The sequence below is a fragment of the Tenrec ecaudatus genome, unplaced genomic scaffold, assembly GCF_050624435.1.
Source record: "Tenrec ecaudatus isolate mTenEca1 unplaced genomic scaffold, mTenEca1.hap1 Scaffold_539, whole genome shotgun sequence".
In the NCBI taxonomy this organism is placed as follows: Eukaryota; Metazoa; Chordata; class Mammalia; order Afrosoricida; family Tenrecidae; genus Tenrec; species Tenrec ecaudatus.
The window spans coordinates 208665-280753 of record NW_027459453.1 but is presented as its reverse complement, the minus strand read 5'-3'; the positions used below and the strand labels follow the sequence as shown (position 1 = coordinate 280753).

The 72089-nt window shown below is 41.7% G+C and overlaps 1 protein-coding gene and 1 pseudogene across 1 annotated transcript in view; one reads left to right on the top strand and one right to left on the bottom strand.

Moving 5' to 3' along the window:
* Nucleotides 1-14833: 14833 nt before the first annotated feature.
* LOC142436675 (inositol oxygenase pseudogene) lies at nt 14834-30375 on the bottom strand (annotated as a pseudogene).
* A 41262-nt stretch (nt 30376-71637) lies between these two features.
* Nucleotides 71638-72089, top strand: part of LOC142436674 (translationally-controlled tumor protein-like) — a 519-nt gene continuing 67 nt past the window's right edge. Inside the window, exon 1 of the mRNA XM_075540175.1 lies at nt 71638-72089. This exon is cut by the window's right edge and continues 67 nt beyond it. Coding sequence (XP_075396290.1) covers nt 71638-72089 — 452 coding nt within the window.

The following is a 72089-nucleotide window of genomic DNA, read 5'->3' as shown; positions in this document are numbered from 1 at the left end:
AAAAACATCACTTTAAAGGCATAAAATTTGCTAATTTCTACTACTCACATAAAAACCAGTCCACAAAGCACAATGGAAAAAATTGAAAAAGCAACCAATTTTATAATATAAAAGTCTGTAAACGCTTAAAAAACATCCAAATCAAAGGAATACAATATTTAAAATATAGGAAAATATTATCTTTATCACCATAAGTCTAATAGTATTCCATACATAAATTCAATTAGTTTACAATATATATTAAAGTGACATTAACAGGATTAACCAAAGTTGTAGACTTAAATTAAAAATAATATCAGTGCTGTAAAAGAGAGAGGGAGAGAAAGAGAGAGAGAGAGGGAGAGAGAGAGAGGGAGGGAGGGAGGGAAGGAGGGGGAGAGAGAGAGAGAGAGAGAGAGAGAGAGAGAGAGAGAGAGAGAGAGAGAGAGAGAGAGAGAGAGAAACCATAAGATCAGGATATATCACTGCAAATTTGGGAAAATATCAAGAGTAGAGCACACATGTTCATAAAAATACTTCTGTTTATGAATGGTCCTATAACTATCCAAGAGCTTAGGGCTCATGAGAACACACTAACCTTTGAATGTTCTTCATTTAAAAGGCCAGGACATTGGTTTTTCTGGTTTCAGCAAGAAGAATCTGGTTACAGAGCAGAAGGGGTGATAAAATATAGATCAGTTTTCTTGATGTTGGGCCATGAGGCATCTTTTGCACACATCCCCCTATAACATCTATTTACATGAAGATTACCACAACTCTGTGCCTATGTACCCATTTTGTGTCCTCTGTGAACCCTTGCAACTCCATTTCCACTGTGGATCCCTGCGCTCTCTGTCTTGGCCTGTCTCATCCTCCTCTGAGTCAGGCATGAGTTCCTAATTCTGCAATGTGAGACCTGGATGCACTGGTGCTGGGAGTCCCTGCATGCACGCATCAGAGAACTGACATGGACGGACATATCAAAATGCCACCCAAAATCTAGAGAGAGGGACATTCAGAGAGGCACAGCAGAAATCTGCTTACCTGGATCAGAAACCACTGAAACAATTTATTTGAAAAATATATATGTAAATTAAAATGTGATCAATTTCTAGAGGCTGAGTATTGATTACTGTGACTGAGAAACCATTGGGGCCGGCCATTAGTGGAGCCCCATGTTCTATGGACATTAACTGTAAAACCCCTCCAGATTTTTGAGTGAACATTCAAAACAAGTTCTCTTGTTTCTGGCCCTGGAGAGGAAGACCATTCTCAAGCTGAAAGATTTCTCACCACAGGAAGGTCGTTTTTATTAACTTTTCATAACTGGAGGTGAAATATTTCCCCTATCAAACACACATCCATATCTCACATCTTACCCATGACACTTAAGTAGGGGAGGAGAGTGAGAGGCATAGTCAACAGGGATAAACAGTTCAAAGTTAAAGAATGTGGATACTGCTGATAAGGAAAGGAACATGGACCAGGGAATATATCAACTATAGCACAGGCATGAAGGTCAGAGCCCCACTACCCAGGTCCTATAAGATGTTCAGACTCAATCAGAAGATCACACAGAAAACTCCCTGTTTTCTCACTTCAACACCATGCAAATTCCCAGCATAACAAATGTGGATTATGATTTAGAAAGGGAAGAATCTGCCCCTCTGAGGAGGAAAAAAAATAGCAAACATTAATATGGTGTAACTCTTGCCAGGATAGCATAAATCCTCATAAGACTTAGCTCTGAGACCAAGGGTAATAAATGTTTCTACCTCACAGAAAGAGTAAATAAGATGAAATTCTCATTTATCTGAATACATCAATCCCATATGATCATGTCCTTTCTGAGCAGTTAATTTTTAGTCTGTGTAGCATTGTGACATCTCAAATTTAATTTAACTTTTTGAAGGTTTTCATTTTTCATTTTATATTGAAAACTGAACTGAATATTTTTTGAGTCAGTCACACAATCAACTTTTTTTTACACATTGCTATAGATCTGCAAACAAAGAATGAGAAGACTAAAGAGATGCTCGCATTCTAATAGAAAGTAAGTCAGTGGAGCAGTGAATAAAGCAAACATAAAGAACAATTCGTTTATTTCAAAATACAATGAAAGTAATAGCTGAAGGGAGATGCCTGAGTACAATCTGTCAAGTTTTAAAGGCAAAATGAAGATTACTTATGATACATAAGCAGTATCATAAAGAGAAAATGTGTCATGATCCAAAACATTTGACTAAGACTAGAATTCAGAATCCTGAGCACCTGAAAAGAGGCATGAGAGTAATATTATTTAGGGAGAATCCAGACTGCATCCTACTTGAGAATGACTGGGAAGTTCCTTGCTCTTGGACCCAACACCTCCAGGCACACCTAGGTCAGTCTCTCTAGACCTACTTTGTGAATTACTTGTTTGGCATATAGTCCATTCTGTGTAAAGTGTGAATGAAGTCACCGCCAATATTAATTCAGAACACTTCTTATTAGGTAGTTGCCATTGTCATAGTTAACTTTACTTCAAAAATTGGAGGAAACATTAACCTTAATATAGATGGTGACACATTGTTTTTGTGTATGTGGAGATCATTTTGACTCAAGGTCACTATTTACTACTGACTAGAACTGGACGCAGATAGTTCTCTAGACTGTAATCTGTGTGGACACAGCTTGTCAGTTTTTGTGTGCACAGGGACCAGGTGGTGGTGGTAATGGCTCACCTTTCAAATACCATCCATGATCTTAAAATTTGAGTCACAGGGATTGCTATTTTATAACCTGCAAATATAGGGAAAAACCAAAATTAAAAAAAATATTTTATTAACATGTAAGTATTTTTTGATGGACTGTAAGCAACTGTTTTCCCTTCTCAACCCCATCACCCTCCTAACCGGGGCTGAGAAGTTTTAACCTCATGTCTGAGCTACAATCAGTAATAAAGGATGAGCACGCTTTCTGTGACTTTCCTAAAAATTACTTCATTATTTTCAGCTTTTTTGTGCACTATACACTTGTATTACATTTATATTTATTCTTAAACAAAAGGAATGGTGTAATAGATTTCAACAGATAAGGAATGGTGTGACTATCACACAAGTAATTATGAAGGTGTTTGTTAAGAGAATTCTGTGGAAAACACAGAATTGTCCATCCTAGATTGAAGATTGCAAAATAAATAAAGAAATAAAAATACTTATGGTACCTTCTGAGTAAAAAAAACAACATTCATGCAAAATGCACGATAAATATAAAAGTTATCACATTTGTGAATCTCTCTAGGTGAGAAATGCCCATCAATATAACCAATAGAAGAAATATATCCTAACAATCTATGTGCATGCTAAGACAAAAAATAAGGCCACATTATCTTCATGAAAATCTATCAATAGTCTGTCTGGCCTGAGAATGGCTCCCTCATTTCAGAAAACTGCAGTGTCACAAAGGGACAGGGAATCCAACTGCCAGTTTATTCATATGGTGAACATCACATTTTCTATATTTTCAAGAAATTAAGTTGAAACTAAGAAAAAACCCTGAAGATCACAAGACAGAATTTCGTAAGAACGACCACTTCCATGCAAATACCCTTTTACAGGAGTAGTTCAAGCCTGTCTGAGAAGATCACTTTGGGTCACAATCAACTGGATGGTGGTGAGAGTTTCTTGTTACCATTTAGGAGACACTAGTACACTTCCTGCGGTTGTAAATAGCGATCCCTCAGAACCTTTGAGAGCGTTGGGAACAAAAGCAACTGAAGTCAAAGCAGAAAGCTGCATCTGAGCACAGCCTTGCACCTGCTCCTGCTCCTGGGCCTGTGCTGTTAGTGCTGAGCGCCCCCTGCTGGTCCCAGCACCCAGGCTGTCCTGCAGGATAGTGTATGTGAGGGCCACCCTGACTTCCCTGTCTGTGTCCACCTGCACTGTAACACACGAATGTGTCCTCAGTGCCCTCAGAGGTCAGAGGTAGGGAGAACTGCTTTTTGGAAGAGTCAAGGTCACTACCTCATTAACCAATAGTAGGAGATCTCCATACACCATGGCCTCTCCTTGGGTGCTGCCTGATCCGATTCCAATTATCCTCTCTCTGAAACTGACCACATGGTACAACAAGCACCTTCAGGAGAAAGATGGGAAGGAAGGAGATAGACATTTCTGAACTGAGTCGCCCTAGCTCAGCAGGCTCCAGAGTCTCCTCCTGGTAAGGCCACTTTTACCCAGGAAACTATACCAAGCATTTTCATGAGTGTAACTGACCAGTCAAAGGTTGGGACCCATGAGCACTTTGCTCATGTCAAAGCACCAGGGTTCCACCTGGAGATTTCTACAAAGCTGTTTCCCAAATCAAGTTGAATGCAGGCAGGTGAGTTAAGTAAGAAAGGAAGCAAATGAATATACACGGATATCATGGCTACTTATTGGGGAAATTTTCTAGCAATATTGGGAATGTCTTTCGTAAGAAAAAGGCCAGGAAATTTGACCTGAGGATCTTCCTATTACGACAACGCACCCGCTCATTCTTCAAGGGCAGCAAGGGCTGAACACAGAATTTCATGAAGAAAGCTAACCTAATCTGTTATTCAAAAGTCAGAGTGGGCTGCTCCAGAGTGTTATTCAGAAGTCAGAGTGGGCTTGCACAGTAATACATGGCCGTGTCTGAGTCCTTCAGGCTGCCCCACTGCAGGGACATGGTGCTGATGGAGTTGTCTGTGGAGATGGTGACTTTTCCTTGGAAAGATGGGTTGTACTTGGTGTCAGCGTTATTAGGATAAATCATTCCTATCCATTCCAAGCCCTTTCCAGGTGGCTGCCTAATCCAGTGGATCCAACTTCCAGTAAAGCTGTACTCATATATCTTACAGGAGATTCTCAAAGACTCCCCAGGTCTCTTCACCTCTGCCCCAGACTGCACCAGCTGCACCTGAGCACAGACACCTCTGGAGATAGGATTCAGAGATCAGAGATTACACACACACACACACACACACACACACACACACACACACACACACACCACCGCCGCCACCACCACCACCTACCACCCCTGCATTCAAACCCTGTGGCGATCCTGATTTGGGAGAAGAGCAGTGAGGTGATCTAGGGGGAAAGTCCCCATCTTGCAAGGAAAATGGAAAGCAATCACACTGTGGCCCCCAGCTGGGTGATGAGGGGGCTTCCCCTGTGGAGGTGGCCTGTGGGTCTAAAATGGATGTCTTCCACTTTGCATATTTCTGCCTTGCCCTCCATGTCAGACTCCTCCAGCCTTATAACCCTGGAAACCCAAGGCAGGGGAGGTGCGGGTCTTGGCACTGCTAGGAAGGACAGAACCTGATCCTACTAACATCACACAACACACACACACAACACAACACAACACACACACTGGCAGCCACCCACGGAGAGTTTTGAACGGTGGCTCTCCACTGACAATCCACACCCGGGGAGTAATGGTTTCAAACCCATTGTGAATCTGCAGCTCAAGTAGCTTGGGGCCCTCACAGACAGTCCCTCCTTATTGTCTGTGGGAATTATGTCCAGGATAGAAATTACCTCTGTCTCCTTAGTGAAGACTTTGAAGAATCTGATCTCCCAAATGTCACCTTTTGACAGACTCTCAGGTGTGTCCTAGCGCCCAGGTCTGCCCTGCGCTTCCTGCTGCCTGAGGAGAGGAAAATATCAGGGAATGTCAGCTTTACTCAGAGTGTCAGACAAATCTGTGCAGATTAAAGCCAAAGATGAGTGTATCACTCTGAATACTCATGGTCAACGTGGCCCTTGTTACCGCCTCACTGACATTGTAGCTCCGTTCAGAAAAAAAGTTAAAAATCTAATAAAGAGAATATTTCACCTTCAGCAGTTTCATAATTAGTCCCTAAATGTTTCTCTGAAATGCTCTGATCTAAACTAAATAAAACCATCAGTGTGTTAACTTTTCTCTCGCTGAGGAGGCTTTGAGGTTCAGGAAACACAAAGAACCGCTGCCATAACAGCCCACGAAGACAATGTCCTACATCTGGATTTTGAGAGTAGTCACTGGGGACTTTAAACCACATGAGGTGCAGTTAATTGTCTCTCCCTTTCCAGAGTGATGATCATTGAAGACACATGGAAACCATTCATCCAATGCTGTAATGAATCATGGATATGAGTCTCCTGAATTCTAAGACCAGAAGAAATAGACGATTCCTTGCTATTAGTACTCACTTGTTTGGAAAAGACAGCATTAGAAGGTCTTGGGGTAGAGTGGGATAAAAAAAGTGGACACACACACACACAAAGAAAAGAAAAATAAAAAGACTAGGCTTCCTGGTTGGGTAGACTTGTGGAAGTCCTGAGACTATGGCTGTCTATTTCAGTGTTAAGTCCATAATTGAAAATGGTGAATTGAAATACTCCACTATTTGGTTGCATTATGCTGTTATTTATTGTATTTAAAATATTAGCTAGAACTTATTTTATATATTCTGAAGAAATAATGTTATATTCTCTCCACCTGTCTGGTAGCTCATCATAATGTGGTGGCCTGTGCTTTGCTGGCATGCTGGAATATACGTCAGTGTTATATGTAATGCCAGCAGGGTCATCCAAAAGGAGCAGATTTCAACAAAGCTTCCAGACTAAGAACAGACAATACAGGACCCCTCTCCCCTCTTCAGAGGAAGAAGCTGCTAAAATCTTATGCAAACCTTTGAAGCATTGTTGAATACTGACAGCCTAAGCAAAGAAAGTAGGAAATTTTTTAAACTACTCAAGTTCGAGGGCCCTAAAATGTGACCAAAGAGAGGCTGATTTCTTGGAGTGGAGATGGCCATGAGGACATGATTTGGGTAAATCCTCTGCGAGTGGAGCCCTCAGCATCTTCATTTACTGATGGAGCATGACTCGAGGTAGAGAGAAACAACTGAGAAAGTCTTCTAAGGACCAGAACTTGGAATTTGCATACTACAAATTTAGGGAATATGGAAGTGGTCAAAAATAAATGAGATGCATGATATTGATTGGTATCCTAGGCATTAGTGAGCATAAATGGAATGACTGGTATTGGCCAATGTGAATCATAAAATCATAGGATTTACTATGCCGGGAACAGCACAGTCAAGAGAATGGCATGGCATTCATTGTCAGAAAGCATCTTACTAAACCCATCACAAAACACATTACAATCTTTGAAAGGATTATATCTGCCTTCAAGGAAATCCAATCAATACAACTATTATCAAACATTACTTGAACAATGCAATTGCCGCCAAATTTAGCATATCAATAAGTAATGTATAATACGAATAAAAATATTTTAATTTGCTCCTCCCTCCGCACTTTCTGCTGTTGAGATCTCAATTCCATTATTATACATCCCACATGCAATAGGTTTGATTTTACATATTTCTTATATTGTATTCCTATGTCATAAAAATAGCGAAATCCCTTGGGGGAAACAGCGAGATGGAGAAGCATCCCCAGACCACAACAGGAAACCAGCCCTGAAACAGTCCCTCTGCACCTGCCCCTGAGTGTGTCCTGTGATCTGTGGGTCCTGAGCGCCCCCTGCTGCCCAGCTCTCTCCCAGCAGGGAGTTTGTGTCTGGGATCATACTGACTTCCTCTCAAGTTCTCACAGAGTAACAGAGGGTCTTGTCTTCTATTTTCTAACCTTCCATTTGCAGATGAACTGTGTTCTTGTCATTGTCTCTGGGGATGTTGAATCAGCCCTTCACAGAGTCTGCATTGTTCTTAGTGCTGCAAGGCAGTGTTTACACAGGGATATGAACAAAGGCTACATACCAAGGTACTTTTATACTCCTCTCTTGAGGGGTGATTTAATGTCACAGGAAAGTAAGGTCAATCTCAGGAAGTAATTTTCATTGTCTGTCATTTCTAAGTGCATTACTGGTAAATAAAGGATTCAGCGAAATATTCGAAGTCACTGCCTCAGTGAGCACAGCTGCCATATCCCCAGGTTTCCTGACGCTCTCAGGATGTGGGTTTCACAGCGTGTGTCTCACACAGGAATAGGTGGCAGTGTCCTTACGCTTCAGGCTGATAATCTGTAGATGAGCTGTGCTGATGGAGGCATTCAAGGAGAAGACATAGCCCTGTGTAAAGCCCTGGACATATTTTGACTCCCCAGTGTAGGTGTTGATCCAGCCCTTCCACGGAAGGCGTTCTTTTATGGGAGCTTGTCAAATTCTATTCATACTGTAGCTGGCGAAGGTGTTTCCAGAAGTCTTACAGGATAACTTTGCCAATCTCCAAACTTCCCCCCTACGCCCAGACTGCACTAACTGCATCTGGGCATGCACACCAGTGATGAAGTAAACCAGAAGGCACATGCACACCTGTGAGGAAGTAAACCAGAAGGTGAGGGCTCTGGAGCTGCCACAGTAGTCTCTCCATCCCCATATGTTATCTTACCTAAGGTGACTGTCAATAGGAAAATGAAACCCCACAGTTACTCCTTCATGAGTGCACTCTGTTATCAGTGGTTTAGGAGCAACCTAGATGGTAATGTCCTTGCTTAATGCTTCCTCAGGGGAGATGGCTTCAGCTTTCAACTCCATAGGGCACTTGGTTGTAGATATAATTCACATTTATGAATGTATTTCTGGTCTACATCTGTGATAAATAATAGGAAGCCTATATAATGCTAGAGCTGTGGTTCTCAACCTGTGGGACACGACCTATTTGGGGATCAAACGACACTTTCACAGTTGTGGTCTAAGACCATTGGAAAACACATATTTCCAATGTTCTTAGGAACCAAGAGACAGCTCCTCTGTCTCCAGGCAGGACTGCCCACATGCAGATACACCCACATACCAGTACCCGGCGTGATTACATCATCATGCCAACCCTATTACATACATCATGTACAAATACAGGTGTATATGACAGTTTTGGCACCATAATGTACTTATATGGATCAGTCATACATGTATAGAGAGCAGCTGCTGTGCAGAGAGCAGTTACTCTGTAGAAAGCAGCTGCTGTGTTTAAAGCAGCTACTCTGTTAAAAGCATCGCCTGTGTTGAAATCAGCAGTATGGAAGGTAAAACAACATTTCATGAATTATAATTACTGGGTAAATGTAAAATCACCAACAACTACAAATATATACACATATGTACCATGGGAACTTAATCTAGATGCTGATCGGTCTTTTTATATTCAGCTGTGGTTGATGTGAATACTGCCCCCTTGTGATGGTAACAGGTATGTAAAGAAAACAACACAGAATCGTAATCATAGGAAACTTTAATGAACTGTATTGACTGAACTATGCCATCTATCATCTTTTGTATTATTAAAACTATTGTTATATATTATTTTCGCTAGCAAACCATTACATGACAATGGATCATGTAGAAAAGAACATTAAGAAAATATAGTAGGGATTTTTTGCAGTATGTTTTTACCTCAATCAATGCAGCAGGAATTGAGAAACCGCAATATGGTATTTGTTGTGAAGTCCTATCAGCCAAATCCATGAAGCCAAACAAACTAAAATGCCTTTTTGATAACAAGCATCGGAGCTTTGCCAGCAAGGATACCAACTATTTTATAAGCAAAGCTGATGGACTCAAGAAAGCCAGACTTGATATTGGTAGCAAGTACCACAAAGAAAAAGTAGCAGCCGTTGAATCTTCATATTTGGTGGCACTCAGAATCGCCAGAGCTATGAAACCTCACACCATTGCTGAGAATTTACTGTTGCCAGCGGCCAAAGTCATTGTTGGGTTCTGATCGGAAATGAATTTGTTACAAAATTGAGTGTAATTTCCTCACCTAATGACACTGTCCCCAGAGAATAGCTGACATGTCTGCTGATATTTTTGATCAGATAATCCAAGAAATTAAATCTGCTCCAATTCCAATATTTAGTATCCAGCTTGATGAATCTACAGACCTTGCAAACTGTTCACAGTTACTCTTTTACGTGAGGTGTATGAATGACAACTATAAAAAATGCGTTTCTTTTTTGTAAACCTCTTGAAATGACAACTGCTGCACTTGAAGTATTTGATGCATTTGGTTCATTTCTGAAAGAACATACGATCTCTTGGGGAAAGGTTTGTGGTGTTTTCACAGATGGGGCTCCAGTTATGCTAGTATGTCGATCTGGATTTCAACGTTTGGTACTGAATGAGTGACCAGAATTCATCAGAACTCACTGTATGATTCATTGGCAAATATTAGCAATGAAGATGCTGCCACAAGAGTTACAAGAAGTGATGAAAAGCGTCATAATTTCTGTCAATTTTGTAATGACGAGCACTTTAAACAGTCGACTGTTTTCCCAACTGTGTAACAAGTTAGATACGCCAAGTTATGGTCTGTTATTTCCCACTGAAGTGAGATGGTAGTCAAGAGGAAGAATTTTAAAACGTGTTTTTGAGCTTCATAATGAACTCAAAGCGTTTCTCAATCAGATAGCAAGACCGTAGTTCGAAGCACCTTTCAGTGATAAAAGTGAACTGCAGATATAGCTTACTTGGTTGATGTGTTTGTCATCATGAATGAGTTCAATTGATCCCTGCAAGGACCAAATGCAACATGCCTCGAATTGTCTGAGAAGATACAATCATTCCACATGATATTTCAGCTTTGGCAAAAAAAATAATAATTGGTTGAAAATAAAATGTATGTATGGCCTACCTTATCTGCTTTCTTTGAGGAACATTACAATGAACCAGCCAAAAGGACCCCGATGATAATTTCTGTGAAAGAACACTTATACATGCATGCAGCTGCTCATGTGTTTGCTGACCCCCTTGAAGTCCCTTGCCTTAGCATCCTGCGTTCCTGCTAATGGTAGCACATTAATATCTCAGGAGGGGTTATAGGCTATGGATAGTTACAAGCAATTGCCGATTTGGAAAATAACTTAAATTACTGAATATGAAACTGATGAATAAATATGAGAGGTTTAACAGAGGTGCAGAACAGAGATAGAATTTAGCCAGGAATGTGAAGTTGAGAAAGATTTTACTGAGGCAGGGAAAGAACTCCCAGGAGGGAAGGGAGAGCAGAGAAAGGGATGGAGGCATCTTGAGCCCCTGGGAAGGTTCTGAGACCCAACATATTAGGTCAGGGAAATAGCACCTGGTAGTGAGGCAGTGGGACTTAAATAGGGTCCAAGCCAAGGACATATGTGTTGATAAGGGGAAGGGAGGTTTTAGTGCTGTAGCTGCAGGATTTGAGCCAGGATGGGGTCTGTGAGTAAATAATCTTGTTCTCAGAAAACTTGCTTCCTGGAACACTGGGGAGAAGAGGCTGTGCTCTGCCCCAGGAGGTAAGCTTTTTGAACTGCTGGAGGCAGATGCTTTCCATTTCAGCCAGGTCATTTGTCTTCTCGAGAAGCTGGTACAGGTGGCTGCCTTGGTTCGGACCCGGCCCAAACAAAATCCACACCTAAGTCACAATAAAGAATTATTTCACAACAGAATTTTAAACATTTTAAAATTATTATCTGTTCTTCTGAGACAGACTATCACTAGTCACAATCACGCCATCTTTTTGAATGAATGATCTTCATCCTTCACCCTCCCATCTCAGAAAGTCTCACCAGTGTTTGATTTTAAAATGGACTCTTATGTTCTGGAGATCAGGAAATTGTAATTAATAATATTGTTGAATTTGATGTTGTAACCAGGATATTGCTATTTTTATTTTATTAACCAGGATGTTATCATCAATCCTGTACCCCGTAGGACTCACTCATTTTAAAGAAGAATAACATTAGTTTTACTTTCTGCTTTTGTCCATGTTGGCTTAAGCCCTAAACAAATGATAAATGAGCTTTTGCCTTTAAAGATTGACTGAAATATCCACTTAGAACTGCAATCAAAGAGTCCCTTTTAGATTCTAGCAGTCCAGTGATAACCAAATAGTCTCTTCTAAATTATCAAGGCATTATAGTGTTCATCATTTATTTGATGCCACAACACTTCTGCCAAAAGTCGCATGTCTGAAGAGCAAGTTTAAGGCTTAGTCCCCAACCCTTTCATCTCAACCCCCAAAAGAAGAGATTTTAAGGAGGGTAGAATCTCAACCCCCAAAAGAAGAGATTTTAAGGAGGGTAGACTTAAGGGAGTTCCCCTGTAGACATTTAAAGAGAGCGAGCTTAGTCCCCTGTCCTCAATTCTGACCAGATGGATGAAAATATCCACTCTTGATTACAGAGCTATTAATAAAGAGCTTTGCAGAAATGACTATATGTTTAGGTTCTCTGGTGAAAGAAAGCCACAAACAATTCGGTTTATTAATGGCTCTGCCAATATTTTTCTTTAGATTATTTCAGGCAAAGCTTTCTTGGGGTGTGAGCCTATTCCCACCTCTCTTTTCTCTACCACATATACTGAATGAAATTCTCCTTGTTCTCACTATGATAACTTTGATGGTTTTCCCCGTGAGTAACGTGTTTCAGTTCAATACTTCAATGTCTTCTTAAGTTGCTCTTTAAAATGTTCTGTTCAGCTCTTCTTCATCATTTCTTCCATTTGCTTTACCTACATTTCTACCAGTGGTAGGTATCAGTCTCCTTGATGTTCGCCTCGATCATTCTTTCTTTTCTGTCTTGGGAATGATGTTGCTTTCTTCATACATAATGCTATTGATGCCATTTTACAGCTGATCCAGTTTCCTGTTGTTCGCGTTCAATTAATCATATCTGTACGTGAGATGGTCTTGACATTCATGTGTGATGTACCAAAGGTTATATTTGTGCTCTCATGTCTTTGACTCATGTCTTCAGCTTCATGGTCCCAGCTTCATTTTGACTGAAGATAACAAGCTCCTCCAAAATCTCTATTATGTTTGGCCTTACATTTTATAATTTCACTTTGGTCAGGGTATACATAACATACAAAGTCAACAACAAAAAAACAAACTCACATCAATGAATTCCTTGAGATAATGTCACAATGAAGTAAATAATCTTGCCCTCAGGTAGAGTACATTGGAGAGTGGATTACCTCTACCCTCTATACAGTCAAGGCATTATAGAGCAGTCCCTTAGCGGATTGAGTGTGTGTCCTTGACAGGTAGTACAGTACTCGAGGTTGCATACACAAAAGTTGTAACCTAGCCATCTTTCCCAGACTGCCTTGTTTGGAAGGGCTAATCTTCTAAGCATGTGTTGACATTTTGCTCCTCTTTGGGCTTCTATAATCCCCCATTCTATTGTGATTAATGAACTTTCAGTTACTCACGAATTTGAAAGTCTCCTGTATTCTGTGTCTTAGTGATGTAACAACCTGACTGTGAATATTTAATGCTCTTATGACTTTGTGCTAATAGCATTCCTCATCCACATTATGTATCTGTGGTTTTGTGTCATCTTTTTGTCCTTATGGCTGAGTAAATGCTGTCCTTAATTTATATTTGGGACTGGGGTATCTTTTGTACTCTAAAACATTTTCCACAGACGTACTTGATTTTACTTCAGTGAATTACATTGGTATAAGCCTATATGTATAGCAGCCATTTGTGGTTTTTACAAAGGTATATGTGATTTCCAAATTTCTATCAGAAGGACCCCGTTTTCCAACTGCTTTTCTTTCCTCTGTTTCCTAATCTCTCATTCCACTTACCAATAATTATCTATGCTACTTGACTGCATGGTAGGTCAATTTCATACTGAAGTGGTTGGAAGAATTCTTTAATTTCTTCATTAGTGATTGGTGGGTAAATTTGACTCTTCACTGTATTGGCAAGATTTTCTTGTATTTGCACAGATATTCCATCACAGGGAGCATTGTGGTTCAATATAGTTCTCAACATTTCCATTTGATGAGTGAACAGTCATTCCTCTTGTATTTGTCTATCCCCCGTAGTGAGCCATCTGATTATTTGATTCAATAAGCAACCACCATATTTCTGACTGTACATTTTTCTCACAGCCATCCTAATAGACCTTGGGATGCAATCATCACACACATAGGTAGCTAATGTCATTTCTTCTTTACCATGTTTCCTAACTCATAACCTCTGCTTCTGTGTTTCTGTCATTTTTAAGACATTCATGTTTGTGATGCATATGGGATTGTTTTGGATTAGGTTCATGAGGATGAAGTTATCTTTGGTATGATAATGTGGCCATTTGGAGGCCAAGATTACAGGATGCATCTGACATCAACAGCTTTACCCCAATCCACCCTTGCTAGCTTAATTTCTCTCTTCTACACAATATGAGAATAGAGGCCAGCAGACAGATAGGATTCTAGTACCCTCATATAATAACAGGCAGGAGCAAAGCGTGTTCTTGGAAACCAAGACCTCTGCCCTTGGAATCTTCTAGACCCAGTGAAACTTGGATGCCAAGATTCATGAAGATCTCCAGAAATACAGGCACTCTTGACTGTTGAAAAGAGACCCATCATACTAGATCCATTCAAGGATGCCACATTGTGTCATGTAAAATGAAGTAAATCAAGCCCCATTTCATTTAGTCCTATTCCCCTCATTGCCATCCTGTAGAATAAATTTTAACTGCTCTCGAAGTCACTCAAGGTTATACATCATTGGTTTCTTCACTTCTTGTCCCTAGTTTGAGGCCCCTTCTTAGAAAAACAGAAAACTTACACCCTTGCTGGTAATTGAAAACTTTTGTAATAAAGCCTATAGTCCCCAATGATGTATAAAAATAGCTTATTGTCACTGTCAATGCTGATGAATGGCAACCATGTAGGACAGAGTATACTGCCCTTATGGGTTTCCAAGATTGTACTTTTTTTTGACACTTTAAGGTCTTTATTGATGCAAACCTGAGCACAGTCAGGTGGGTGGGGTCTATCAAGGAAGTTGGGTGGGCCAGGCCTGTCTCCATGATCACAAGGTTGTCTTGGGCATGCAGGATGGTCACCAACTGAGGACTCTGGGGAAGTACTTGCCAATGAGCCCCTGGTAATAGGGGTGCAGTATGTCCACATCAGGCAGGTCTGGGCATTTGATGTAGAGTTCAAACTTGTTGAACTCCTGAACCCGGGGCGGCATGTTCAGGGCTACACAACTACCGGTAGTCACCACCGGTGTGCCACGCATAGAAGGAGTGGAACTAGAGGAAATTTGTTGAACTTCATCACTTGGTACATATACTCATCATGGCCCCAGTACATGAGGACATTCCCCAGGCTGCAGTGAGGCTGGTACATCCCAAGCTCAGAGCTGTATAGAGGATCCCTGAGGCCTGGATTGTCCTGGAAAGTTGAGTCGCAGAAGACCACAGAGGCCTGGGGCCAGCAGCCCACAGGATAGGTGTTTCTAACTACGGCCCACTGGGGCTCCTTGGCCAGGGGCAGCAACTTCCCCAAATTATGCAGCATCCCCACCAGGTACAACCAGTCCTTGTGGGGATGTGCCCTCTGGATGCCCTCCACAGTCTGGAAGGCATGGAAGGAGGTAGGGACGTCCACATCCGGATCTGACTCATCCACCAGCTGGTCCAGCAGGTCTATGGCCTCCAGGACTGTCATCTCCTTGGAGGAGCAGGTTCCGAAGTGGGCGTGCTTCCCTCTGATGAAGTCCACCACCTGGTGTGTGTGCATGAGTCTATAGCTGGCAAAGACGAGGTCCAGGAGCTGGCCACAAGTGTAGTTTCAGAAGATGGCCTTCCCCTTGCCCATTCTGGGCTCCATCTTCAGCTGGCCAACCATTGTGGGTTCCGGGAACTCTTCAAGAGTATGGAGCCAGAGAGAAACAGTGTATCCCACAACAGACCTAGCCAGTCTTATGTAATCATCCAAGACTGCAATACTTAATGGGAGTAGTAAGCCCCATCTTTCTCCCCTCTAAAAAACATTGGTATCACTTTTACACTGAATGGACATTTCCATTTTGCTTCAGTGGGCAGTATCATGTACCTTGGGAAACACTGCTGTATGTCTCTAGGGGAGCCGACTATTATCTCTCTGAATCGCAGAAGCTGGTGGTTTTGAAGCCTCCAGCTCATGATAAATGGAGGAATAAGTCCACACTGGAGCACAGCTCCAACACTGACATCCTTACATGCCTGCCACACTACAGATAACCTCGACCCCAGCAAGTTGATACACATAATGAAGAATTACACAAAGAGAAGATGTAAGACACACCAAGTCCCTGAATAGGTATTGAGGTGTTAAAGAGATTGAGGGTAAACAGGACACCCTAATCTGGATACTCTGTTTATATTGAGTAGAGCAACTATATCCATATGTTCATAATGCAAAATAGAGTGACCTCAATTCACAATGGCCTCAAGGAGAGCCAAGTTTAAGGACCCAGGCCTTCAACTTCTTGGCCCCTCCAAACTTAGCTTCTCAGGACCATTTAGAGCAGTGGTTCTCAATCTTCTTAATACCATGACCATTTAATACAGTTCCCCCAACCATACAATTATTTCCATTGCTACTTTATAACTATAATTTTACTACTGTTATGAATCAGGCGACCCCTGTGAATGTGTCGTTTTACCCCCAAAGGGGTGGCAATCCACAGGGTGAGACCCACTAATGTAGACAGTTTTCATGTTACTGCATATTTCAGCTCACAGTTGCAGAGGCTGACAAGGCTCAGATTCCTGTCCTGACTCTTATCCTAGATCAAGTATATCCAGTGGCTGATGAATGCAAGATGGGAGGTAAGATGGCAGACTTCTTTCTCAAGCAAATTGAGACCGACAACTTCCAGAAACACAATTACAGGATTTTGTCTCAAGTCCCCAAACCTTCAGGTCAGATGAAGTGTCCAGGTCCAGAACAAAGCTAAAGACCATTCAGAGAATCCTTTTAAATGATAAGACCACACCCACAAGGAAGCTATCTTCCTCCTCATTGGCTGCTCACAGTAGGTCTCATCATGAAAGAGATGGCATTCTATGAACTCTTATCAACCAGGCGGATTCCATCATCATGAACCAATGCCTTAGAATCCTGACTCAGCCATGATACACAAAGTTTCAGTCATCACACCTTACTGTGATTCAAAGAATATAAAAAATTGTGAGGAATGTGTTGGAGGGTGAGAGTGAATTAAGCAATTGGTTAAGAAATGACTTTATCACCCAGATGCTCATATATGAAATCTGGTTCAGTCATTGTGGATATTTATCTGTGTAGCTCATTTTCCATAGTTCAAGCTTATACCCTCTGTGCCTCTTCAAACTTATGAAAAAGAGTAGAAGTCCCACTTAGGACTTCTAAGTCCCTCTTTGGACTGGCCATCTTTCCAGGAGTGGATGACCTCATCAAGCCCCACCAATCAACTGATAGGTTTGAATATGTGGTCTCTCTAGCAGAGAAAGATAAAACTCACCTCCCTTTAAAAGTTAGAGCATTGGAAGTCCTAGAGAGGTCTTCTTAGTCCCGTGTGGTAGATGTAAGTCATTAAAGAACACAAAGACGAGTGTTTAATTTCTGCTATAGATTATGAATATACTCTGGCACTTATATAATGGTCCAACAGGGAAGAGCTTATGTGGTAAACCAATAATTTGTCACAAATGTAGTTGATTCTTCATAGGTGTCACTGAGTCAGTTCTAGCTCATAGCAAACCTGTGTCTAACAAAAAGGGACATGACTCAGTCCTTTGCCATTCTGACAATGTTCTCATGTTTGAGCCCATATTTGCAGCTCCTGCATCAGTCCATCTCATTGAGGAGATTTCTTTATCATTCACTTGCCCTAATTTCCCCAATGTGATGTCTTTCTTTAGGGACTGGTCTCTCCTGATAACATGTGCAAAGTACATAAGCAAAATATCGCCATCTTTGCCTTTAAGGAGCACTGTAGCCATGTTTCTTCAATGGCACATTTGTTTTAACTTTTGGCAGTCCATGGTACTTTTAATGTTCTTTTGCCTTTACTATATTCTAATACGTTGATTCTTCTTCAGTCTTCCTTTGTATGCATTGAAGAATGTTCAACTTTCACATTCACTTTTCACAGGCAATTGAAAATACTAAGGCTGTACATTTATTCAATTACCTTTTCTTAATTGTGTTTTAAATATATTATCCTGGGCTGAATCAATGACACTATAAACAAAATTACCTTATGCTTCAAAGAGATGATTGATAAAGTTATCTGCCATAAAATAACAAGATGTCTCTAAGGTGAACCAGAGGTGAATAGAATAAACAGAGTAAGGGATGGAGGTGGAGCTCATAATTAACCCAAGCTACATTCTAAGAACAGTTAATTCTTACAAAATTCCCTTTTGAAGGAAATACAGAAGATGTAGTTGCAAAGTGTGGTGAAGAAATTAGATGGTATCTATCAGAAACAATAGTGTCTCGAATCTTAAGTCTTGTTTTCAAACAAGCAGTGATCTAAGTGTACCATCAACTAAGCCCACATGGAAGAATAACATCAACATATGTGATCCAAGGATTGTCAATAGTAACATCCAATTCTGCAGCAGAGCATGGTATCAGAGCTCAATTTTTTTCCTAATAACCATTGTCTGTGCCTCTTTTTAAAATCATTTTATTAGGGGCTCATACAGCTCTTATCAAAACCCACACGTGCATCAATTGTGTAAAGCACATTTTTACATTCATTGCCCTCAGTATTCTCAAAATATTAACTCTTCACCTAAGCCCCTGGCATCACTCCCTCATTTATCCCCTCCCTCACCACTCCCTCATGACCCCTTGATAATTTAGAAATCACTATTTTGTCATATTTTGCACGGTCCAACGTCTCTCTTCACGCATGTTTCTGTTGTCCGTCCCCATAGGAGGAGGTTATATGTAGATCCTTATAATTGGTTCTCCCTTCCCAACCCACCCTGCCTCCACCCTCTCAGTATCACCACTCACACCACTGGTCCTGAAGGGAATAATCTACCCTGGATTCCCTGTGTTTCCAGTTCCTATTTGTAACAGTGTACACCCTCTGTTCTAGCCAGATTTGTAAGGTAGAATTGGGATCATGATAGAGTGTTTGGGGGTCTGGGGATCATTTAGGAACTATGCTCCATTGTTGCTGCACGACATCCTGTCTGGTTCATCTCCTCCCTGAGACAATGTAAGGGGTTGTCCAGTGGCCTACAAATGGGCTTTGGGTCTCCAGTCTGCACTCCTCCCCTCCCCCCGGCATTCACAGTGATATGATTTTTTTGTTCTGATGATGCCTGATAACTGATCCCTTCAACACCTCATGATCGCACAGGTTGGTGTGCTTCTTCTATGTGGGCTTTGTTGCTTCTGAGCTAGATGGCTGCTTGTTTACCTTCAAGCTTTATGACCCCAGACACTATATCTTTTGATCGCCAGGCACCATCAGTTTTCTTTACCACATATGCTTATGCACCCATTTGTCTTCAGTGATCATATCATGGAGGTGAGCACAGAATGATATGATTTTTTATTCTTTGATGCCTGATAACTGATCCATTCGGCACCTCATGATCACGCAGACTGGTGTGCTTCTTCTATGTGGGCTTTGTTGCTTCTGAGCTAGATGGCTGCTTATTTACCTTCAAGCCTTTAAGACCCCAGCCGCTGTATCTTTTGATAGCTGTGCACCATCAGCTTTCTTCATCACATTCACTTATTCACCCGCTTTGTGTTCAGTGATTGTGTCGAGAGGGTGAGGATCATTGAATGTTAGTTTAATAGAACAAAATATTCTTGCATTGAGGGAGTATTTGAGTGGAGACCCAATGTCCATCTGCTACCTTAATACTAAACCTATACATATATGCACAGAGATGTATTTCCCCATTATCATATATAAATGTATATATAAATATTTACATGCCTTTATTTAGACCTCTATAAATGCCCTTTGCCTCCTAGCTCTTTCCTCTATTTCCTTTGACTTTCCTCTTGTCCGACTATCATGCTCAGTCTTCATTTGGGTTTCAGTAACTCCTCTTGGTTGCATTACCCTTGACCACGCCCTAACAAGTTTTTAAACACTGATTTTAAGAAGGCTATGGATGACAGTCAAAGACCAAAACACATTTGCAGGATTTATACATGCAATAAGTCTCTGTGATTTCTGTCTGACCATAATTAAGGTATAGGAATAACCTGGCTATCAATCAGAGATGATAATAGTAGATTGAAATAAAAACTCTGACTTGAATAATTAAAAACATTATTTGCTCTCCCTTTCAGTACTCTTTGATCTTAATCTTGTTTTTCTATACTTTCTGTTTTTGCTTTTTGAATTGCAGTTTGTCCTTGTTGTTGTTATAGTTAGCAGCCATCTTGACTCTTTTATATATTTTTCTATGTAGTTTTGCTATATAGAACCCAGGGTGGGTGACTCTGTAGAAACTATAACTACATTAGGGGTCCTGAAAGGCACAACATGGAATGTGGGAGCTAGTGGGGAGTTGATATCAAATAAAAGAAGGAAGAAAATGCTTGAAGCTGATTGTGATAGTCACATGATATGACAACTATTGAATGATGTGTCTGGATTATGTCCTAATAAAAGAGTTTGAGGGGGTAAACAAGAAACAGAAAATAACAAATCTCTGGCAGGTGTACCTTATGATCCTCAAGATCCTTTTATTCAACACTTTCAAGAAGTCTTATGCAGCAGATTCATCCAATCCAATGGTTCACTTGATTTCTTGACTTTTGCTTCTGTTGTGGTTTGAAATGAATGACAGCCACTATAATGTTACGATAATTTAAAAGAGTCTTTATTCGGTTATAACCGGACTGCTAGAATTTAAAAGCGATTCTTTGATTGGAGTCCCGAGTAGACATTTCAGTCCATCTATAAAGGCAAAAACTCATTTATCATTTGTCTAGGACTTATGCAAGCATGGACAGAAGCAGAAAGCAATATTAATGTTATTATTCTTTAAAGCTAGTGAGCATTACACAGTATAGCACTGATTATAACATTCTGTTTAATAACATAAAAATAGGAATCTACTGGTTACAACATTAAAAGCAAAAATATTATTAATTACAATGTTCTGATCCGGAGAACATGAGTGCATTCCAAAATTATTCTCTAGCGGGACCTTCCCAGATGAGAGGGGAACGGAGCAGGTCATCCAGCAGTCAAAAGATGGCATATCAGTGGCTAACACTAGTATGTCTCACTTCCATGAGCACTTATTGTGCATGCCAGCCAGATGAAATTATTGACAATACCAATATATTATTGATTTCTCATTATATTACTCATTAGTCCACTTATGAGGAGTTTGGTCTTCTTTATAATGAGTTGTAGTCCATGCTGAAGGCTGCAGTATTTGACCTTTATCAGCAAATGTTTCAAGCCAATCTTCAATCAAGCAAGGTTTTGTCACTTGCATATGGAAGGTTGTTAATATGATTTTTTCCCAAACCTGATGCCACGTTTTCCTTCAAAAAATTCCAGCATCTCAGATTACTTTGTCAGAATATACATTTAATAAGTATGGGGAGAGGATAAAATCCTATCACATTTGTTGGGAGCCGATAGCCATTAAGACTCTGGCCTCAGACACGTAGGAGAAACTTGGCCGCTTTCTAACAGCAAGGCTTTGTTTCCTGCCCAACTTCGCCCCCACATTCCAAACTACGTGCTCAGTAGCATGAGAAATTGTGATAACTGACCTTGTTGCCATTAGTCAAAGTACTGAGCACCCATTGAACTGCAGATATACCATATTAGGAACATCGTGATAAGTTCACCCGGTAAGCCTTGATTTGCATGCGGACGTCGCCACGGACGTCTTTGAGTACTGTTGCGCACCCTTTGTACCTTATTGGGAACATGTGGCTGATTAGTTGTTGTACAGTGTGCGGTTGTTACACAGTGTCCTTCATTGGAATATGTGCCTCCCACTTCCTTCTCTGTTGTGAATATATACCCAGAGTTTTGGCAAAATAAACGGGCTTGATCAGCACTTGTCTTGCCCCACGTCTCTGTGTCTTTTTGCCATCCAGGTTCGTTGCCTCTCCAGGTCACCGCGTGAGGGTCTCGCTGGACGAGACCCTAACACACATTGGAAAAGAACTAAAACCCGAGAAATAAAATCATCAGCATACAGACAACTGATCTTTGACAAGGACCAAAAGATATCAAATGGGAAGCAGATGCCCTCTTCAACAAGTGGTGCTGGAAAGAATGGATATCTACCTGCAGAAAGATGAAGCAAGACCCTTATCTCACTCCGCGCACAAGATTAAACTCAAGGTGGATCACAGACCTTGTGGTAAAACCCCAAACTATTAGGACAATCAATGAGGGAATTGCGACCAACCTGAGAACTTTGGTGCAGGGAATATCTAGGCTATCGTATATAGGTAAGGACACAAATACAGTTGAGTCACTAATTGGCAAGAGGGGTATACCGAAGATAAAATGCCTGTGTACATCGAATGAATTCAGCAAGAGAGTAATGAGAGTGCTGACAGACTGGGAAAATATCTTTAGTAATGACACATCAGACAAACGCCTTATTAAAATTTATAATACTCTGCTTGCTTAAAAAAAAAACAAACCACCTAATTACCCACTGAGGAGATGGGCAAAGGACCTGAACAGAAATTTCACAAGGGCAGAAATCTGAATACCCAGTAAATATGAGAAAATGTTCCTGATCATTAGCCATCAGAGAAATATCAATTAGAACAACTGTGAGATACCACCTAACACCCTCAAAGATAGCCAGAATTCTATCAATTCACAAAATCAGAGAGTAACAAGTGTTGGAGTGGCTGTGGTGAGATGTGAACATTGGTCCACTGCTGGTGGACTTGTATGTATGTACAGCCATTATGGAATTAGATTTGGTGAAGTATAAAAGAGATGGAAATCAAGCTACCATAGGACCTAGCAATTCCCCTATTTGGCATATCCTCAGAAGAGGCAATAAATGAACCACAGTCAGATATCTGTGCCCCAATGCTCATCATGGCGTAGTTCACAATCGCACGAAGTTGGAAACAACCCAAATTTCCATCAACAGATGAATGGATTCAAAAACTGTGGTACATGCATACACTGGAGTACTACACATGCCTGAAAAGCAGTGATGAGTGCATGAAGCACATTGCCGCATGGGAAAAATTGGAGGAAATTATGTGAAGTGAAATAAGCAAAGGGTAAAAGGAGAAGTAAACCATAAGTCCACTTAAGTAAGCTTAAAAGGCAAAGGAGATATAGGGGGAAAGTTACTATATGAATACATTCCTGGGGTGAAGTCCAGGTTAGTATGGCAGGGGCCAGACCCAATCCAGGGATACATATGACAGTCAATGAAAAAGGAGGGGAAAAGCAAGAAAAGTGGGGGGAGGCATGGGTAGTAGGGGAACAGGGCACTAATACATCCAAGGGGAGGGTATTGTTTAAATCTCCACAGGAGTGAGAGAGAGGGACCAGACCTCAACCTGGTGTGCCAAGACATGAATTCAACATACTGGCATGATGCAGCAGTCCAATAGAGAGGTCTTCAGGGGAAGCCCCAATCCCAGCTACATGTCCAGCCTCCCTGCCTGAAGAATCATCAGTCTGATGGTTCCCAGGGTGACTGATGGAGAGCACTGAAGGAAAATGGACTACAAAGGACAACACTGAAGCTACAGCTCTGGGAGAGGGGCACTTCTGAACAGAGCACATGGGAGCAAACTATGAGTGAAAGAGAGAGTAGAACACACCCCTGGTCCACCAAGCCCAAGGATGATATTCCTGCTGGGAGCAGCCAATGCACAGAGAGGACCATAGGGCTGGCCTCAGCACGAGACACGATTTCCATCAGTGACCCATAGCGCTACAGGGCATAACACCGAAGACACGGTGTGAGAATTGTCTCCAATCTGACCCCACCACACCGGGCAGAAACACTAAGGGTGTTTGACAGAGCAACAAGGGGAGTAAAGCAATGAAGTCCCTGAGGAATCCCAAAAATGGACTTTGGAGCCAGGGTGTAACATCCCATGAGACTCGACTGGCAAACACTCATAATAGTCAACAAACAAACCGGGAACTATTTATAGACTTTTCTTTTTTGCTGTTGGTTTGTTTTGTTGTTTTCTTTTTGTGCTTAATATTGTTCTTGCATGTCTATATAGATAAGGTAGGCGGGGTAAACAATCCTGAGGAGAAAATAACAGGACTGATGGTTCCGGAAGGGACACAGGAGATGGGGAGGCAGGGGAAAGAAAGGGGGGAGCCAACAAAAGCAGGATAGGAGAGCAACAAGTGATGTAAACTTGATGGTGAGGAAGGCGCAGGAGGCTTGATGGCGTTTGATCAAGTGCAATGTATCCACGAGGAATTACTGAAAACCAAATGAAGGTTGAAAATGATAGTGGGACAAGAGGAAAGTAAAAGGAAATAGGGAAAAGAACTAGGAGGTAAAGGACACATAGAGAGGTCTAAATAGAGGTATGTATTTATATATAATGATCAGTAAATAGATCTATTCAAGTACTCCCTCAATGCAAAAATAGTTTGTTCTAATAACTTGCCATTCTTTGGTGCTCACCTTCCTGACTCAATCACTGAAGGCAAAATGGGCACATTAAAAAATGTGATGAAGAAAGCTGATGCTGCCCAGATATCAAAAGATATAGCATCTAGGGTCAGGAAGGCTTGAAAATTTAAAAAGCGTCAATTTAGCTGAGAAGGAATAAAGACCACATGGAAGAAGCACACCAGCCTGTGTGATCATGTTGTGTCAATGGGATCAACTATCAGGCATCAAAGACCCAGAACAAAAAACCATATCACTGTGAAACCCAAGGCCATCTGTAGACAATTTGACACCCCCTCACAGAAGGGTCACAAGTAAGAGATGAGCCAGTCAGGGTGAAATATAGCACCAATGAAACATACTACTTTCCTCTAGTTATTCAGTGCTTCTTCTCCTCCTCCCCATTATCATGACCCCAATTCTAGCTTACAAATGCAGCTAGACAAGAGCATGTACACGATACAGATAAGAGCTGGAAACACAGGGATCCAGGGCAGATAACCCCTTAGGACCCATAATGATGGTAGCTATACCAGGAGGGGAAGGGGAAGGTGGGGGTAGAAAGGGGAAAGCGATCACAGTGATCTACATGTAAACCTCTCCAAGGAGGAGGACCAACAGAAAAGTGGGTGAAGGGAGACAGCGGTTGGTGCAAGTCATGCAAAAAGTAATAATTTATAAATAATCAAGGTTTCATGAGGGAAGGAGGGTGGGGAAAGGAGAAATGAGAAGCTGATACAAAGGGTTCCAGTAGAAAGAAAATATTTTGAAAATGAAGATGGCAGCATATGCACAAATGGGCTTGACACGATGGATGTATGTATGGATTATCTTTAAGCTGTAAGAACTGCCAATAAAGTTATTTTTAAAAATTCTTGTAACATACTTTCCTGATTTTAAACCATTCTGTATTCCCTTGTTCTGTTTGCACAGCAGCCTCTTGATCCACAGACAGGTTCCTCTTGGGTGCAATGGAGTGTTCTCTAATGCCCATTCTTCCCAAGGCCATCCAGAGTTTGTTCTAAACCACACTGCTCCTGTGTTGTAGGTAGCTGAAATTTATTGTTTCCTAACCTCCCACTGATGTGTATATCTGAAAAATTGGGTATGTCCTAGAAGTGGTGGTGGATTTCAGCTGAAATCTGCTCAACCTCAAACGGCATTCTCATTATTTGGCCCAGATGGTTTCTCTGAGATGTCTCAGATTCTCTGGAAATATCTTGGACTTGACACATTTCTTTAGGGACCTGGAAGATGAAAACTAAGACTCTAAATGTGAAATAGAGACAAGGACCTGGCCTCAGGGACAGCAAACAGATAATGCCATCCCTTACAGCCAGTCATGTAAAACTTTATCTTTCTACCCACCAAAATTGGAAGAATAGACATTTTTTGCATGTGAAAGCATTATATATGTTGTATTTATTTCTTGAATAATGAGCATAAGTAACATTAGATATGCAAGTCTGTTTTTGCGTGAATTGAGTGTGTTCTATATTGGATTTTGAAGATATGGATTTATTGCTCTATTCAATATAAACAGGGCAAACAGATTCGGATGCATTTTCACCCTCTATCTCTTTCACATCTCAGTACCTTTTCTGGGTCCTCGGTGTGTTTTAATATCTTACTGATTTACAGAGATACATTAACTGTATCAACTTGCTGGGATCATAATTCTCAGTGGTGTGAAAGTTTTGTAATTGTGTCAATTTTGAAGTCTGGTCGAGTAGTGGGCAGAGTTTGTCTATTAATCCAGAGTTGACAGCTTCAAATTGAGTAGGTCTCTAATTGAGAAAGATAAGAAGTCTGCTCCTATAACGGCATAGTGCAGTGTTTACTGAAGTACCTGATACTGCCCCTTGAGGGGAAATGGAATGGTGCACGTGTATTTTATGGGAGAAATATGTGGCTCCCATAAGGAATTAGAAACTCAAGGGCAGTTCTACCCTGTCCTAAATAGTCACCATTAGTATGCTCCGACAAGGGGCAGTGAGATTTTTTGTAATACTTTATTCTGGATTATGGGCTATAGTAAAAACGTTTCAATAGTCAGCAAGGATGTGGGTAATTTTTTCCATTTTCCTGCTAGGGGGCATGCAAAAGGGTCACTAAGTTTGGGAGCATATGATTGACAGCACTAGTTCTAGGGAACAGTTCTAATCTGTTCATAGGTTGGCTGTGAGGGAGAATGGACACCATATTACTGGGTTTTAGTTTATTTTACATTTCTGGTATAATGTGGCCTCAGAGAATGGATCAGTTGGGATGGGATCATGTATGATCATATTCCGTGGTAAAGGGATTCAGGCTATGATAGCAAATCCTTTATCCCTTCATAATCTTTTCTGACCTAGATGTAAGGGGATTTTCCTGAGGTGTGGCTCCAGAACATTTCATCTCTGATCTGATTACAGCAAGAAAGGAGACCTGGATCAGAGCTCTGTGGACTAGCAGTCTCTATGCAGTGAACCTCCCAGATTCAAGGTAATGCTGAAGCATACATCTATGGTGCTGTCTAGGGCAGATTAAGCCCACAGACATTGCAAGCAGACAAGGACCTTGCCCAGACACAGCAGAATAAGAGAGCCTTATCCTATGACTGATGGGATATGTAACAAAAGATATGAAATTCTACCCACCTAATCTATAAGAAAGTTAATTTTGAATGAAAAAAAACCAGTTAATGATGCTTCCTTCATAAACACACTTAATAACTAAGGAAATGTGCTGGAATCTTCTCCAGAGATCAATAATCTAAACACATCTGGTTTGGGATGCAGTAATGGTTACTGTACTATAGAGAGATGGAGCTCTTTTCATTAGGTATTGGGCTTTTAATACACAGTCAAGGCAGAGTTGACTAGGTATTGGGTTATTAATCCCAAGGTCAGTGCTTTGAATTTACCAGCCAATACCCAGGGCAGATATGGGGACATATACTCCTGGAATGATTTACAATATCATAAGACCAACAGTAGCCCTCATGGCAGAGTGGTTAACAGGTGGGCTGTGTACCCCGAGGTCTACAGTTCCCAACAGTCTGCTGTCCCAAGGGTGAAAGACAATGTTATCTGAGCCTGTAAAGAATTACAGTCTCAGAATCCCACAGGCGTCATTCCTCCTATGAGGTTGTGTGGCCTGAGAACTGAATGGAAAGCAGTGAGTCTGAGTCTGCTTGTTAAGTCAAAGGGGAACTTCCCCTATTTTCTATAAAGCTGCTCTGAGTAGCAATAGGCATCATGGTAGTGAATTTGTGCTAAGGGCCAGAGCCAGAGTTGACTTTTCAAAATGTCAAAACCATATGGCATATAAGAGATCCAGTTAGATGAAGCTATTTCTGGAAGGGTTTTGCTCGTTCCTCCTTCCCTTTCACACTTTTCTGTTATTGAAATCACTTGGGTTGGTGGCACAGTGGATAATGTTTAATGGCTGCGGTTTTATGCTGACTTGGCTGGGCCAGGATTCTCAGAAGTTTAGGAATTACGAATGAGCTTAGGTGACAGTGTTCGATATAATGCCATCACTTCCATGAAGAGATTTGCTGTCAGCAGCCAAGTAGTGGGAGGTGTTATCCTGTTGGGTGTGGTTTTCCCCGTATAAATTCAAGTACATTCTATCTGCAGCTTTTGTCCAGTTCTGGGGACTTCCTAGACGTGTGGATCTCCAGATGTGAGAGAGCATCTTGACATATTTCATATATAGCTTGGATTCATCAATCTGCACAGCCATGAGGAAGGAGCCTACCATCTGACCTTCCCTTCTTATTTCATTGTGCATTCGACCTACTTGAGTCAAGAGAAGGGTCCAGACTGATATCTGAGCCTTGCCAGCCTCTACAACTGTGAATTGAAAAGGTGAGTAGTATGACTAGAAGGTTTCCTAACTATTTCTGACACAGGTGGCAGGATGGGAGAAAAACTGGACTTCCCAATCTAGTACAGTGCATAATCTTGAAACTCCACAAGAGAAATTCTCCCCTTTCCTATAGGATCTCTAGGAGTCAGCATTGACTCCAAACCTTCCAGTGAGTAAGGGTTCTGGGACGAAGGTTGTGGAGGGCTGGGCTCTCCCTGAGCTTTGAGCAGATGACTTATCATTCATAGTCCAGGATACCTTTTGGAGCAGATTGATCAGAATGAGCTCAGGGACTCACACAGTATTTTGGAGTTTTCCATGCAGAGTTTGTTGCTAAGTGAGGTTTCACCGATTGCCTCTCTGAAATAGAAATTTCCCCACCATTGTTCTTGGCAGCTGTTGCCCAGATATATCGAGAGACATTGAAAGTCATGGTGGAGAGCTGGCCCTTCATCTCGCTGCCCCTGGTTGTTCTAGTGACAATCTCACAGGACATCTTTTGCTTGTGAGAGGCAGTTGTCTTCATATTCTAAGTTTCAAGAGTATTTAGATAACATTTGATAATTGGTTGTTTTTAATTTATGGTGGCCCGTGTTTTCTGGAGAAGAACCGTGCCTCATAGTGTTTTCAGAGATTGCTTTTTCAAAAGTAAGTCACCAGGCCTCGCTCTTAAAGTGTCTCTGAGGAGAAACCAACTATCTTCTAAGTTAGCTGCTAATCATTTTATCTGTTTGAATTATTAGGAGTTCCAACTTTAAAGAATTGCCATGAATTTCACACTTATTCAAGGAGAAAAATGGCACATGGTGATGTTTTTATTTTGGAGGTTTTAAAGAATTTTTCCTAATTCTTCCATTTAAGATTTTTAGGTTGACATTCATATTTGTTTTGTTTCATTTTTTAGTAAAATTCTCCAAGCTTTTAGGAAAAAGGGGCATTGCAGTTAGTTTGCTGCTACTGGTGTTTCTGAGTTGATTACTAGGCGTGGTATAAGAGTGGATCAATTAGAAATCGGGTGGAGATAACACAGGCCTAAATAAGAGACTGCGATAGGATTTTCACATTGGAATCTGGGTAGGTCTAACCCATTAAGAATTGTGCTCGGAGATTTGCTTTTCTGTGGTGAGGCTTTTAGATGCAAAATTCATAAATTCTATTTATGGATCCTAAAATGTCTGACTTTGACTGTAAGTCTTAGGCTGTTGTTGTTAAGGGCTATGGAATTGTTCCTGGCTCATACTTACCCTCAGAACTGACTCATAGTTATTCTATGTCAAAATGGAGGAAATACTGCACAATCCATGGCCATCCTCACAGTTGCTATATTGGAGATCCTTGCTGCAGTTATCATGTCAATCCTGCTCAAATAAATGTTTATACTAATCAGTGCTATAAAACCATTGATGTAATCATTCAACTTGTTATTTTCATCTTAAATATGCAATTCATTATATGAAACCCAATTCCCGGAATCATGAAATTTGGCTATAAGCTATCTCCTAGCTGTCCACACTTTTACAGTTTTGTGCTTGGGCCCTTGATGCATCTTTGTGTTGTTTCTAGGTGTCATTGAGTGTGTTCTGAAGCATAGTAACCCCAGATACAACAAGACGTAATGCTGCCCAGTCCTGTGCCAGCCTCACACTTGTTTTGCTTGATTCCATTGTTGCAGCCACTGTGTCCATCCATCTTGTTGTGTGTGCATTCCATCATGTTGGGAGCTTTTCACTTTTCTCCAGACCCTTCACTCTGCCAAATATGCTGTGCTCTCCAGAGACTATTCTCTTTTGACGACATGCCCATGTTGGCTTTGCTTGTCTCTAAAGGCATATGGGTCTTCCTACTTTCAAGACAGTGGGTGTTCTATTGGCAGTTTATGGTACTTTCAAATTCTTGGCTGGCACCACAATTCAAATGGATTGATTCTTCTATCTTCCACATTTACAGGATTAGCTTTAGAACTAGATTGGTTTCTTCTAAAATCCAGTGAAAATTACATTAAAATAATTATATAATTGTTATGTAGCACACCCCATTACAAACCTGATAAATTTGCCTCATAATGTAACTGAGAGAGCGTGGCTTCAGGCTGTACCCAGACAGGTTTACATATCTGGATTCTAATCATTTTAGGTCCTGCAGTCGGATTGCTTTCCAGGGTGCCAACTCTAGACTGGTGAATCCCCTGAAGTCTGATTCAAGGATTTGGAACCTGCCAAATGCTGTTACTGGTAAGTTCTTTTTCTTTTAAAAAAAAATAATTTAATGTGGGCTCTTACACATATTGCAACAATCCATAAGCCAACTACATTAAGCAAAATTGTACACATGCTGCCATCATTATTTTGCAAATATGATCTCTCTACTTGATGCCTTGTATCAAGACATCTTTTATCCCTTCCTTCCCCCAGTAAGTTATTTTCCTGGGCATGATCTTTCTGTCTGACATAGGCATGACCCACTCATGACATTTACTGGACCTTCTCTCATGCCAATCCTGTGATGTTTCTTGTCTCTTCTCCAAAATATGATTTTTTGAGGGGGGTCATGATCCCTTATTTTGGTGTTATTAGAGGCTCTCAAATTGGTCTGCATAATATTGGCCCTCCTTTAGGACACACAGATATGCTATAAGGTCCTCACAGTGGTTATGCTTTAGCCTGTTGTTGCAGTCACTGTGTGGATGCGCCTCCTTTGGGTCTTATGCTTAACCTAGCAAGATGTTCTATTCAAGACTGGTCTCACTGGAAGACATATTCAGATTCTATGAAACAATGTATCCTACCACACGAAGGCTGATTGGACAAGAATACTGTCAGAATATGAAATCTAAAGCCTAAAGGTGTGAGGCTTTATTGGTGGATAGCAGGATACACTCTCTGGGATTGAAAAGTCCGCTGCGGAATCAAGATATTGCTCGATGCACAGAAATAGATTTACTTCACCGTAACTTTACCTTGTTAGTGACAGTTGCTTTCATAGTGTAAGTTTGAAGTTCTTTTTTTTAATGTATTGTGAAATATTTATTTCTAATTACAAATAAATGAAATTTTGTCTTGAAGCATGGTGTAGCATGGGTAACAGTCTTAATATAACAACAGTAAATGACATTGTTACATTTAGCGACAGTGTGCGTAAAAAGCCAACTGTAAGTGTGAAGGTTGAGATCGCTTCTCTCTCACCAGATCAGAAATTCTCAGGCAGTCTTTGCAAGAGCCCAATAAAGACCATCTTTCATAACAAGTGTACTTATGTATTTAGACTTGATAACCAACAAGCTGGAAAACCCTGTTTCACAAAGATATGATGTTGGAAATGAAAGAAGAAGGTGCAACACAGTATCAGACCGAATAGGATATGACTGCACACACATGATCCAGAATTTTATAACTGGCATTGTAGAGAAATCAGTTCTTGCTGCATCACTGTTAATAAGTTCAATGAACTCCTCTTATGCTGTCTCAAGAGCATCTTCAACTTTGACTGTGAATGGGCTTCTGGGAAGTATAAATGGGGTGTCAGGTAGATTTGGAAAGTACTAGAAAATTTCATCTGCAAGCATGTGCAAGTGTTCTTTCACAGAAATTATCGTAATCCTTTCATCTGGTTCAATTACATGTTCTTCAAAGAAAGCAGTTAAGGTAGGCAACGTGTGAATTTTATTTTCATCCAATTTTTTTTTCCAAAGCTGAAGTTTCATTTGGAATGATCAGATCTTTTCAGAAAAATTAAGGCATGTTGCATTTGGTCCTTGCAGTGATAAATTTAACTCATTCAAGATGGCAAAGATGGCAACCAAAGAAGCTATTTTCTGCAGTTCATTTTTATTGCTGAAAAGTGTTTTGAACTGCGGTCTTGGTTAAAAAATTTATTGAGTTCATCACGAAGCTCAAAAACACTTTTTAAAACTTTTCCTTTTGACAACATCTCACTTCTATGTGAAATAGCAGAGCATTATCCAGCACATCCAACTCGTTGCACAGTTGAAAAAACAGTCGACTGTTTAAAGTGCTCACCTTTAGAAAATTGACAGAATTTATGACGTTTTTCATTGCTTCTTGTAACTCTTGTGACAGCATCTTCATTGCTAATATGTGACAATGAATCATACAGTGAGTTTTGATGACTTTTTGTGGCTTCTTCAATATCAAATGATAAAGTTCAGATGGACAGCCTAGCATAACAGAGGCACCATCTTTGCAAACACTACAAACCTTTTCCCAAGAGATCATATGCTCTTTCAGAAATGAACCAACTGTATCAAATCTACCACGTGCAGTAGTTGTCATTTCAAGAGGTCTGTAAAAAAGAAAGTCAACTTTAAAGTTGCCATCCTTAACATACCTGAGGTAAACCAGTAACTGAACAGTTTGCAACGTCTGTAGATTCATCAAGCTGGATGCTAAATATTGGAAGTGGAGCAGATTTAATTTATTGGAAGATCTAATAAGAATATCAGCAGACATGACATCTATTCTGCAGACAGTGTCGTTAGATAAAGAAATTGCATGCAATTTTGTCACAAATTCGTCTCTCATCATAACTCAAACAATGTCTTTGGCTGCTAAGCAACAGTAAATGTTCAGCAATGGTGTGAGGTTGTAGAGTCCTGCCTGGTGATTCTGTGTGCCACCAAATAGGAAACTTCAATGGCTGCTATGTTTTCTTTGTGGTACTTTCCAACAGTGGCAAGTCTGGCTTTCTTGAGTCCATCAGCTTTGCTTTTAAAATAGTTGGTATCCTTGCCAGAGAAGCTCTGATGCTTGCTATCAAAATGGCGTTTTAATTTGTTTGGCTTCATAGGTTTGACTGATAGAAATTCACAACAAACAACACATTGAGGCTTCTCAATTCCTGCTGTAATTATTGAGGTAAAACAATACTGTAAAATGTCCTCCCTATATTTTCTTTTCTTAACCTTCTCTACATGATCCATTGTCAAGGGATAGTTTCCAGGGAGTTTTAATTTCTTTATTCATCTAGTAATCTCAGGCCAGTCCAGGGAAGCATGGGAGATTTAAGACATTCATTAGCAGGCATATTTTAAGAGTGCATATGGTTTGAGATTTGATAGGCAGAATCGATGTAAGTCTTTCTAGTTCCCAAGAAGTGTTTTCTTTCCCATAGCCTGTCCTTCCTCTTTGTTCAGAGGAACATAGGTATCCCAGCCTGGCTACCTGCCATCCCAGAGTTTAGAAAGCTAGTTGTTCCAGTTAGAGATTCATGTCATTGTGTTTACCAATTTGTGTTTATGGAGTGCCTCCGAGGGACTGCCTATCTTTTTTTAAAATTTGGGCCTTGTACACCTGTTATCACAATCCACACATCCACCCATTGTGTCAAGCATATTTGTACATTTGTTGCCATCATATTCTCAAAATATTTTCTTTCTACTTGAGCCCTTGGTATCAGCTCTTCATTTTTCCCCTCCCTTCACCACTCCCCCTCCCTTATGAACCCTTGATAATTTATAAATTATAACTATTTTTCATATATTACACCAATGTCTCCCTTCACCCACTTTACTGCTGTCCATCCACCAGGGAGGAGGATATATGTAGATCCTTGTAATCTGTTCTCCCTTCTACCCCACCCTCCCTCCACCCTCCTGATATCATCACTCAGAACTGGTCCCAAAGGGATCATCTGTCCTGATTCCCTGTGTTTTCAGTTCCTATCTGTACCAGTGTAATTCCTTGGTGTAGCCGGATTTGTAAAGTAGAATTGGCATCATGATAGTGTGTGTGTGGCAGGGCGGGGGGAGGAAGTATTTAAGAACTAGAGGAAATTTGTATGTTTCATCATTGCTACACTGCACCCTGACTGGTTCATCTCTCTACAACCATTCTGTAAGGGGATGACCAGTTGCCTACAGATGGGCTTTGGGTCTCCACTCCCCACCCTACCTCAGGCACAAAGATGAGATTTTTTTGTTCTTTGATGCCTGATACTTGATCCTATGCTATGGACACTTCATGATCACACAGGCTAGTGTACTTCTTCCACATGGGCTTTGTTGCTTCTCATCTAGATGGCCACTTGTTTACCTTCAAGCATTTCAGACAGGGATCCTCAAACTATGGCCCGCGGGCCACATGCAGCTGGCCAAAGACATTTATCTGACCCGCCAGGTGTTTTTGCCTGTTGTTTTTGTTTGTGTTTTTTTTTTACTTCAAAATAAGATATGTCTGATGGGGTCAGTGCACTTGGAGCTGTCAGAGTGTGGGAGCAGGATAGGAACCTGGTAGCACTTTGTCTTTCTGAAGCTTCTCTGGGGGCGAGGTTTTCCAGAATAGCCCACTATGTGTGTGCCAAGTGCAGCTACGAGCTGTTCTCCATGGGCTCCATGTAGGAGCACTTGCTGCCATGGCCAGCCTTCACGGAGACCATCCACAATGATAGCATGGCCAAGCGGCCCGAGTGCAATCAGCCTGATGCCTTTAAGATGCCCTGCGGTAAATGAGGCTGGCCACGGGCTTGGCCACGAGTTGCTCAATGATGGCCCCAAGCATGGGCAATCCCGCTTCTGAATATTCAGCAGCTCCCTGAAGTACATCTCTGAAGGCAACAAATCTGCCTCCCAGAGGAAGTAAATGTGCAGCCCAACCCCCACACACCCCCAACAGCCACAGGTATTGGTCACCCTCCTTTAGAACTACAGCCTACAGACCTTCAGGCAGAGAGGGCTAGATGGGGTGGTGGGGAACGGTGTTTCCTGATGACGCTATGCCCTGTGCCAGGATGGGGCCAAGCGCTAGTTCATCTTGGCCTCCGAGGCTGGAGGCTGGGACTCTGCTTTTAGGGTGTCTGTGTCTTGAAAGATATAACACCCTTGACTTCTCTCCTCAGCCTGGAAGCCCCTCCCTGCCTGTCTGGTCTCACCCCTATGAGCCCCAATTCCCCAAGGGGCTCCAGCCCTCACCAGGGCCCATCCTGACCCCTAAGTTGTGTGAGCAGTTGCAACCACTACAAGGCCATGTCCCAGTCGGGGGCTCCATTCCAGTCACCCCATGAATCACTCTGGTCAAATCCTTCTAGGCTCACCAGGACACTGATGGTCTATGACCTGCTGGAGCATGCAGGCCCATGGCACCACCCCTGAGTTCCAGGTCTCCATCTGTGTGAGAGAGCAGCCACTGATCCATGGTCTTCCTACCAGTCCCTGGTGGGGCCTGGGAGGTCTTGTCGACAGTCTGTACCTGCCAAGCTTGCCCCAGAAGAGTATGTCCAGAGCTCCTGGTGGCAGCTTCACCCTTTCCCGCTTCACCCTCCTCAGCTTTCTGAACTGATTGGCTGGAAATTAATAAACAAGGAGACCCAGCAGGATGCCATGTCCATGACTGGGTCTGTCTCCACCCTTAAAAAAAAGTGCAGGGTGCATAGGAATTTGTTCATAGTTCTTCTTTTTTTTTTTTTAAACTATAGTCCGGTCCTCCAATGGTCTGAGGGACAGCAAACTGGCCCCCTATTTAAAAAGTTTGAGGACTCCTGCTTTAAGATCCCAGATGCTATGTCTTTTGATAACCAAGCACTATTAACATTCAGGTTTGAAGAAGTTTAAGAGAGCACTTGCTTTTCAGTGCATCTTAATTTAGGGAGACTCTTTTTGTCTCCCTAGAAAAAGCCTCATCGAATTTTCAAGGTTTGATTTTTCTAAGGTAGGTCACCAAAGCCTGTCTCTCAAGGAAGACAAATTTTCTGTTAGGTGCTAACCATATTAACTATCTGCGTCTCTTAAGGACTTCAAGTTCAAAGAATTACTATAACCTTTACATTTATTCATAGAGGAAAATGACACATTGTGATGTTTTTATATCTTTGGGGATTATAGCACATTTACGTATTTAAATAACTTTTCTGATAATTTGGGTTTGTGTTTATTTTGTTTTACTTGGCTTTGGGTAAAATTCTTAGTTTGCTGTTTCTCTGAGAGGTTTGCTAGATATGGCATAAGACCACATCAGTTAGTAAGTGGATGGAGGTGACCTGGTAATAAATGGAAGATTGTAACAGGAATTTCATGGTAGAATCAGGGTGGGACTAACCCAATGAGAATTGTGTTGGGAGATTTGCATTTCTTTTATGAGAATATTTCACTGGGATTTATAATTCATGAATTAAATTACACTTATGGATCCTAAAATGTCTTTCTTTGACAGGCTGTTGTAGGCTGTTAAAGGCCCTGGAATTGGTTCTGACTCATACTCACCCTCAGGTCTGACTCACAGTTAGTCTATATCAACATGGAATAAATTTTTTGGGTTTTTTTTTTCTCTTTTAAAATAGAACATTTATTTATTTTTTGCATTCATTCTTTATTCACTTATCTCTTTTTTTAACAATTTATTGGGGCTCATACAATTCTTATCACAGTTCATACATATACATACATCAATTGTATAAAGCACATCTGTACATTCTTTGCCCTAATAATTTTCTTTTTTTTCTCCTCTTTTCTTTTTTTACATTTTATTAGGAATTCATACAACTCTTATCACAATCCATACATATACATACATCAATTGTATAAAGCACATCCATACATTCCTTGCCCCAATCATTCTCAAAGCATTTGCTCTCCACTTAAGCCCTTTGCATCAGGACCTCTCTTTTTCCCCTCCCTCCCCTCTCCCCCCTCCCTCATGTGCCCTTGGTAATTTACACATCGTTATTTTGTCATATCTTGCCCTATCCGGAGTCTCCCTTCTCCCCCTTCTCTACCGTCCCTCTCCCAGGGAAGAGGTCATATGTGGATCCTTGTAATCAGTTCCCCCTTTCCAACCCACTCACCCTCCACTCTCCCAGCATCGCCCCTTACACCCTTGGTCCTGAAGGTATCATCCACCCTGGATTCCCTGTACCTCCAGCCCTCATATGTACCAGTGTACAGCCTCTCCCCTATCCAGCCCTGCAAGGTAGAATTCGGATCATGGTAGTTGGGGGGAGGAAGCATCCAGGATCTGGGGGAAAGCTGTATTCTTCATCGGTACTACCTCGTACCCTAATTAACCCATCTCCTCTCCTAAACCCCTCTATGAGGGGATCTCCATTGGCCGACACATGGGCCTTGGCTCTCCACTCTGCACTTCCCTCTTCATTTAATATGATATATATATATATATACATATACATACACATATACATATATACATATACACATATATACACATACATACACACACTTATATCTTTTTTTTTTTTTGCATGATGCCTTATACCTAGTCCCTTGGCACCTCGTGATCGCACTGGCCGGTGTGCTTCTTCCATGTGGGCTTTTTTGCTTCTGAGCTAGATGGCCGCTTGTTCACCTTCAAGCCTTTAAGACCCCAGACACTATCTCTTTTGATAGCCGGGCACCATCAGCTTTCTTCACCACATTTACTTGTTCACCCAACATGGAATAAATTTTGTCCAATTCATGGTCATCCTCACAATTGTTATGTTGCAGCTGCTTCCTGCACTTACCATGACAATTCATATCAATGAACATTTTCCTATAATTTCTCTGAATCTTGTATTTACCAAGCCTGTTATTTTCCAAGGACTGATATGTTAGTCTAGTAGAGGTCAATGCCATTTCCTTGATATTTTTTCCTTCAAATAATAAAATAGTAAAACAATATAATTCCACATCAGTTACCATAACAATATAATTTCACATCAGTAACCAGTTTTTTGTTTTCTCTAAGAAAAGCTTTTAGTTTGAGTTCAGTGAAATATAGTTTGACTCTCTCTAATGTTCACGTACTGAGGATAAATGCATCCACGATGCAAATTATTTGTGACATAGACATGTTTGGCTTTCTGTTTCAATTTTCTGATTCTCATGCATATGGAATCAGGAGAGGCAATGATTTTAAGCTCTTAGATGCAAAATAAAAGTCATTGGTTCAAACTCACCAGTTGTTTCTTGGAGAAACTTAGAAAGGTATGCCTAGAGAGAAATGGCACAGTCAGACTCCATAGAGTTTACAGCCTTAAAGATAATGCTCTGGTGTAGTGCTACTGTATTCTATGGGGTGTTTATTCTGTGATAGCGTTACCTTGCTTGTCTTAGTAAAATGAGGTGAGTGTATTTTTCAGTGATGCAACTTAAGGGGAGTTTGAACTGTCAGGTTCTGTGTTACATATGAAGCTGTGGATCATTGGCCTCCATCCCACTCAGGGCTCCTTAAGCTATGCTTTCACTTTTATAAAGAGAATTGGATATATATATATATATATATATATATATATATATATATATATATATATATATATATATAATACTAAAATATCTCTAAAGGTGGTATAACTTAGGAATTGTACTAAAATTATAATATAAGACAGATTTCACAACTTCTGAATTGTTTTGTTTCACTCAATTTTTTGTTACTTTTGAGCTTATAGCAGGGGGTGTGGGGGGTGGACAGGATGAGAAAGACAGAACTGGATAGGACTGCCTATGATGGTTAATACTGAGTTTCATATCTCCTGGTCATTATTTGTAAATACTATGTACTTAAGATGCAATATCCCAAAGGCCACATAATATTAGAGAGCTTACACTACTGTCAGGTTATGTCTAACACATAAGGTTACAAAAACATCTTTCAAAGCTAATGTTTTCTGTAGTTCTACTGGTTTTTCCAAGGTTCGGCTTTTAGCTTTAATCAGGATGGCTATTGCATGTTTCTCTTTAAGTGCTTGATGAATTATCTGTTTTGTGTTGCTTAATTTTTTAAAAGATAATTCATCATAAATTGAGTGTTGAAGTAATTCTATGTAAATTTTATTTTTCCTATAAAGTTCACTGAAATCTTCACTTTTTCTGTCCCATAGTGGAGCCCTGTGGGAGCCCCATTGGACTGCCAACCCAGCAGTTCCAGTGACCAGGTGCTCCATGGAGAAAGACAAGGCTTTTAACACTTATCAAGGGTTAGAGCCTAAGAAAAACACAAAGACATCTCCCCATGTCCTATAGGGCCGAACTGATGTCATCACTGCCATCCATAGCATTACAAATGCTACATTTCTAGAAGGCACGTCACACCATGTCTTCTGGAATGTCTTCCCATGAATCTCGAATCCACTTCATGGCTCCTAAGGGCCAGCAAACAATCCCTGAACTAACTACAAGCTTTTCTCTTGTGAAGTGTTTTGTTTTGTTCTTTGTCAGTGGTTTGTTTTTGTTGTTTTGTTGTCTGGTTGTATACTGTTGCTTTGTTTTCCTCTGTCTTGTTTTCGTGCATGTTAGTGTCTCCACAGGTCTGTCTGAATAGGACAGGCTGGATGAACTATCTGGAGGAAAAACAACGGGACCGACAGTTCCGGGGGGACTTAGGGTGGGGGTTAGGGGGGTAAGGAAGTGTTAACAAACACAGGGACAAGGGAACAACATGGGACCCAAAATGGTAGAGAGGGTGGAGTGGCAGGCCTGGTGGGAAATGATCAAGGGTAAGGTTGCTTAGAGAAGAGGTATACTAGCCCATGGTAGTAGGGCATGGTAGTAGGGCAGGAGGAAAGTCAAGGGAGATGAAGGAAAGAGCTAGGAGTCAAAGGGCATTTGTGGAGGTGTAGAAAAAGACATGTACATGAAAATATATATAGGAGGATGGGGAAATAGATCTATGTGTCTATATTTATAGGTTAAGTATTAAGGTGGCGGAAGGACCTTGGGCCTCTACTCAAACACTCCCTCAATGCTTGAATACTTCCTTTTATTGAATTGGAACTCTATGATGCTCACTCTCCCGACACAATGGCTGGAGCCAAAGTGGGTGAACAAGTAAATGTGGTGAAGAAAGCTGATGGTGCCCGGCTATCAAAAGAGATAGTGCCTGGGGTCTTAAAGGCTTGAAGATAAACAAGCGGCCATCTAGCTCAGAAGCAACAAAGTCCACATAGAAGAACACACCAGCCTGTGTGATCGAGTGGTCCGGAAGGGATCAGTTACCAGGTATCAAAGAACAAAAAATCCTATCATTGACTGCTCACCTCCATGATAGGATCGCTGAAGACAAATGGGTGCATAAGCAAATGTGGTGAAGAAAGCTGATGGTGCCCGGCTATCAAAAGAGATAGTGTGTGGGGTCTTAAAGGTTTGAAGGTGAACAGGTGGCCATCTAGCTCAGAAGCAAAAAAGCCCACATGGAAGAAGCACACCGGCCAGTGCGATCACGAGTTGCCAAGGGACCAGGTATAAGGCATCATGCAAAAAAAAAAAGAAAAAGATATGTGTGTGTGTATGTATGTGTAGATATGTGTATGTATATATGCATATATGTGTGTGTGTGTGTGTATCTATCTATCTATCTATCTATCTATCTATCTATCTACCATAATGAATGAAGGGGGAAGTGCAGAGTGGAGACCCAAGGCCCAAGTGTCGGCCAATGGAGATCCCCTCATAGAGGTGTTTAGGAGAGGAGATGGGTTAATTAGGGTGCGAGGTAGTACCGATGAAGAACACAGCTTTCCCCCAGATCCTGGATGCTTCCTCCCACCAACTACCATGATTCTACCTTGCAGGGCTGGATAGGGCAGAGACTGTACACTGGTACATATGAGGCCTGGAGGCACAGGGAATCCAGGGTGGATGATACCTTCAGGACCAAGGGTGTGAGGGGCGATGCTGGGAGAGTGGAGGGTGAGTGGGTTGGCAAGGGGGAACTGATTGCAAGGATCCACATGTGACCTCTTCCCTGGGAGAGGGACGGTAGAGAAGGTGGGGAAGGGAGACTCCGGATAGGGCAAAATATGACAAAATAACGATGTGTAAATTACCAAGGGCACATGAGGGAGGGGGGAGAGGGGAGGGAAGGGAAAAAGAGAGGTCCTGATGCAAAGGGCTTAAGTGGAGAGCAAATGCTTTGAGAATGATTGGGGCACGGAATGTGGGGATGTGCTTTATACAATTGATGTATGTGTATGTATGGATTGTGATAAGAGTTGTATGAATTCCGAATAAAATGTAAAAAAAGAAAAGAGGAGAAAAAAAGGAAAATGATTAGGGCAAAGAATGTACAGATGTGCTTTATACAATTGATGTATGTATATGTATGAACTGTGATAAGAGTTGTATGAGCCCCTAATAAATTGTTTTAAAAAAAACAAGAAAAAAATGACTCACTCTTCAAGAGATTATGTCAAGTACCTGGGTCCCCACAACAGGAATATAGCATTTATTTAATGCATGTGGTGATGCCGATAAAAGTAGGTCAGGGAAGCTATGTGAGATCAGATTGTAAACACCATGAAGGGAAGATTGGGATGCATTGCACAGGGTCTGAGGACAAACAGGCGCATGACCCAGATTCAAGACTCAGTGCATGGGGAGCAAGATACACGTTTCCTAGCAGCATTTGGCCACCCCCTACCCCATTTTCCCCTGTGTCATGGTTTTTAGTCCTCTTCCTGTCTCTGAGAACTGAGATTTAGATGTTTCTAGCATAACCATCAACTCCAGAGAGCAGAGGGAGGAGAATGAACATGGAATTAGGACATCTTCTCTGGGTCCTTGTTTTCTTCTTGGGAGACCCCGAGTGCATAAACCACAACCTGAGGTGTTCTCTCCCTATCAGAGGAGAACTGAAGGGAAACATTTTAATATTATTTTCTATTTTTATCCTTACACTTTCTTGTGGATTGCATGAAGTTGTATCGAGAAGATTAATATTCATTCAACTTTTCATACACTCTTGTTTCATTTCATTGACTGTAATACTCACAAACTCCTGTTATAATTACCTTTTCTTTCCAAACATTCTGAATTTTCCCCTGGATAAATGTTGCCCTTTTAATCGCAGAAGTTTGATTATTCTAAGGTAATTGTATCTGCCCAGGACTATTGCTCTCTGGTAGTTTTGTGGATTATTTGACTGGAAGTTTTCCCAAGGGGTGAGTCCAGTCCCACACCTGAAGGGACGCTGACAGCCATAGTCTCAGGACTTCCACAAGTGTACCCAACCAATAAGCATAGTCTTTTTATTTTTATTTTCTTTGTGTGTGTGTGTGTATGCGTGTGTGTATTGTTTCACTTTTTATCCCACTGTACCCAAGATCTTCTAATGCTATCTTTTCCAAAGAAGTGGGTACTGTTAGCAAGGCACCACCTCTTTCTTCTGGTCATAGAGTTCAGGAGACTCATATCCATGATTCATTACAGCATTGGATGAATGGTTTCCATGTGTTTTCAATGATCATCACTCTGGAAAGGGAGAAACAATTAGCTGCACCTCATGTGGCTTAAAGTCCCCAGTCACTCCTCTTAAAACCCAGATGTAGGACATTGTCTTTGTGGGCTGTTACATCAGCGGTTTTTGATGTTCCCGGAACTCTACGGCCTCCTCAGAGTGAAAGAGTTAACACACTGATGGTTTTCTTTAGTTTAGATGACAGTAGATCAGAGAAATATTTAGGACAGATTATGAAACTGGTGAAGGTGAAATATTCCCCATGTTATACTTTTAACTTCTCTTCTGAACAGAGCTACACTGTCAGACAGACGGTAACAAGGGCCACGTTGGCCATGAGTATTCAGAGAGTGACACACTCATCTTTGGCTTTAATCTGCACAGATGACACTCCGAGTAAAGTTGACAGTCCCTGAGATTTGTTTCCTCTTCTCAGGCAGCAGGAAGCACGGGGCAGAACTGGGCTCTAGGACACACCTGAGAGTCTACTGAGAAAAGGACCAATTGGGAGATCTGATTTTTCACAGTCTTCACTAAGGAGAGAGAGGTATTTTCTATCCTGGACATAATTCCTCAAAGACAGTAAGGAGGGACTGTATGTGAGGGCCCAGACTCCCCAGGCTGCAGCCTCACACCAGGTTTCAAACCACTCTCCCCTGAGTGTGGACTGAGAGATGCACTGAGTGGAGAGGCACAGTTCAATACTGTCCGGGGTTAAGGTGCCAATGCCTGTGTGTTTGTGTCTTTGTGTGTGTGTTGTGTGATATTATTAGGATCAGGTTTTGTCCCACTCAACAGTCTCAAGACCCACACCTCCCCTGCATTGGGTGTCCAGGTTTAAGAGGCTGGAGGAGTCTGACATGGAGGGCAGGGCAGAAATATGCGAAGTGGAAGACATCCATTTTAGACCCACAGGTTACCTCCACAGGGGAAGCTCCCTCATCACCCAGCTGGAGACCACAGTGTGATTCCTTTCCATCCCCCTTGCAAAATGGGGTCTGCCACCCTAACTCTCCTCATTGCTCTTCTCCCAGGTCAGGATCACCACAGGGTTTGAGATGAATGGAGGGTGTGTGTGTGAAGAGGGAATCTCTGATCTCTGAATCCTACCTCCAAAGGTGTCTGTGCTCAGGTACAGCTGGTGCAATCTGGGGCAGAGGTGAAGAGACCCGGAGAATCTTTGAGGATCTCCTGTAAGATATCTGGGTTCAGCTTTACTAGCTACTATTTTCACTGGATTAGGCAGACACCTGGAATAAGCTTAGAATGGATAGGAAGGATTGTTCCTAGTGACGCTGACACCAGGTACAACTCATCCTTCCAAGGAAAAGTCACCATCTGCACAGACAACCCCATCGGCACCATGTCTCTGCAGTGGAGCAGCCTGAAGGACTCAGACACGGCCATGTATTACTGTGCAAGACACACAGTGAGAGAAACCACTTCCTGAGAGGGGCAGAAACCCTCAGCCTGATGCAGCTGCAGAGCAGGAGTCTCAGAGGTACCTCTCAGTTCAACAGAAGAGGAAAAGCTGTCTGCTGTCTCCTAGAGACTGAGAACATGAGATCATCTCACAAGCCACTGACATGAGAGGGAGGCATCTCCCCACATGGGGAGCACTGATGCCTTTTATTGGATTGGATTCCCCTGGAGCAGCCCAGTCTGTGACAGCAGTGCTATAGAGCCGATGAGATAAACTTTTGTTTGAAATTCTCAGAGTTCAGCATTTGCTGCCCTTGAAGAACGAGCAGGTGCATTGTCTTATAGGAAAGAAAGACCTCAGCTCATATTTCCTGGCCTTTTTCTCACCAACCATTCCCAGTATTATTAGAAATTCTTCCTGATAAGTAGCCTCAACCACCTCATGTGTTCATCTGTTTGCCTTATAACTTGATTCAAATTAATTTGGAGAGAGCTTTATAAAACTCTCCTGGTGGAGCACTGGCGCTGTGACATTAACAAACTGCTCATGGATCCCAGACCTTATATCAGTCAATTACACTCATAGGGAAATACTTGGTATAGTTTCCGGGTTAAAAATGACCTCCCCAGAAGGAGACTCGAGTCTGCTGAGTCAGGATGTACTTGGTTCAGAAATGTTTGCCTCCTTCCTTCCCCTCTTTCTCCTGAAGATGCTGGTCCTACCATGGGGTCAGTGTCAGGGAGAGAGCATTTTGAGTTGATTAGATTCAGGCAACACCCAGAGAGAGACCATGGTGTACAGGGATCTCTACTTTTGGTCAGTGCAGTGCTGACCTTGACCCTGCAAGAAACATTTCTACCTGCCCCTGACCTCTGTGAGCACTGAGGACTCATCTATTTCCGTGCAGGTGGACACAGACAGGGCAGTCAGTGTGGCCCTTACAGGACAGCTCTGGGGATGGACTGCATGGGGCTTTCCAACCAGCAAGGAGCACTCCAGACAAACAACAAGACCAGGATGCAGGAGTAGGTACATTGCTGAGCACAGGTGGGGCTTTCTGCTGTGTCTTGAGTTGGTTTTGTTCCCACCATTCTCAAAGAGATTCAGGGGAAACTCTATTTACAATTGCAGGCGTGTACTAGTGTCTCCTAAATTGTAACAAGACTCTCTCACTGACAACAAGTTGATTTTCTACCTAAAGTGACCTTATAGGACAGGCTTGAACTACCTCTGTAAAAAGTATTTGCATAGAAGTGGCTGGTCTTCCAATCCAGGGGTACATATGGTAGCCAACTAACAAGGAGGGGTCAGGAAGAAAGGGAAAAAAAGAGATGTGTGGTGGGGGAATAGGGCACAGACCCACCCAAGGGGAGTCTATTTTTATTTCTCCACAGGGAAAGAGGGATGAGACTCAAATCCAGTGTTCTTGGATGTGAATTCACCCTGATGGCATGGAGTGGGGAGCCAGGAGAGGGCCCTGAGGGCTCTGTCCCAATACCAGCTACATGGACAACTGCATCTCCTACCCAGAAGAATTTACTTTAGAGCACGGCACTAAGGCTGCAGCTAGGGGAGAGGGACATGTCCGATCAGAGTACACGGGAGCAAATGAATGGGGAGGACGAGAGAGTGGAGGACAACCTGGCACACCCAGCCTGGAGGATGATATCCCTGATCCAAACCACCAATGCACAGAGTGAACCATATGGCCAGCCCTACTTTGAAACACTATGTCCCTCATGGCTCCATGGACCTACAGGGGACAACACTGGAGACTCAGTGTCAGGATTGACTTTTACTGACCCCATGACACCGAGGCTAAACACTTAAGGCATGTGGCAGAGTAATAGGGTGAGCAGATCAGGGAGCTCCCAAGGAGGTGCAAAGGATAGATTTGAGGCCAGAGCATGGCACCCCATTTGACTCAATTGAAGGAAATGCCTACATGTCAAAAATCAGATCTTGATCTATTTACAGGTTTTTCTTTCTTTTTTCTTTTTGTTTTAATTAATTTACTCTTTTTTGAGTCATTGGTTTTCTTTTTTGTTGCCATCATTCTGTTATCTTTTGTCACTTTGTCTTGCTATGCCATGTTTTTTTTTTGGGTGCATATTATTATCTCTGCATATCTATCTACGTAAGATAGGCAGGATGAACAGTCTGGAGGAGAAAACAACGGGACCTATGGTTCCAGGAGAACATGGGAGAGAGGGAAGCTGGGGCAAGAAGGTGATGTTGAACAACCCAGGGACAAGGGAGCAACAAGTGATTCAAAATTGGTGACGTGGGGGTGTGAGAGGCCTGGTAAGGGGAATGTAACCAAGAGAAATTACTGAAACCAGAATGAAGACTGAGAATGATAGTGGGACAAGAGGAAAGGAAAAGGAAATAGAGGAAAGAACTAGGAGACAAAGGGTATTTATAGAGGTCTAAATACAGGAATGTAAATATTTTATATATGATGGGGAAATAGCTCTATGTGCATATATTTATATGTTTAGTATTAAGGTAGCAGATGGACATTGGGCCTCCACTCAAGCACTTACTCAATGCAAGAACACTTTGTTCTATTAAATTGGCATTCCAGGATGCACACTTTCCCAACACGATCACTGAAGACAAATGTGTGCAAAAGCAAATGTTCTGAAGAAAGCTGATGGTACCCAGCTATCAGAAGATATATTATTTGAGGTCTTAAAAGCTTGAAGATAAACAAGCAGCCATCTAGTGCAGAAGCATCAAAGCCCACATGGAAGCCTGTGTGACCAGGAGGTGTTGAAGGGACGAGTTATCAGACAGCAAAGAACAAAAAATCATATCAGTGGGTGCCCACGTTCCCTATATGATCACTGAAGATTACTGTGTGCATAAACAAATGTGGTGAAGAAAGCAGATTGTGCCTGGCTATCAAAAGATACAGCATCTGAGATCTTAAAGGCTTGAAGGTAAACAAGCTGTCATCTAGCTCAGAAGCATCAAAGCCCACATAAAAGAAGCACACCAGCCTTTATGACCACGAGGTGTACAAGGAACCAGGTATCAAACTACAAAAAATCATATCAGTGTGTGCCCACCTTCCTGATATGATCGCGGAAGACAAATGCATGCATGAGCAAATGTGGTGAAGAAAGCTGATGGTACCCAGCTATCAAAAGATATAGTGTCTGTGATTTTAAAGTTTTGAAGATAAATAAGCGGCCATCTACCTCAGAAGCACAAAGTCCAAATGGAAGAAGCACACCAGCCCACGTGACCATGAGGTGTTGAATGGCTTGGGTGTCAAGTATCAAGGAACAAAAATTCTTATCATTGTAAATAAGGGTGAGTGCAGAGTTGGAGACCCAAAGCCCATCTGTAGGGAACTGGACATCCCCTTACTGAATGGTCACGGGAAGAGATGAGTCAGTCAGGTTGCAGGGTAGAAATGATGAAACATACAACTTTACACAAAGGAAAATACAAAGATAGTCCACAAAATAAGTGATATGAAAGTGGCAAGTGTATGCCCTGTTGATAGTGGAAAATGTGTGAGTCCAGGGGCTGAGTGTGTGGGGTGATCAGGCAGTCCCACTGGGTTCCTGTTGGCACCAGAGTCATTGTATGTTATTTACTGCAGAGTGTGGTGTCTATTAACAACTTTCCATCTTCTGCTGTCTGAAAATTAATGACTTTCTAAATTGCTAGTATTGTGATGAAGGTGAAACAAATTTATTTGTTTTTAACTTGACATTTAATTTCAGAAGTGTGACTATTTCTCAGAAAGTGTACTTTTGCATAAATGCTATTTGTTTCTGAAAGTTAGTGCAAATTTATATCACAAGTAGAGAATGTTTAAGAATAAAAATATATTTTATTCAAGGGAACAACAAGTGATCCAGATCGATGGTGAAGGGAGTGTAGGAGGCTTGGTAGGGTTTGATCACAGGTAACGTAATTCCGAGAGGAATTACTGAAACCCAAATGAAAGCTGAGTATTACAGTGGGACAAGAGGAAAGTAAAAGGAAATAGAGGCTATAAATAGGAGGCAAAACACATATATAGGGGTCTAAATAAAGGCATGTACATATGTACATGTATTTTTATATGACGATGGGGAAATAGATCTATGTGTATATATTTGTAGGTTTGTTACTAAGGTAGCAGATCAACATTAGGCCTCCACTCAAATACTTCCTAAATGAAAGAATACTTTGTTCTGTTAAACTGACATTGCATGATGCTCAACTTCCTGAAACTGTTGCTGAAGACAACGTAGATGCATAAGCAAATGTGGAGGAAAAAGCTGATGGCTATCTAAAGACAAAATTTTTAGGCTCTTAAAGACTTGAAGGTAAACAAGCGGCCATCTAGCTCAGAAGCAACAACGCCCACGTGAAAGTAACACGTTACCTTGTGTGATCACGAGGTGCCAAAGGGATAAGTTATCAGGCATCAAAGAACCAAAAATACCCTTTTTATTGTATGCTCACCTTCCTGATATGATCGCTGAAGGCAAATGGGTGTGTAAGAAAATGTGGTGCAGAAAGCTGATGGTGCTTGGCTAACAAAAGATATAGCGTTTGGGGTCTTAAGGCATGAAGGTAAATTAGCAGCCATTTAGCTCAGAAGCAACAAAGCCCAAAATGAAGAAACACACCAAACTGTGTGATCGAAGGGATCATGTATCAGACATCAAAGAACAAAATATCATAGTATTGTGTGCTCACCTTCCTGACATGATCACTGAAGACAAATGGGTGCAAAAGCAAAATTGGTGAAGAAAGCTGATGGTGCCTGGCTAACAAAAGATATAGCATTTGGGGTCTTAAAAGTTTGGAGGTAAACAAGAGACCATCTAGCTCAGAAGCAACAAAGCCCACATGGAAGACACACCCCAGCCTGTGGGATGAGGATGTGTCAAACGTATAAGGTACCAGGCATAAAAGAACACAAAATCAATTCATTGTGAATGGGGGGAATGCAGATTAGGGCCCCAAGAACCATCTCTAGGCAACTGGACATTCCCTTACAGAAGGGTCCCAAAGACGAGATGAGCCTGTCAGGGTACGGTGTAGCAATGATGAAACATACAACTTTCTATTGGTTCCTAAATGCTTCCTCACCCTCCCCTGCTCCTCTCCAACTATCATGATCCCAAATATACCTTACAAATCTGGCTAGACCAGAGGATGTACACTGATACAAATAGGAACTAGAAACACAGGGAATGAAGGACAGATGATCGCTTCAGGACCATTGCTGAGAGTGGCAATACCGTGAGGGTGGAAGGAGGGTGGGGTGGAAAGGGGGGATCGATTACAAGGACCTACATATAACCTCATCCCTGGGATGGACAACCAAAAAGTGTGTGAAGGGAGACATTGGACAGTGTAAGATATGACAAAATAAAAAAATTATTAATTATCAAGGGTTTATGAGGGAGGGTAGAACAGGGAGGGAGGGGAAAAATGATGAGCTGATACCAAGGGCTCCAGGAGAAAGAAAATGTTTTGAGAATGATCATGGTAACAAATGTACAAATGTGCTCAACACAATGAATGAATGTATGGATTGTGAGAAGAGCTCCCTGTGCCTCCAATAAAATGATGAAAGTGTGTGTGTGTGTGTGTGTGTGTGTGTGTGTGTGTGTGTGTGTGGAGACTAAAAGTTTAAATTCTACTCTGTATTTTGAGCTGACTTTTTAAAGTCAGCATACTTCATGAAGACTCTAAGCACCCTCCTTCCTCCCAGCTCCTCTAACAACAAGCTGCCAGGAAGAGCATTCACTCTCTCTCCCAATAGCTAAAGTCAAAGCAAAACACATTCCAAAAATATTACATGACTGAGTCTTTTATATTGGCCTTGATATTGCCTTGGTCACTTCAGCCAATATATTAAAGATCAAGGGATTGGAATTTTCTTTTAATTTCCAGGATCCTTCTGCATTTAAACTCTGAAAATGTTCTTTGTGAATCATTACAATTATTATTGGCCATTCCTGCATTGTTTTTTTTCCCCTTCAGTAAACTCTTTAACTTTCACTGAAGCTCTCATTTGGTCTTTGGAAGGAGGACCAGAAAAGGAAATCATATGTACATTTCTTGACCATTGATGTCAACCAATTACTTCTAAATTCCTTTAAAAAAAGACAGAAAGGAAACAAACAGTATATGACAGTAAATTTACCATTTCTGGGAAAAAAGTTATCTTTGATAACTAATCTTCTGTGGCAAGATTATATTTGTTGTGAACATAACATAGTAGCTAAGGAGAATCAGAATACACTATAAGAACCATTATGAGCATTGGACATTCTGTTTGAGATTATTGCCCAACCTGCTTAATGTTGTGTCACAATGTAAATTCCACAGCCTGTCCAAGAAAATTCCCCTTAGATATGAGATGTTTCCACAGATATTGTAGTGCCTCTTTTATTGCTCATAATTATTCCACATTTTCCTGCCTGATAACCTGTATCTGTTAAGTGAATTTATCCCAGAAAAAATATTCTAGTACACCAAATGAGTATCAGTTTTGACTAAATCTGGCGAGGCAAACATGTCCACAAAAGACATCCCCAACCTTCAGGTCACAAGTCACATGGAACAGAAGGACTTTGTTCAAGGAACCAAAAGCCACCATAGATACATCACCAGACTAAATAGAGATGTGGAATCAAGAAGTACAGGGAGCCATAATTTATTAAGAATTATAGCCCTGTCCTAATCCAGATTCATGCTAATCCCTGTGAAATGTTTCATATCCATATCCTGCACATGTACTTATTGGTATACTTTTCTAAAACTGTAAACTTGGCTCATCACTATTTTTCAGGAGCTTACCTTGGGGAATCTTCTGGTGCAGTTCTTGCTGATCCAAGGAAAGCAGACCCCCTTCACTTTCATGCAGCCCTTGTCTTTTTCTCAGCAAGAGCCCTTTTGGCAACATGTTATATCTTTCCTTGTGCTTAGTGTGTTTTATTGTTTGTTTTTAAATCACTTTATTAAGGGCTAATACAACTCTTTTTTCCCCATCTTTTTAAAATCATTTTTTAACATTTTATTAGGGACTCATAGAACTCTTATCACAATCCATACATATTTATACATCAATTGTATGAAGCACATCTGTACATGCTTTTCCCTAATCATTTTCAAGGCATTTGCTCTCCACTTAAGCCCTTTGCATCAAGTCCTCTTTTTTCCCCTCCCTCACTGCTCCCCCCTCCTTCATGAGCCCTTGATAATTTATATATTATTATTTTGTCATATCTTACACTGTCTGATGTCTCCCTTCCTACTTTCCAACCCACTTTTTAGCTGCTCATACAACTTTTATCAAAATCCATACATACATCAATTGTTTAAAGCACATTTGTACATTCATTGCCCTCAAAATTCTCAAAACATTTGCTCTCCACTTAAACCCCTGGCATCAGCTCATTTTCCCCTCCCTCACCGCTCCCCACTCCCACATAAACCCTTGATAATTCATAAATTATTATTTTGTCATATCTTACACTGTCTGATGTCTCTCTTCACCCAATTTTCTGTTGTCAATCTCCCAAGGAGGAGGTTGTATGTAGATCCTTGTAATCGGTTCCTCCTTTCCACCCCACCCTGTCTCCACCATCCTGATATCGTCACTCTCACCACTGGTCCTAAAGGGATCATTTGCCTTGGATTCCCTGTGTTTCAGTTCCTCTCTGTACCAGTGTATATCCTCTGTTCTAGCCAGATTTGTAAGGTAAAATTGGGATCATGATGGTGGTCAGAAGAAGCATTTAGGAACTAGAGGAAAGTTTTATGTTTTATCTTTGCTACACTGCACCCTGACTGGCTTGTCTCCTCCCCGTGACCCTTCTATAAGGGGATGTCCAATTACCTACAGAAGGGCTTTGGGTCTCCACTCTGCATTTCCCCTCATTCTCAATGATATGATTTTGTTCTTATGATGCCTGATAACTGATCCCTTCTATACCTTATGATAGCACAGGCTGGTGCACTTCTTCTATGTGTGCTTTGTTGCTTCTGAGCTAGATGGTCGCTTGTTTACCTTTAAGCCTTTACGAACCCAGACGCTATATCTTTTGATAGCCGGGCAACATCAGCTTTCTTCACCAATTTTGCTTATTCACCCGCTTTGTCTTCAGTGATTGTGTCAGGAATCAGTGACTGTGTCGGGAAGGTGAGCATCATAGAATGCCAGTGTAATAGAACAAAGTATTGTTGTATTGAGGGAGTACTTGAGTGGAGACCCAATTTCCACTTGCTACCTTAATACTAAACCTATAATATATGCACATAGATCCATTTCCCCATCCTTATATATAAATATATTTACATGCCTTTATTTAGACCTCTATAAATGTCCTTTGCCTCCTAGCCCTTTCCTGTATTTCCTTTGACTTTATTCTTATCCCAGTATCATGCTCATTCTTCCTTTAGGTTTCAGTAATTCCTCTTGGTTACATTACCCTTTATCGTGCACCCCAGGCGTCTGTACACCCTCCTCACCACTGATTTTGATCACTTGTTGTTCCCTTGTCCCTGGGTTTGTTAAGACCCCTACATTTCCCCTCGCCTCCCCCTCTCCCATGTTCCCCTGGAACTGTCGGTCCCATTGTTTTCTGCTCCAGATTGTTCACCCAGCCTATCTCATTTAGACAGACCTGCGGAAATAATAACATGCACAAAAACAAGACAGAGCAAAACCAAGCAACAAAAAAATAAAACAACAACGACACCACCAAGAAGCCAAGGACAAAAAACAAAACACAACTACAAGAAAGAAAAGCTTGTAGGAAGTTCAAGAACTGTTTTTTGGCCTTTAGGAGTGTATTCTGGTTGAGTCTGATGGGGCACCAAGCCCTAATTTTGGTATTCCCTGGGGGCTTTGTTGCTCTGTTCCCCTTACTGTTCTGTTGCATGCCCTTAGCGTTTTGCCTCAGTGTGGTAGGATCAGATCGGGTGGAATTTCCACACTGTGTCTCCAGTGTTGTCCCCTGTAGGGCTCTGGGTCAGTGAGGGATGTCGTGTATCATAGGGGCGCAGGCCATAAGGTCTTTGGTGAGGGTTAGCTGCTCTGAGCGGGAATTGGCATCCATCTTAAAGGGGCATTTTGAACCTATTTCTGAGGTGTGGTCTTGCAAGCATGCCCTCAGGGGCAATCATGGACCCAGGAAAAATGGCTGACCCCTTCTAGGAAATAGCTTCTCTATCTCTCTCTCTCTCACTCTCTGTCTCCCTCTGTCTCTGTCTGTCTCTCTCTATCATATATATATATATATATATATATATATATATATATATATATATATATATATATATATATATATATATATATATATATATATATATAATAGGTTACCACCTGTAGCCATAATTTCCTGTTTTAGTGTCATTTGCTTGTATACTTAGGCCTTTATATCTTATGGACGAGGGGGATTATATTCTGGTAAAATCCTTATGAATCCTTATGGTTCCCATGTTCCTCTTAGTCTCTATGAGGTTTCACCAGTAACTTGTATAATAGGAAATCATATATGTTTCCAAATATTATAATTGCCCACTACTTTCCTCAGGACAGTGTATCTGCCCCTCAGTTATCATTCTAATAGGTGGATACACAAGAGGGCACATTACTCTGCTGATGAAAACCAACCTAGGACAACCCTCCACTCTAGGAGAGAGGTCACAGGCATGGGCTGCCCAGGTCCCTTCATTCACCAAACAGCTATGATTATACTCAACTAACAGTGGAGTTTGCTGGCCTGAGATTCCCTTGTTTCAATCACAGTAATGAAAACAATATGATAAACAATGGATATGAGGCTGGGTTCCCGGGCAGGATGTCTTTACGTTTGCAGATGTCTAGGGCAAAGTGCAGCTGGTAGAGTCTGAGTGAGACATGAGGCAGGCAAGGGCCTCTCTCAGACTCTGTTGACCTGTCTCCGCATTCACCACCAACAATTTTGACATGAGCGTCATTGGCCAGTGCCAGGGGAGGGCTTGCAGTGTCTCTCAGTTACTGGTACTAAATCCTATATACACTTGATGCATGGTTGAATTGCAGTCACCAGAGACAATGACAAGAACATCCTCCATATTCAAATGGTCAGGCTGAAAGTGAAGCATACACACTTGGATCAGAGTAACAAAGCAGCAGGAAAGGGCATCATTAAGAATCTGTATGCAAACCTCCCTACAGGGAGAGACTGGACTTCAGTGAGTGCTCAGGACCCTCAGCCCCAGGACTCAGTTAAAGAAGACAGAGCAGAGAGGAGTTAAAAGCTGGCTTTCTGCAGTGTCCGGGGCTTCCTCTCTATCTTACCATTTATCTTGACGACTTCTCTGGAAGTGTGGGTTTGTATCAAACATTGAATTTGAAACATTTCATTGTAATATGAGGAAATGTCCTTTAACTTCCAAAGAGCAGAAAGCCACACATGAAGGCACATCATGCAGAGGGGAAAAGGCAAACCTGAAGGATTTGTCAGCCCTGATGCAAACCCCTCCCCAGTAACTGGTATTTGGGAGGAGAGGATATAGGATGGTTAAAATTTCTCTAAAATTTACTCAGTCTAGGATAGACCAGCAAAAGCATAATGGGATCCTCAAGCCACATTTGCTCATCACAGCTGTTATATAGGTCTAAAATCTAACCTTCCTAAGTCTTGCTGCCATCCTCAGCCGGTGACTGACAGTCAGGACAGAAGAGGGGATGGGCTTCAGAGGACATATTTGTGTCTCCTGGAGTAGTGTGCTCCTGTTTTTGAAGCAAGGATAGATGCTTTTTCTTGAGTAAAACTCTTCTGTACGGTTTCCCTTGTGGTGTTGATTGAATAGCCCGCCAAGGTACTTATAATAGGTCAGGTTTTATATAGGATATTAATTTAAATAACTTTATTTTCTAATTTTATTTAAATAGAAATGAAAATCAATAAAGTTCAATGCAACTTTCACTTTATCTAATGAATTTCAGGAGACACTCAGGCACCATGTTGTGAGGAAGTTCCATCCAAAGGAGAGATCCAGGTTCTAGAATAAGGTCCTGGCCCTCAGTCCTGTATGCATTCCTAGTTTAAGCCAGGGAAGCTTGTCAGACTTAAGACAAAGCCATCTTGGAAGAAGAGACTTCATCCTGCTGGTGAGGTTTTCAGTCGGACACTAGATAAGACCTGGAATGGGACCTTCTTCTCCATGCCATCTTTTAGTCATAGAGTCAGAAATTAAAAAGAAAGCAAACAATAATAAACTAGATATAATTTTAACCCACAATGTTTTATTCTTGTTTACCAATTAACAGAACACAACTTGAGAAAAATGGATTGGATTTTCCCTGGAGTCATATTTTCTATCATTTCCACATATCGGAATATTGAGGTACTTAGTTCACCTTGATTAAATGACTGACAAATCTCATCCCGTGGTTGGGACACTGGAAAACAATTTCTGTTCATCTGAGTTTAGAGCTCCAAATATTGGTCCTTCATAGTTCAGTGAGTATTCATGAGCTCATTCAGGATAAGTTTAGTAGATCTCATGGGGAAGTTATGTACAGAGGGATAATGTCAATAGATGGGACAGAATAAGTCCCAGACCAACCACAGTCATGAAGTGACCATGGCAGTCACATTCAGACAGGAAGGTGACTTGGACTCATGTGCAGCTACGTCACAGTGTGGAATTTACACTGTTCAGCTAACAAGCAGCAACAGAGGCTGTGAGTATAGAGTTGGCTGAAATGACAACGATTAGGTGATAACGGAACTAACTCAATGATCTCTAAGTGATCATGTCAGTGTCCTGTGCTTGTATACTTGGATATTGGTGAAAACTATGATTCTTTGTTGCAAAGCGGTGACTGATTCCCCTCTGAAAATTCTGGGCCAGAAAATTCCCCTCTGAAAATTCTGGGCTGTAACATTATTCTTGAATTTTCATGGTGCTTAAATATATATACCTATGTATAAATTTAAAATATTATAACCGATTTGAAGAAAATTAGTGTGGTCAATCCTAATCTAGGGGGAAATAGACTTTTCTTTGAGGGAGAGAAATGAGGAAGGAGTCTGAATGGGAATTGGGTGTTTTAACTGCGTGTTTACAGAGAGTGCTATTGCTTCCCAAGTCAATTATATAACAGTTTACAAAATGAGTGAATCTTAGAATCTAGAGAATCAATTCAAGGTTTATATCCCAGAGCAGTTATCAGAGGTCTGTGCCCAGGGTGCAAGTGAAGAGGCTGAATTGGGTTGGCAATGCTCACATTTTAGATGAACCAGATTCCCCTTTGAAAGGGGCATTGAAAACAGTGTCTATGGGGTCCAATAAATTTTAAGGAGTGGTTGCCTAGATGGATCTTATTTTAACCCAGAGTTAAAATAAAGCCCAGACTTTGAAGTCACAGAGTTGAAAGTTTTCTTTCATAGAGCCCAAAGTCTCAAGTTGGAAACATCCTCCCTGACTCTATGGATCCTTGAATCTCCTTATTTATATCAAGACTGACCTCTGCTATCAGGAGCTGGGATGTGCTGTCTGTGTTATTTGTAGGCGTGCTGGAGTTGGTGATGACAATGGCCCAAAGAAAACCACTGAAGACGTTGGGGAGGTTGATAAGAAACTGCCAGGGTGTAAAGAAGAAAAGGCATTTGCAGAGCGTGGAGTGATGAAGATACTCTGGTGTCCACCTGATACTTCCAACCCACTATATCCTGTCCTCTCTCTGGGGCACAGAACCTATAGGAGCCCAAGGCAGGGCAGGGGCTATGAGGGGCTGGAAGGAGAGACAGTGAGCTCAGAAAACCTGGGCTTTCCTTTGACCTTTCCCCACATACGTCCTAAGGAGAATGATCTCTCATTATAGACTAACATGCATAAGATTCAAACAAAGAGTTACCCTTCATTTGGGTCCAAGGAAAAGGGGAGTCTGTTCACTATCGTTCTCTGTTTATAAGGTCAGGGCTCCCTGACATGCAAATCGTTCACTAAGCATTAGGTTAAAATTCCACCCTTGAGCACTGAAGACTATCCGTTCTCTTCTGACAGGACTGTGGGTCTCTTGGGAAAGCACCGCTGCAGTCTAAAGATGCCATTGCTATGGGTTCTCCTGTGCCTGGTGACAGTTCCCCAAGGCGAGGGTCTGAGACATCAATGGGGAATCTATAGGGATGATTGTGACTGCGAGTGACTGAAAGAGAACAATTATCTTCATTTACAGGCCTCCTCTCCCAAGTGCAGCTTCAGGACTCAGGCCAAGGACTGGTGAAACCCTCCCAGAAGCTGTCCCCCACGTGTACTGTCTCTGGTTTCTCCATCACAAGCAGTGATTACAGCTGGAACTCGATCCGCCAGAACCTTGGGGAAGGGCTGCAGTGGATGGAAGAGATATATTACAATGGTGGTACATATTATAACCCGTCCTTCCCAAGCCGACTCTCCATCACCAGAGACACATCGAAGAACCAGTTCTCCCTGCAGCTGAGCTCCCTGACTACTGAGGACATGGCCTTGTATTACTGTGCAAGGCGCACAGTGAGGTGAAGCCAGTATGAGCCCCAAACACAAACCTCCCCTGCAGGGAAGACATTGAGCAGCAGGGGGCGCGCAGGACCCACTGAGCACAGACACACAGCCCTAGACAGGCACAGATGGATGACAGGGATTTCCTGTTGGAACTAAGGCTTCCTTTCATGTGTCTCTGACGCCCCAAGGACAGGTTATAATAATAATAATAATAATAATCTTCTTCTTCTTCTTCTTCTTCTTCCTCCTCCTCCTCCTCCTTCTCCTCCTCTAAATTTTCTCCTCGCTGCAGACTTTGAAGGAGGGACTAACATTCTCTGCTTGCAAAACAAATTAATTTGATTCTGAGCCTTCATGATCATCCTATCTGACCTGTTTCCTTCTTGAGAAACAGAGTATCACAGCATTTTCATCCTGTTACTCAAAATCTGATGACAATGAAATACAGGCAGGTACAGATTCATGCGTGTAATGCATGGTTTTAACAGTCCTGAGCTCATTGCTCTACTGCAGCCCAGGGTCAGGTGTCTCACAAGGTGTCTCTCTGCATCGCTCCCTCTGCACTGTGGGTCGTGATTGACTATTCTTCTCTGAGAAAATAATTTCGGTGACTCTGGGGCCTAAACTTGTGATATTTCCTTAGTGATGCAGCAAGCATCACCATTGGCTCCCTTGATGCAGAAACAAGGGTTCTAGGCACAGAAGGGTCCCTGACACTGGGAACAGGTGAATTGAATGACCTGCCTGGTCGGTGGAGTCATTCGTCAGGTCATTCACCGGAGTCACGATGAAGGGAACTCACAGTTGAAGGACAGCTTTGATTCCAAAAAACAGCAATTGTGTCCCAAGTGGATGAAATCAGAATGCTCTTTAGAATTGAGAACAGGGAAGATTTCACACACATTTTGCACATGTGTTCAGGAGGACCACTCTGTGTAGAGTGTCAGCAAGATGGAGAAATACCCTGAATTAGATGCGCACCCAGAGTGGCTGCAAAAAGGGTCTCAAAGTTAGGATCAAGAGGGGATGGTTCAAACTTACAAGTTTATGTATTTGTTCTATAGTATACACAGCCATTATCCGCAAAACTGACTCAAAAGCACTTAACAACTTGTCTGATGAAGTGAGGTGCAGAAAATTTGAGTTTAATTTTGGTCAGCCAGTTGTAATTACCAAAAAGATATATATTATTCTAGTTTTAAAAATTCAGAAACTGTTAAAATTATAACATTTAAAATTAAATAAATATATCATTCCTAATTAATTTACAATTACATGGCTATTAAACAATCCGGGGAAAGAGTAATAAATAAATAATAAATGATATATACAAATAAAGATCATGTAAATATCCACTTTCCCAGGTAGTGTAGTGGATTTTACATTTGGTATGCTAATGGCTAGGTTGGCAGTTGAAAACCACTAGCCAGCCCAAAGGAGAAAGTTGAGACTCTAAAACAATTTACAAGTACTGGAAATCATACAATCCAAATCCATGGAGGGGAAAGTATGAGAGCTTGAATTGTGACATTCTGGTGTGCAGAAGACTGTGGCGACAGTGGAAGCTCAAAATCCACTTACAGGAGCTACACAGGGAATAAGCTTCTTGTGATTTCCCTCTAATCATACTTGAAAAATGGGAATAACCTGGTGATCAGAGTATTGTCTATAGAAGATTAAAATGATAAATCTGACTTGAATGGTTAAAAACGTATCATTTGATATCGTTTTTGATATAATCTGTGCTTGTCTGGTTTTTAATATTTCTCTGTGTTTTTTCCATATAGAAGTTATTGTTTTATTTTGTCATTGTTGGTAGCCTTTTTGACTCCTTGTTATGTCTCTATGTTTTTCAATTTATGAAAGCATAATGGGTGAAACTACAGAGCCAATAACTAGAATAAGGGTTCCTGGGTCTATGGCATGGTAGGTGGGGAATAAAGGGGAATTGATATAAAGGAGTTCAGGAAGGCAGGAAATACTTTGAAATTGATTGTGATAGTGATTGTTCAACACTGCTTGATATGATTGAACTATAGAGTGGTATGATGAATGGATTAGGTCCTAATAAAATCTTTTAAAAATGTTAAGAGATCTTAATTCTTGAATAAATGTTTTAAAATATTTTTATTCCAATACTTTAAAATAATTTTTATAACATTATGTTGTACATGAAAAAAGAAATCTAACATTGATATATTATATTACATATTTCATAATAAAATTTTCAATTGAAAAAAGATTTACAGGGTCTTAATCTCTTAGGAGCAGTTATACTATGTCCTAGAGGGTTACTATGGCTAAGAATTCATTTGGTTTTTGTTGGTTATGAATATCGAATTTCTTAATTTGTAACCTATTTTTGGTAGTTATCTCCATTAGTTTGTTTTCTATGTAATCTGTGTTTTGTTTGATCATTTTTAATAACCTTATCAGGAACTGCTATATTTTGCCATTATCCTGGCAGCCATCGAATTTACGATTTGTTTTTATTTTAATTATGTTATATTTTTCTGTGACATCATTTATTATATTATTTATAATATCTTTATTAACTTATTAAGGGTTTTCATTTCAGTTCAGTTCATATATGTATTTTATGGTTTGTGTTTCAATTTAAAAGGTAGATTTATAAGAATAAACTTATTATTCCTTCCAGTTGTATTTTCCCTTCTTTTGTAGTGTAAGGTCGTCCCAACAGCAAATTTCTGTTAAACCAATGTCTGAGATCACCAGCAAAAGCAAAGCTTACACACAGACATTGGATGCAGCAGCAGTTTGCTCACACAAGGAAGAACAGAGCCGGCTCATCATCAGGAGTGGGCACCGTCCCCACAACCAGCGGTTTCACTCTGGGACCTGGGCAGGGATGGTGGTTTGCACACATCAATTCTTTGTGCTGCAGTTGAGGAACTGTACTCTCTTCATCAGAGCAGGTCTTCTCTCAGCACCCATTAAGGGCAACCAGCGATATCTTGCAGTTCTTCTCTGGCACCTTGCAGGGAAGAGTTGGAAGCAACATGTGAGGAAGATCATGGCTGGTCGTCTATCGGCATCTAGCAAGGCAGATCAGAGCAGGTCTTCTGTCAGCATCGTGCAAGGCTGATGGAAGCATCTTGAAAGGAAGATCAGGGCAGGTCTTCTCGCTGCACCTGTTAATGGCAACAAGGGATATCTTGCAAGGCACACAAGAGCAGTTCTTCTCTGGTAACTTGCAGGGAAGAGCTGGAGCAACTTGCGAGCAATATCATGACTGGTCATCTATTGGTATCTTGCAAGGCAGATCAGGGAAGATCATAGTAGGCCTTCTTTGAGCACCGTTAAGATATATGAAAGACATCTTGAAAGACAGCTTAGAGCAGGTTCTCCTGGCATCTTGCAAGGAAGATTAGCGGCCTGTTACTAGGATCACCATAGTAGGTCTTCTCTCACCATCATGTATGGCGGAGTGAAAGCATCATTCAAGGAAGATGTGGCCAGGTCTTCTCCCAGCATCTCGAAAGAGAGTTCACAGGAAGTTCCCCGAGCATCTTGCAAGGAAGATTAGCGACATCTTATTAGGAGCACCATATTAGATCTTCTGTCACCATCTTGCATGGCAGATCGACTGGATTTTTCAAGGAAGATCTGGGCAGGTTTTCCTCCATCATCTTGATAGATAGATCAGCAATTTTGCAAGGCAGATCAGAGCAGGTCTTCTATCAGCATTTTGCAGGGAAGATCAGTGGCGTTTTCAAGGAAGGGTACATCACAGTGATCCCATCTCACAAGTAAGATCCTATCATCTCTGAGTTAGGGAGTGGTACGGGGAATAATTTTCAGAGAGGGTACTGTGCGTAATAGCTTTGCAGGTCATCTCATGCAGCAGCTGCTTCTAGGTCTATATTATTGGCATGTTGTGCCTACCACCGGATTATGCTCTGTCTTTTGCACCACCTGAGTTTCTGTGTATGCCTGCCGGTTAGGGCCCTGCATGGTCATCAGTCATCTGTCTTACTCAGGTTTACACAACACACACACACTCACACAGGAGTTAACATTTAGACTTGCACAGCAAGAAAATCACAAGTGTCTTTAAATAACATTCTTCAATGTAAAAATCTGATTATAAAATTAATAATGAAAGAAAATCCTGAAACGTGAGAAATGAAACAAGGCCCAGAATTATTACAGCCTAGGAGGAGGTGAATTTGTTAGCCATTGAGTAGCCTTAGGTGGTTGACAGCCAGTGCAGCTCTTATGAGCAGCTCCAATTTGAGAAACATTTGTAAATTGGCACATCAGAAGGTTCCACAGTGTTTGCCTGACCTAGGCCACTGGTTGACTCACTTCCAAGGTGTTTGGTAAATCCTACGCTACACAGAGACTCTTGTATGATGTGCTAGCACACTCACACACTCTCACACACACAGACTCACAGCAGTCATCATTTGCGCACACCCAACAAGAACATCTGTCAGTATCTTTAAAATACATTATTCTGTATATAAACCCAATGTTAAAATTTAACAGTTACAAAAATCAGATAACGGATTTCAGCAATGAAAGATGGACTCATACTATCCCGCAATAAGATGAGTTGAAGTTTTTAACCAGAGAGGAGCCAAGTCTGGTCGACCGCATGCCGACCTCCTTATGAGCAGGGTGAGTTTGACAAACATGCGTATATAAGCACATGAGAAGTCACCCCAGTGTTTGCCTGGCCTAGACCACTGGTGACAGACTGTCGGGGTGTTTGGTAAAACCCATGCTACGCAAGCAGCCGTATATGATGTGCAAGCACACACAGACACACACACACACACACATTCAGGGCCACCCAAACATGTCTCTCTAAGGGTGTAGCATTCTGCGTATGCCATAAAAGTCCCATTTTTCCTACAAATCTTTTGAAGCAAACACAAGATGAGAAAAAAGTGTTGTGAACCCTATGCCTACCTATCCAAATTTTTCCAGAGAGGAGGAGGAAGAATTATTTCACCCACATATGCGACTCCTGATGGCTGAACTGTGTTCAGACCTTTTGAAGGCAGAGAGGGATGTGCATATATGGACGTCTCCGTCAGGTTTCCCTCAGCATCTTACAAGGATGATCAGTAGTCACATCCAAGGGAGATCAGACCAGACCTGCTATCTTGCCAAGCAGATCAGTGATGTCTTGCAAGGTTGATTGGCACAGGTCTTCTATCAGCATCTTCTATGGAGACTCTGCAATATCTTGGTAGGTAGATTAGACCAGGTCTCCTCCCAGCATCTTGCAAGGAATATCTGGCACGTCTTGGCAAGAAAGACGAGAGAAGCTCTCCTATCAGCATCTTCCAAGGAAGATCAGCAGCATTTTGCAAGGAAGACCAGAGCAGGTCTTCTATATGGCAAACATGATGATCCACATGTGCAAGGAAGATCCGAGCACGTCTTCCATCACCATCTTGCAAGGCAGATCACGTCGTCCATCACCATCTTGCAAGGCAGACCTGTTGCAAGAAGATCGCAACAGGTCCTATCTCGGCACGATTTAAGGAAGACGGGGGATATTTTGCGTGGAATATCACACCACGTCATCTATCAGCGTGTTCCAAGGAAGATCGGCGACATCTTGCAGGGCAGGTCAGAACAGGTCTTCTGTCAGCGTCTTGCAAGGCAGATCAAAAAAAATCTTGCCAGAAAGATCAGGGCGGGTCTTCCCTCAGCACCTCGAAAGGAAGGCCAGGGGTTACTTGCAAGGAAGATCAGAGCAGATCTTGTATCAGCATCTTGCAAGGAAGATCAGCAATATCTTGCATGGCAGATCAGAAGGCCAGGCACATCTTGCAAGGAAGATCAGAAAGATGTTGCATGACAGATCAGAAGCCCAGGCATATCTTGCAAGGAAGATCAGAGCAAGTGTTGTATCCGCCTCTTGGTAAGAAGATCGGTAAAATCTGGCGTGGCAGATCAGAGCAGGTCTTCTGTCAGCATCTTGCAAGACAGGTCAACAAAATCTTGCCAGGAAGATCAGAGCGGGTTTTCCCTCAGCATCTCTAAAGGAAGTCCAGGGATAACTTGCATGGAAGATCAGAGCAAGTCTTGTCTCAGCACCTGTTAAGGGCGGCTAGAGATATCTTGCCAGGCAGTTCACAGCAGTTTTTTATGGGCAACCTGCAGGGAAGAGCTGCAGCAACTTGGGAGGAATATCATGTCTGGTCTTCTATCAGCATCTTGCAGGGCAGATCAGGGAAGATCAGAGTAGGCCTTCTACAAGCACCCTTAAGAAATATGAAGGTCATCTTGAAAGACAATTAAGAGCAGCTTCTTCCGGCATCTTGCAAGGGAGATCATGGCAAGTCTTCTATCAGTATCTTGCAAGGCAGATCAGGGAAGATCAGAGTAGGACTTCTTTCAGCACCATTAAGAAATATGAAAGACATCTCGAAAGAGATTTCAGAGGAAGTTCTCCCAGCATCTTGCAAGGAAGATTAGCGACCTCTTACTAGGAACACCATATTAGGTCTTTTGTCACTATCCTGCATGGCAGATCGACGGCATCTTTCAAGGAAGATCTGGGCAGGTCTTCTCCCAGCATCTTGTTAGATAGATCAGCAGTTTTGCAAGGCAGATCAGAGCAGGTCTTCTAACAGCATTTTGCAGGGAAGATCAGTGGTGTTTTCAAGGAAGGGCACATCAGATTGATCCCATCTCACAAGGAAGATCCTATCATCTGTGGGTTAGGGAGTGGTGCTGCAAACATTTTCCAGAAAGGGTACTGTGTGAAGTAGCTTTGCAGGTCATCTCATGCAGCAGCTGGTTCTAGGACTGTATTATCAGCACGTTGTGCCTACCATCAGATTTGGCTTTGTTTTTTGTTGTGTTTTTTTTACCACCTGTATTTCTATGTCTGCCTGTCGGTACGGCCCTGCCTGGTCGTCAGTCATCTGTCTCACTCAGGATTACAGCATACAATCACACACACACACACACACACACCAGTTAACATTTGGAATTTCACGGCAAGATAATCGGCCAATTTCTTTAAATAACATTCTTCAACATAAAAATCTGATTTTATAATTAATAATTAAAGAAAATCCTGAGACATGTGAGATATGAAACCGACCCAGAATTATTGCACAGCAGGAGGAGGTGAATTTGTTAGCCATTGAGTAGCCTGAGTTGTTTGACAGCCTGCACTGCTCCTAGGAGCAGCACCAATTTGATAAAGACATGTAAATTGGCATATCAGAAGGTACCACAGTGTTTGCCTGACCTAGACTGACTTCCAAGGTGTTTGGTAAATCCTACGCTACACAAAGACTCTTTTGTGATGTGCAATCCCACGCACACACTCACACAAACACACACATACACACGCACAGGAGTCAACATTGCGTACATCCAACAGGAACATCCAGCAGGATCTTTAAAAAACATTATTCTGCATATAAACCCGATGTTAAAATTAATAATTAAAAAATCATGAAACTTTTGAACAATGAAAGAGCACCCATAATATTCCGCAGTAAGAAGAGGTGAACTTTTTCACCAGAGAGGAGCCAGAGCAGGTCGACAGCATGCAGAACTCCTTATGAGCAGGGTGAGTTTGACAAACATATGTAAATAAGCACATGAGAATGTACCACATTGGTTGCATGACCTACACCACTGGTTGACAGACTCTTGAGGTGTTTGCTAAAACCCATGCTACGCAAACAACCCTGTATGATGTGCAAGCACACACACACATTAAGGGCCCCCCCACACATGTCTCTCTAAGGGCGTAGCATTCTGCTTATGCCAGGGTCTTGTTGTGCAATATTGAAATATTGATAAAAGTCCTATTTTTCCCACAAACCTTTTGAAGCAAACCTAAAAGAGTAAAAGGAGAAGTGAACCCTATCCATACATACCCAAAATTTTCCAGAGAGTAGGAGCGATAATTTTTCACCCACCTGTAGGCCTTCTGAAGCCTGAACTGGGCTCAGACACGTTGAAGAAGGAGATGCATGCGCACTTGGGAACATCTCCCTCAGGTTGCCCTCAGCATCTTACAAGGATGATCAGTAGCCACATCCAAGGGAGATCAGAGCAGGTCTGCTATCTTGCCACGCATATCATTGATGTCTTGCAAGGTTGATTAGTGCAGGTCTTCTATCAGCATCTTCTATGGAGAAACTGCAATATCTTGGTAGGTAGATTAGACCAGGTCTCCTCCCAGCATCTTGCAAGGAATATCAGTCACATTTGGCCAGGAAGACCAGGGAAGCTCTCCTATCAGCATTTTCCAAGGAAGATCAGCAGCATTTTGCAAGCAAGGCCAGCACAGGTCTTCTATATGGCAAACATGATGATCCACATCTGCAAGGAAGATCCGAGCACGTCTTCCATCACCTTCTTGCAAGGCAGATCAGAAGCGTGTTGCAAGAAGATTGGAACAAGTCTTATCTCAGCACGATTTAAGGAAGACGAGGGATATTTTGCATGGACTATCAAACCAGGTTATCTCTCAGCATCTTCCAATGAAGATCGACGACATCTTGCAAGGCAAGTCAGAGCAGGTCTTCTGTCAGCATCTTACAAAGCAGATCAGCAAAATCTTGCCAGAAAGATCAGAGCGGGTCTTTCCTCAGCACAACTAAAGCAAGATTATGGATTCCTTGCGAGGAAGATCAGAGCAGGTCTTGTATCAGCATCTTGCAAGGAAAATCAGCAATATCTTGCATCGTAAATCAGAAGGCCAGGCACATCTTGCAAGGAAGTTCAGCAAAATGATGCATGAAAAATCAGAATCCCAGGCATATCTTGCAAGGAAGGTCCAAGCAAGTATTGCATCAGCATCTTGGTAAGAAATCTGCAAAATGTTGCATGGCAGATATTACTAGGTTTTCTATCAGCATCTAGCAAGGCAGATATGAAGCATCCTGAAAGGAAGATCAGAGCAGGTCTTCTCTCAGCACCTGTTAAGGAAGACCAGGGATATCTTCCAAGGAAGATCAGCGCAAACTTGCAAGGCAGAACAGAGCAGGTTGGTTCTGGCAACTTGCAGGGAACAGCTGCAACATTTTGCATGGTAAATCATGGCAGATCTTCTATCAGCATCTTGCAAGGCAGATCAGGGAATATCAGAATGGGCCCTCTCTCATCATCATTAAGAGATATCAGCGACATCTTGAAAAAGTGATCACAGTAGGTTCTTCCAGCATTTTGCAAAGAAGATTAGCGACCTGTTATGGAACACCATAGTAGGTCTTTTTTTACCATCTTGAGTGCCAGATTGATGACGTATTTCAAGCCAGATCTGGGCAGGTCTTCTCCCACCATCTTGATAGATAGATCTGCAAAATTTTGCAAGGCAGATCAGAGCATGTCTTCTATCAGAATTTTGCAGGGAAATCAGTGGCGTTTTCAGGGAAGGGCACATCAGATTGATCCCACTCACAAAATAGATCCTCCCCTCTGTGCATTGGGAGTCGTGCTGGGAACAATTTTCTGGAAGAGTACTGCGCGAAAAAGCTTTCCAGGTCATCTCATGCAGCAGCTGCTTCTAGGTCTATATTATTGGCATGTTGTGCCTACCACCGGATTATGCTGTTTTTTCTTTGGACCATCTGAGTTTGTGTGTCTGCCTGTCAGTTATGCCCTGCCTGGCCATGACTCCTCTGTCTCAGGTTTAGACCAGACACACATACACACACACCCACACACCCACACGGGTCAATATTTGGACTTGCACGACCCGTTAATTGGCCAGTATTTTTAAATAACATTCTTCAAAATAAAAATCTGATTTTAAAAATAATTTTAAAATTAATGATCTTTCAACAAAGATCAGAGCGGGTCTCCTCACAGCATTTTCCAAGGAATATCTTCCACATCTTTGTAAGAATGACCAGAGCAGGTCTTCTAATAGCTTCTTTGAAGAAGATCAGCAGCATCTTGCATGAAATATCATTGCAGGTCTTCTATATTGCAAAGCAGATCAGCGACATCTTGGCAAGGAAGACCAGAGCAGGTCTTCTATCAGCACCCTTTAAGGAAGACCAGCGATATCTTGTAAGGAAGATCATTGCAGGTCTCAATCAATTTCTTGCAAGGAAGTTCAGCAAAATCTTGCAAGGTAGAGCAGAACAGGTCTCCTCTCACAATTTGCAAGGAAGACCAGCAACATCTTGCCAGGAAGATCAGAGCAGTCCTCTATCAGCATCTTCCAAAAAAGATCCGTGAAGCTCAGACCAGGTCTTCTATCAGCACCTTTTAAAAAGAGTATCAGCGACATATTGTAAGACAGATAAGAGAATGTTTTCCCACCATCTTGCAAGGAAACTTAATAACATCTTGCAAGAAATACTTTTGTCAGGTCTTCTGTCACAATCTTACAAGTCAGATAATCGATATCTTTCAAGGAAGATCTGGGCAGGTTTCCCCCCTGCATCTTGTAATTAAGATCAACATCTTGCAAGGCAGATCAGAGCAGGTCTCTGTCAGCATTTTGCAAGGAAGACAATGGCCTATAAAGAATTGGGTATTTGAAGACCAAATTAACAATTTGAATGATTACATCAAAGACTTTATAGCAGTGTGTAGTATAAACACTTTCTTAGTATAACCAATTCATTAAGCTAGAGTGACATGATAACTGCAACATTTCATTTCAACATTACAATTTTGAGGATGTCCACGGATTTTCCAGTATTTCCTCCATTTTCATATAGGCTAACTATGAGTCAGTGCTGAGGGTATGTAGGATTCTGGACCAATTCCATATCTCTTAACAACATGAACAGCCTAAAACACCTTGTCAATAACAGACATTTTATGATTCATAAATAGAATTCATGAATTATATAAAAAATTATTCTCACCACCAGAATGCAAATCTTCCTACACAATTCTTAGTATGTTAGACGCCTCTATTCTAATGTGAAAATACTATGACGGTCTCTTATTTAGCTCTATGTTATCTCCCTGGGCTTGTAGTTGAACCACACTTATGTCACACCTTGTAGTCATCTCAGCAACACCAACAACAGCATTCTAAAAGAAATGCCTTTTCCTTAAATGTCAGAGAATTTTACTAGAAAGTGAAACAAAACAAATACAAATGCAAACCCAAGAAGCTTAAAAGGAAGAATTTACCATAATTTTAAAAATTCTTTAAATCCTCCAAAATAAATACAACACAAGGTGTCAATTTCCCTCTTGAATAAATGTGAAATTAAACTTGGAACCCCCAATAACACAAAGAGTTACAATGTTTAGCAGCTAACTGAGAAGATGGTTCCTTTCTCCTCAGAGACACTTTAACAGATAGATCTGGTGACTGACTTTTGAAAAAAAATAACCTTTGAAAACACTATGAGGCACAATTCTCAGACAAACATGGGCCACTGTAAACTAAACACAACCAAATATCAAATGTTCTTGAACAGCTCTGGAAACTTAGAATATGAAGACTGTCTTTAACAAGCAAAAGATGTCCTGTGAGTTTGTCACTAGAACAACCAGGGGCAGCGAGATGAAGAGCCAGGACTCCACCATGACTTTCACTGTCTCCCTCTATCTCCAGGCAACAGCTGCCATGAACAACAGTGGGAAAATTCTATGGACAGCCGCTCCAGAGGGGCAATGGATGAAGCCTCATGTTGCAACATAACTCTGGATGGGAAGCTCCAAGATGCTGAGTGGGTCCCTATGCTCATTCTGACGAATCTTCTCCAAAAGGAATCCTGACCCATGAAGGGTAAGCTGCATCTGGTCAGACCTTAGGGAAGGCCAAGTGGGTGGGTGACCTCCATTCTCTGAAATCTTCGCCCCCGCACCTTTAGTCACTGACTGTTATTGAATCAGTGCTTCCCCATGAGTGTCAGAGACTGTGCCCTTTACTAAAGAAGCAAGCCTCACTTTTAATCCCATCCCGCCACCATTACACCGTGTCAGAAATGTTTAGAAAAAAATTCTAGTCACACTACTCACCTTTTCAATTCACAGTTGTAGAGGCTTTCAAGGCTCAGATATCATTCTGGACCACTCTCTTGACTCAAGTAGGTGAGTACCAGAGGAATCCAAGATGGGAACGTGGGACGGTAGGCTGCTTCCTCCCAGGCTATGCAGAAGGGTGAATCCAAGTTATGTAGGAAATATGGCAAGATGCTGTCTCAAGTCTGGAGATGCACAAGTATGGTGAGGCCCTGGACCTGGCCAAATCTGCACAGCTTACAGAGAGAATCCACTTACATTTATACTGGGGGAAACCACACCCACCAGGATAGCACCTCCCACTTCTGGCTGCTGACAGAAAATCTCTTCATGGATGTGATGGCATTACTTGTCACCTAGGCTGACATTATCGTAACCGTTAACCTTCTGAGAATGCTGGCCAAGCAAGCCGATAAAGAACCTAACCCATTACAAAAAACCGACTGTTCCATAAACCCAAGTGATTTCAATAACATTGAAGAACGTGAAAGGGAAGAGGGATGGGCAATACCCTTCCAAAAATGGCATCCAACCAGATGTGTTCAGTGTTGAGCTCTGAAGAAGAGTCCAGCACATTTTCTTAGTTTTTAAGTGTGTTTTGAAGGAATCATCACTAATTGGGGGGTTTTCCGTTTAAAGTGTATTTTCTTATAAATTAGGTGGGTAGAATTCTGTGGCTTATGTTACGTAGCCTATCAGCCATAGGATAAGCCTCTCTTATTCTGTTGCTTCTGGGGCAAGTTCCTTGTCTGCTTGGACTATCTGTGGGATTAACTTGCTTTAGATAGCACTGTGTATGTGTATGTGTGCTTCAACATTACCTTGGATCTAGGAGGTTCACTGTGTAGGGACTGCTGGTCCACAGAAGAACTCTGATCCAGGTCTCCTTTCTTGCTGTAGTCAGGTCCTACATCTCTCTTTTCAATTCTCTATAATGCTTTCAGAGATGAAAGGCTGTGCTGCTATACCTCAGGATAATCCCTTTACCTTTATCTCAGAAAGCTTATGAAGGGAGTAAAGGATTTACCAAACAGCCTGAATCCCTTTACCATGGAATGTCTTCACACATGATACCATCACAACTGATCCATCAGAGTTTCATTTTATATCATCAACATAAAATAAATCAAGCCCAGTAACACTGTGTCCATTTCCCCTCATAGCCAATCATTGGACAGACTAGAATTGCTCCCTAGTTCCCTCAATGCTGTCCATAATAGGATCCCCAAACTACTGGCCCTATTGCATGTCCTACTATCAGGAAAACAGAAAAATCACCCACATCCCTGCAGGCAACTGAAAATGTTTTCATTATATACCATAATCCAGAATAAGAGTAAAAATATTCTCACTGCCATTGCATCAGAGCAGACTAATAACTATTTAGGACAAGGTAGAACTGCCCCTGTGAGTTTTTATGACTGTAATTCTTTCTGGGATTAGAAAAACCACATATTTCTCCTATAAAGTACACGTGGACCATTCCATTTCCACTCAAGAGGAAGTATCAGGTACTTTGATAAAAACTAAAATATTTCTTTATGGGAGCAAACTTCTCACCTTTCTCAATTGGAAACTTGGTGAGTTTGAAGCCACCATCTCTTGATTAATAGACCCACTGAGCATACTACTCGACCAGACTCTAAAACTGACATCATTACGTAATTACTACACTACAAAGAATTATGACCCCAGAAAGTTGATACAGATAATGAACCTCTGCATATAATTAAGATATTTAAACACAATGAGGGCCCCGAATAGGTACTGAGCTTTAAAAGAGATAGAGAGTGAGCAGTACATACCAATCTGTTTGCCCTGTTTATATTGAATACAGCAAGTAAATCCATATCTTCAAAATTCAATATAGATTACACCCAGTTCACCCCAAAAGTAGACTTGTATGCTTTCTGTTACACATGCTCATTATGAAAGAAATAAATACAACACTTGTAAGGGTTTCACAAACAGAAAGTCATTCTCTTCCCATTGGGGTGGGTAGAAAGTTACATTTTATGTGACTGGACCAATACATAGCATAATGAGAATTTTAGAACATATTGGGATTGTCAATGATTACATCTTGCTTGCATGCACAATAAGTGCCCATGGAAGCAGAAGTCAAGAGATCAAGTGAACCATGACAGTAGATAAATCTGCTTCAAAAGACATCTTGAAAGTGTTGAAAAGCACCCCGCCCCTTCTGCCAGATGCCCCTCCCCTTGCGCCGGCCGCCCCTCCCCCAGCGCCAACTGTAACTTTCGCTCCCTTCAGCGCTGTCCTCTTGGAGCTCCGAGCTGCCCGAAGCCAGCGCAGCCACCGCCCTCTCGCCACCGTCATGATCATCTACCGGGACCTCATCAGCCGAGATGAGCTGTTCTCTGACGTGTACAAGATCTGGGAGATCACGGGCGGGCTGTGTCTGGAAGTGGAGGGCACCATGGTCCGCAGGGCCCAAGGCCACATCTATGACGCGCTCATCGGCGGCAACGCATCCGCCGAAGGCCCCGAGGGCGACGGGCCCGAGCACAAGGTGGTCACCGACGTGGACATCGTCATGAACCATCACTTGCAGGAGACCAGCTTCACCAAGGAGGCCTACAAGAGGTACATCAAGGACTACATGAAATCCCTCAAAGGCAAGCTGGAGGAGCGGAAGCCGGAACGCATGAAGCCCTTTATGACCGGGGCTGCCGAGCAGATCAAGCACATCCTCGCCAATTTCAAGAAGTACCAGTTCTTTCAGGGCGAGAACACGATTCCCGACGGCATGGTGGCCCTGCTGGACTA